This window comes from Puccinia triticina, chromosome 5A, assembly GCF_026914185.1.
Source record: "Puccinia triticina chromosome 5A, complete sequence".
Lineage (NCBI taxonomy): Eukaryota > Fungi > Basidiomycota > Pucciniomycetes > Pucciniales > Pucciniaceae > Puccinia > Puccinia triticina.
In genome coordinates this window covers 4,268,962-4,340,044 of record NC_070562.1, presented here as the reverse complement: position 1 = coordinate 4,340,044, position 71,083 = coordinate 4,268,962, and the positions used below count along the sequence as shown (strand labels likewise).

General features: G+C 46.6%; 7 protein-coding genes across 7 annotated transcripts in view; 2 read left to right on the top strand and 5 right to left on the bottom strand.

Moving 5' to 3' along the window:
• PtA15_5A537 (uncharacterized protein) overlaps window positions 1-772 on the top strand; it is a gene marked incomplete at both ends in the record, with an annotated part of 1,949 nt that extends 1,177 nt beyond the window's left edge. Inside the window, one exon of the mRNA XM_053169309.1 lies at window positions 746-772. Within this exon, the coding sequence (XP_053020519.1) occupies window positions 746-772 (27 nt within the window). The remainder of the gene's footprint in view (window positions 1-745) is intronic.
• Window positions 773-2,146: 1,374 nt separating this feature from the next.
• On the top strand, window positions 2,147-3,268 carry PtA15_5A536 (uncharacterized protein; the record flags this gene model as incomplete). Its single annotated transcript, XM_053169308.1, has 4 exons — window positions 2,147-2,272; window positions 2,347-2,715; window positions 2,957-3,103; window positions 3,164-3,268. 4 exons carry the CDS (start codon window positions 2,147-2,149, stop codon window positions 3,266-3,268), a joined length of 747 nt encoding a protein of 248 aa, XP_053020518.1.
• Window positions 3,269-23,540: 20,272 nt separating this feature from the next.
• On the bottom strand, window positions 23,541-53,238 carry PtA15_5A535 (uncharacterized protein; the record flags this gene model as incomplete). The annotated part of the gene is made up of 3 exons (XM_053169307.1): window positions 23,541-23,638; window positions 23,728-23,916; window positions 53,208-53,238. The coding sequence occupies 3 exons, from the start codon at window positions 53,236-53,238 to the stop codon at window positions 23,541-23,543; spliced, it is 318 nt and encodes a 105-aa protein (XP_053020517.1).
• A 2,158-nt stretch (window positions 53,239-55,396) lies between these two features.
• PtA15_5A534 (uncharacterized protein) lies at window positions 55,397-57,282 on the bottom strand (the record flags this gene model as incomplete). Its single annotated transcript, XM_053169306.1, has 13 exons — window positions 55,397-55,452; window positions 55,541-55,653; window positions 55,735-55,763; window positions 55,906-56,094; window positions 56,164-56,231; window positions 56,299-56,322; window positions 56,402-56,503; window positions 56,574-56,633; window positions 56,698-56,737; window positions 56,808-56,882; window positions 56,955-57,047; window positions 57,128-57,184; window positions 57,274-57,282. The coding sequence occupies 13 exons, from the start codon at window positions 57,280-57,282 to the stop codon at window positions 55,397-55,399; spliced, it is 915 nt and encodes a 304-aa protein (XP_053020516.1).
• Window positions 57,283-58,616: 1,334 nt separating this feature from the next.
• On the bottom strand, window positions 58,617-60,740 carry PtA15_5A533 (uncharacterized protein; the record flags this gene model as incomplete). Its single annotated transcript, XM_053169305.1, has 12 exons — window positions 58,617-58,628; window positions 58,703-58,745; window positions 58,808-58,837; window positions 58,930-59,016; window positions 59,092-59,115; window positions 59,188-59,201; window positions 59,282-59,391; window positions 59,463-59,671; window positions 59,743-60,083; window positions 60,151-60,344; window positions 60,406-60,553; window positions 60,693-60,740. 12 exons carry the CDS (start codon window positions 60,738-60,740, stop codon window positions 58,617-58,619), a joined length of 1,260 nt encoding a protein of 419 aa, XP_053020515.1.
• Window positions 60,741-62,202: 1,462 nt separating this feature from the next.
• Window positions 62,203-64,607, bottom strand: PtA15_5A532 (uncharacterized protein; the record flags this gene model as incomplete). Its single annotated transcript, XM_053169304.1, has 11 exons — window positions 62,203-62,271; window positions 62,347-62,458; window positions 62,538-62,692; window positions 62,773-63,114; window positions 63,189-63,253; window positions 63,350-63,381; window positions 63,468-63,745; window positions 63,824-63,838; window positions 63,939-64,166; window positions 64,253-64,369; window positions 64,437-64,607. The coding sequence occupies 11 exons, from the start codon at window positions 64,605-64,607 to the stop codon at window positions 62,203-62,205; spliced, it is 1,584 nt and encodes a 527-aa protein (XP_053020514.1).
• Window positions 64,608-65,490: 883 nt separating this feature from the next.
• Window positions 65,491-68,871, bottom strand: PtA15_5A531 (uncharacterized protein; the record flags this gene model as incomplete). The annotated part of the gene is made up of 11 exons (XM_053169303.1): window positions 65,491-66,089; window positions 66,181-66,486; window positions 66,571-66,705; window positions 66,808-66,993; window positions 67,065-67,601; window positions 67,695-67,764; window positions 67,891-67,952; window positions 68,020-68,175; window positions 68,285-68,455; window positions 68,546-68,704; window positions 68,781-68,871. 11 exons carry the CDS (start codon window positions 68,869-68,871, stop codon window positions 65,491-65,493), a joined length of 2,472 nt encoding a protein of 823 aa, XP_053020513.1.
• Window positions 68,872-71,083: the final 2,212 nt, after the last annotated feature.

Sequence of the window (71,083 nt, the reverse complement as noted above, 5' to 3'; positions counted from 1 at the left end):
ACCTAGAAAAGTAGGCTGCCAACTGTGCTAGAGATGCAACAGTCTCCACTCACACCAAGGAAACGGTGGTGGGATTCAGAAGTAGGATGACTACTCTGCTCTGGTTTTAAAGGTCTTAACAAGAGATAACCTATAGATCTTTTGAAGCAGAAGAGAGAAACAGAAGCAGGGAGAGAGCAGTCAAGAGCAACAGAGTTTCCTCTGAGATAAACAAGGTCAGTAGAAGAGGGTACTTACTGTCAATATCCTGTGGTGATACTGGGAGTGAAGTGGCCTCTGGTTAGTGATCCTGGGTGTCTCTGGGGTATGGTTCTGGTGTGCTGAAGTCTGTGGATCCTCCAGCTGCATGGGGGATCCTGACTTCGAAAATTTTCAAAGTTGGATGACATAATCACACATGTACATGTGGTTGAAAGCGCTCAGGCGCGACTACATGGCGCTGCTGCGCATGTGTGTCACAAACCACAAACTCTATGAAGGAGTAGAGATATTGTAAAGTGATCAGTGAACACTAGGGTCAAAATTGCATGAGAAATCAGAATCTGAAGTGAAAACAACCTTATGTCTCAAGGTTAAAAAGATATGAGCACATTTAGGTATAAAATGGAGATAAAAGGCAGTTTTAGGTCAACTGTGTTGACTCTAAGGCTGACAAGATGTCACAAGTTTCCAGATTATATCGCGCAATTATATCGGCGCCAAACGGGGCCTTAGTGTAGTTGGGAATGGTTGTGTATGGTTGTAGTCCGCGGCAGAGCCGCGAGTTCCCTAGTGTGATTTTGGAACGCACAGCGACCTTCCGTTGTTTGGCTTTTTTGGCTGGCTTCTGCATCAAGATCTCCAAAGCTGCGGAGGTGTGGTCCATGCCAAGGTCCACAACGTACCTCATCCATCTATCAAACTTTTTGTTGTTGTTGAGAGTTTGCTTTGCAGATTTTTTATATTCTGGCGTAGTCTTCAGACCCATTGAGATTTTCCAGTCGATGTCTGATTCAGCAAATCCCGCGGTGGCAGGGTTAAGGATGGGGGCAGGCTAAATCCACACCAAAAAATTACTTCATCCACTCCAAAAATGGAGTGAACAGTAGTCCACTCCAACTTTCATTGGAGTGAACCATAGTCTACTCCAAATTTTGTTGGAGTGAACAAAATTACACTCCAAAAAAGCCTGTTTTTTGGAGTGTACCCATGATGCACTCCAAAAATTTTGGAGTGAACCCAATTCCACTCCAAAAATATTTTTTCAAGGGAGATTTTTTTTTTTTTTTTTTTTTTTTGGAGTGCACAGATGTTTACTCCAAATTTATTGGAGTGGATTAAGGCTTCTCACATTTAAAAAAAAAATGCAATTTTGAATCTGTATAATCAAAACTTGTAACTTTGAAAAATGTATATTCCAAGTTCTTGGGATGGAGTACCAGGAAAAATTTATAGCAGTAGTATGCAGGTTACATGAATCAACCTAATTGAATCCCCACAAATTTATTTCTGGTGAAGGTTTTATATAGTCATTGTAGAAACTGAAAGAATCGTACATACATCATTTTTGATTTATTTTAAATCCAAGTATATTAAAGTCTCAGGTTTGTAGAAAAAAAATTCAAGGGTTTCCCCTACAATTTGCCAAAATACAAAAAAAAGGTCAAAGGTTTTCCCTTTTACAAAACAGGGAGCCAAAAGACCGCATACACCCACAAACAGACTAATTACAAGAGAAAGCGGCACATGCTGCTCAAATACAAAAAAAATACGCACAACATGTGGCAAAAAAACCCGCACCCAGCCACCTAGCGCAGCAAGCTGACGCACCAACACCCATCCCTGTCTAGCAGGGTTAAAAAGTGTTGGGAGGGAGGCCCCCAGCCCTAAAGCACAAGGGGGGCCCACGAATATCCCCCGCCAAACTGCGCAAATGCAACAGCGGACGGGGGTGAGACGACTCTCCAGCTGGAATTACAGCCTTCAAGTCGCCTGAGGAAATAACACCTCCAATCCGACCCGACTTTATAGTCAATCTAATCTGCTGTGATACTCCCAGCGGTACCACCCAACAACCACCTCCCCTCCAGCCACAACCAGCCACAACCATACACTACCCGCCACCACCGTTCCCACCGAGACGACCGCAGCCTCACCAACGGACACAATGCCCCAACCATCAACCCTTGCCCCCTACTATGTCAACTCTCCCCTGTCGCCGTCAAACTGGCCATGCCCTGCGCCTGAACCACCATGGCTTGCATCCCTGCGCCCCAACCGGACACCAACTACTGTTAGGTAAGGCCAGCCACATACAACCTGCCCATAGGCTCGCCAACCCACCCGTCGTGGCGCCGGTTTGACTAGGTCACCGCCCATCCCTACGTCTCCCTCATCCACTGTGCCAAATCCATTCACAAGTCCCATGCGCGTGCCCGGACACCGACACCCTCGCTTGCAGTCGAAATGGCCGATCAGGCAAAGGCCAAGTCAATCACTCAGGCCGCCTGGGGTTTCGTCAATGACTCCTTGATGTCCCCCTTGTGTCTCGTTGCCAGACCCAAGCTCATCGCTGCCGCCGCCTTCCTCCTCGCCGTCTCCCATCGTCTCTCCGAATCTCCTGCCTCAGATTGGGAGCAACAGGCGGATCCGAAGCTTGAGCATGTCATTCGCGAGTACCTGTCCGTCGACGAGGACGGTAACGAACGGGCTGGGCCGATCAGTGATTCTTCAAACGTAACGTCAAACATATCCAGCATACATATACCCCATCCCTTGCTCTCCCCCTCCAAGACGAATTGTCGTGAGCCTGTCTAACAGAGTCGCCTTCCGACGCTGACATGAGCTCGCCGACGACTATCCAACCCCGCAGGAGTTTCAAGCGCTCAAGCAGGAAATACTCTACTACGAAGACATTGCACCTCGATCCCCCCCCCCCCCCCCCCCCCGCCTCAAGCTCCCCCTCGGCCTCAGACAGACCCGCGCCATCGTCGGATCCGCCGTCCTGAAGGCCCTCTTCGACTCCTGGATCTATTGTGAGGAAGGGATAGAGGTGCTCCAGCTGCTCAAGCCCTATCTGGATCGGCTCCAGGACGCGGTCGAATGGAGCGAACGCGGCTACAGCGTACGTCCTCTCCTCATCTCGCCCTGCCCGACGCTCAGCCTGGGGTCCTGTGTTGTTTAGCCGGGCTTCCCCTTTGCAAGCGAGTCAAGCCCGGGCGACTGGCACATCTGTGGCAACGTCCTGCGCCTCGCCGTCCCGCTTGGCCTCTGCACCGTTGACCAATAAACATGACAGGATGTATCTGATTATTATTGAGTTCAGACTCTACCACCCTCCCACCCTCCCACAATCATTAACCCTCAATGGTTCCATCTCAATTTTTTGTTGACCATTATCTGCCCTACTTCCTTTTTACTTTTCCTCTGACTGTGTTTTGAAGTTTTTGAATGACACACAGAAAACTAACCCAAAGCAAGGAAATATGATTCCCTCAAGTAATATATACATATGGTTTGGTAGAAGAAAACATAACCTGTTGAGCTCTCACCATATTGAAGTGGACATTTTCTGAAATGGATAGAGCCCCTGGATGTGAGATTTGTGTTCACTGGAATTCAAACCATGAGGACTGGATGACAAGAAGGTGCATGTCAATCTGAGTGCAACAAAATTGGGCTGCAAGCTTGGTTGCTGGCTGTGACCTGTCCAACCATGGCAGCACTCAACAATTTGAGTTGGCTTGTTGGAAGATTATTGGCCAGCATTTGCACCTGAAAATTTCAATTTATCTTGATTTGGTCATAAAGAAAAATCAACTTGGTTGGAAAAGTGGGGTAAGTAAGACTTTGAAGTATGCAAATACTGTGAGCAATGGTTTGTGGATTTTGGTATCCAAAATTTCTACATGGAATGACTACACATTTGATGTAGAATATAAAATTATTGCGTGTAATACTGGAACACTGAATGGCATTAACTTATTGCATGAGGGGGGAAGACTTTGATCCCCGCAGCGGCGGAGCCGCCTTGGCCTCTAGTACACATATGATGCTGACATAAAGTTTTGTTCCTCTTTGAGAACCCTGAATTCTTTCACTAGAATATTGTGTGAAACCACTCCAATAAACTTGGAGTGAACGTCTGTGCACTCCAAAAAAATGAATCATTTTACTTTGGAAAAAATATTTTTGGAGTGGAATTGGGTTCACTCCAAAATTTTTGGAGTGCATCATGGGTACACTCCAAAAAACAGGCTTTTTTGGAGTGTAATTTTGTTCACTCCAACAAAATTTGGAGTAGACTATGGTTCACTCCAATGAAAGTTGGAGTGGACTACTGTTCACTCCATTTTTGGAGTGGATGAAGTAATTTTTTGGTGTGGATTTAGCCTGCCCCTAAGGATGAGCTCTCCGGCGCCGTCATAGATCTTGTTGCATTCCGCAGCAACGATGGTCTGGAACTCCTGACGGTTCATCGATCCAGCTGAGACCGAGACCTTGAACGACTTATTGCGGGGCTCAATCATGTTGTAGGCCTCCTTATTTCCCGGCTTCCAAAAGAACAGCTTAAAGGTGGTTGTGCAGTGGATGAATTGCGGCTACATGCAGAAAAATAAAATAAAAAATTAGCATCCATCAGAAAGGATAGAAATCTCAACTCACGTTGAGTTGAACTGGTTCTGGGCCAATTTGGCGAATGCGCCAGAGCTCGGTATCCAAGAGATATCCTGGCGGTGGGTTTTCCCTACAAAAAAGGTTGATCCCGAAACGCGACATTTGATGGTGGTTGGTGGGGGGATAGACGCTGGTATGCTGTGGCCCGGGTGCACTGGAATCATTGCTGCTGTGGCCGAGATGATCATTGATGACACCATCATGGCCTTTAAGGGGTAAAAATATGAATGAAAGAGACCTGAACAGCCTCAAACCTTGGGGGAAAATACAGGAAAATCCTGCAAATCCGTCCAAGGATTATTCAAAACACAATACATGCTGCAGAAAACTTGACTACGATGGACCTAGTCTCATTGCAGGGTGTGGGATACGCTGGAATATCAAGTTCCAAAGCCGTGATTGTGGATACCAAGCTCGTAATATTATTTGTAAACTCCTCAATAACAAACGGGACCAACAAGAGAGTGAGGGTGGAAAAAATTACTACAACAAGATTGAGATATGTCAAGAGGAGTGGGACATTGTTAAGAAGCTAAATGATATGCTTGATGTAAGTCTACGTCTTTCCATCCTTCTGATTATTTCTAAAATCTTATCAAATAATTCTGTGCTTCATCAGGAATTTTATTTCCTGACCAAGAAGCTCAAAGGGGACCACTCATCTGCCTGCTTAATGATTTTGGAATACCGGTACATCAAGGCCTTCATCAAAGAGAAGATAAAATCAATCACCCCCACTGAAATTGAGTTCCAAAAAATGCTTCAAGCAATGGCGGCCAAAACGGAAACGTATCTTAACAAGGCACTGGCATGTGATGCAATACTTTTAGCAACTGCTCTGAATCCTAGCTTTTGCCTTTCGATGTTCAAGATGTCATTTCTGACCCATTACAAATATGCTCTAGAATTATTGAACCAACTCTTTCAAGATCGGAAAGTGCAATTTGGTGCCGCAACAGGTACAAAGGAACCAGCCCTGCCTTCTCAAAATGTACACAGAGGAAACAACCAAGCTGTAGCTGAAGTCGAATACTTCCCTGATGGGTTCGACATCTCCCCTTTGGATGACGAGCTTACTATTTACTTGGATGGTAAGTTCAAGTTACCCACTTCTGAAGCGGGCGAGTGCTTGAAATGGTGGAAGGCAAGTACAATTTCAATCTTGACTTCAAATCCCAATTATGAACCATTGCTAATATTCAACTACATATAGGACCATGGCCACAAGTTCCCAATATAGGCTCTCTTGGCCAGGGACTACCTATCTTACTGTGCAACGTCAGCAAGTGTTGAGAGGTGTTTCTTGGCTGCCACCGATACATGTGGTGGCGATCAAGGTAGTCTAGCAGCTAACACGATTGAGCGATGCATAAGCTCCCACCAATGGTTGGTCCAGGGTGTCGAGCCGGATGGTCCATTTGAATCGGCTCAAAATGTCATCACCCAGGCCACAAAAGAGAAAGCTGACAAGGGAAAAAAGTCGGTGCACTAATTCAAATGTTTTTCTGGCACTTTCGCGATTCTATCTTCATAGTAGCTTGTGCCTTAAAATACGCTTGTCAAACAGTTAGATCTCTGCAGATCACAATAGCACACCGGAATATATTATGAAAATTAGTAGCCAAGGGTGGCTAGGGATAAGATGAGTACCCAAGAGTGGTTAAAAGTGCAATGATAGGCTTCATAACATCTTTTAAAAAAAATCCCACTGATACAGTATCAATACTGTATCAGTATCGTACCCAATCCGCAAAAGATCGATACAAAACATTAGATCTTCGATACGATACGTTTTTATCGTATCGAATGAGTCAATACAATATAGCTTTTGAGTAATGCTGTATCAAATCTTCAAATACAATACACTGTATCGACCGATACATGTATTGTATCGGATTTTTTCACCGTTGAGCTGATGCCCAGCTGTACAGCTATCACCACAACAGGCCACCTTTTCCAGCTGAAAACAATGATTATCAGCTCAGAGCTGGCAAGGGGTCATTGTGGTGCCTTGCCAAGTTTTGCTAGATTGTGGTTTTCAGCTGGAGAAGATGGCCTGTTGTGGTGATACTTTCACCACAACCGCTGCGCTTCGCTGACAAAAGCGCCAAAATGGCGAAGCGCAGCGGCCATCCGCTTTCCCTGGCGCCAAAAAGCGATAGCATCAGCGGCCAGGCGCTGTTTTCAGCGTCAGCGCAGCGAAAAAACCGCTGCGCAGATTTTGATCCTCAGGTAGCGAAGTGTTTTTTTCCCGCTTTCGCTGCAAAATAGCGGAGCGAAAGCGACACAGCGGCTGGAGGCGCTTTTCTTCGCTTTGCGCTACAAAAAGCGATTCTAGCGCAAAAAGTGTTCCTATCGCAGCAACGCTTGTCCACTAAGCCTCTTTTTGCTTAGAATAGCGATGGTAGCGCGAGAAACACCGCGGTTTTGTGTGCTGCAGAGTCCAATTTTTAATTTGGAGCAACCACAAGATGCGCAGCAGTAAAAAAATTGACCACTTTCCAGCACTCAGCGCTCTTTTCAGCAAGCTTCACCTCTTTTCAGCGCTCAGCGCTCTTGTCAGCGACGTTGGCCGCTTTTCAGCGCGCAGCGCAGCGGTTTTCCGCTGTTTCAGCGGTCAGCGCAGCGGTTTTCCGCTGCAGGCTGCTGAAAAAAGCGCGCTGAAATCTTGTCTTTTCCCCCCATCAGATAAATCGGCGAAAAGCGCAGCGGCTCACCCGCTGCTAAAAGCTTAGCGAAGCGGGGCAAAAACCGCTGCGCTTCCCGCTGTGCACAGCGCACCTGCTGCGGTGTTGGTGATAGCTGCACAGCTGGGCAACAGCTTTCCCACCTTGAGAGGTGTAATCTAATGGGTGAGGGTGCATGTCTGGTTGATAATTGTCTTGCATTGAGGACCAGGTGTCCCGTCACCTTGAGCAGCCATATGTGTTTTTCTTGTTTAATCCGGCCGGTCAGTGAACACGCAGAAAACAGGTTTATTATCAAGGGAAACAGGAGGTGATCACAAAGGATGAGTAAAAATTGTGGATAATCTCACATTCCCAGTGCCTTCTTGATCCGAGGCTGCTGCTGGCTGCTCAGGCTGCACCAGGCCCTTCGTAGTCCGAATCAAGGGATTTCTGACAAGATTGGATTAGGCAAGCTTCAAAAATGTCTTGCCACACGCCTGTTTTCGGGAGGCGCACAAGTATTCACGACGGAGATCGACAGAAGTGTCTGTCGGTGTTTGTTTTTCACAAGAAAACTGCAAGAACTGGGCGACGAGGGTGCCAAGCAAATTTTATGCAGATTGATGCTGCCACTCTAGAAGTGGGCGCGATGTTGACATTGTGGTACTCTCAATCGTTATATTCCCGCAAAACGCTGGAAGTGATATTGCTAAAGATATAAATTGACATAACTATAAGACAATAATGTGCGCCAGATTCTGTTCTAATAGAAGTAACAAAACTGCTGCCGTGTTCCAAGGTCCATTATTCTTGTCGATAAAAATAAGTGAGAGAGGATTTTCTGTTTCTTTTGGGCAAAATGCAGACCTTGTAGGAATGGGAAAGGTGGAAAAAAGGAGAAGAGGATGATCATCGAACAGAGACCAAAAAAAATAAGGAAAAAAAAAACATCCAAAAACATAATGAGTGGTGATAAATAGTGTAGCATATGGTATCTTTTTCTTCTTCTTTCATGTCGTTCCGTTTTTTGTTGTCGGCGAAGTCGGATTCAAGAGAGTATGTCGAAGTCCGCCAGATCGATTCCAAGCAGCAGGTATATCGGATGAAAAAACTCGGTCCGAATAGATCCTTGGAGACAAGTGAAGATTCAGTTTGGAATCAAAGCAAAATCGCAAAAGCAGCCTTATGCTGAAAGTACCTACCATCCACCTTGCGCCGGTGCAATAGAGCCTTAAAAGCAACTCATTGGGTCGTTACAACCTCCTTGCCAATTGAAGTCTCCAGTGTCGTCTTCGAGTATCTTTGGCGTACCACGATGAGCCGGTTTCATCGGGCCCGGTGCGCTAATGATTCCCTGCAAGAGGAGCAATGCGGATAAGAGCAGGCAGAATTGCATATTGTTGTAAAGGCAAGAACTCTTTTAGATAATAATAATCCAAGGGTCGGTGGGACTAAGTAAAAAGGTTAATAGTTAGGTGGTTGATGTTGATAGATAGATGTCTTGGGTGGATTGGCCTGGACGAAAAGTGGAGAGGTGGATTCAGCTGGGGTTGTTATACCTATCTTCAAATGCTCTGTACTCCGCCAATCGGAGGGTACCAGTCAGAGATCGGAGAATCCAATCAATTGTGAATCACCCTGAAAGCCATCCCCGAAAATGAATTGCACGCCACCTAAAGGAATCAATTGTGACTTGCTAGCATCTGTACACCAATCATATTGCACCACCGGAAGAGGACTTTATATCAAGCTGTACCGAGATCATCAAGGCCTCTCGGCGAAAGCGGCAAAGCCTTGGAGGGACAGACGCGTAATAGTATGTATGTACTAGCCTTAGGAAGGTCTGGGTCTAGATCTCCGCTTTTCCCCCCTGCCTCTCGGCGGGCGATACACATGATGATAGGCCGAATTGTGTTCAAGGACTGGAAATGAATGACCGTCTGAATACCATTCGTGTAAATCATCAAACCTCACCGTAGCACATGCTCGACGGTTCAACTGTATCACTTCAATTCATTTGCATTGTTGTGGTGAGGCCGAATCACCGACTGGTTGAAGCCAAAGTTGAATGTTTTCTCGAGAAACGATCCAAAAGGCTTATGTCTCAAGGTTGGAAAAGACAGTGGAATCACCAAGTATTGATCAACAGAAGTAGGTAGTATGGTTGCGAATGTAAGAAATTGTAAGGTACCGTCCTCGTTTAGTACGTAGTACAGATATGGTTGCGTAAGGTAGACTGTCTTTATGAAGCCTAGTAGTACTAGCGAAAGCGACGATGATATCCATGCAGGGTTACAGTGACGAGGCAGAGCGAGCCGTGTTGTAGGGTTGAGCCAGCTCAAATTCAATCAAACTGGTTGACGAAGGTACCAGCTTTCCAAGTCTCTCGGTCTTTGTCATTATTGAATCCTTGTGTATCAAAAGGCCAACGGGCAACGAGGGTTGTTGATCAGTCCCTCCAGCTCTGGTGAGCGCTGGAGGCAGTATCATCATGGATGGAGAGAGTCTGGATTTGTGGCATATCTTATCTGCACGCAACAACCTGTAGATAGGGAAGAACAAGGACGCACACAACATACGTTGTTTTTTTTTTGCCATTGCGGAGGCTAGATACATATATTTCCCAAAACAAGCCATCCCAACATGAACATCATTCCAAGTTTTTTTTTTGTATTCAAGATTTTTTGTGGATGTCACGACTTTTTGAGCTAGGGTAGTAGGAGAAGAAGTTAGCGAGGCCAATCCGGAATAAAAAGTCATCATTCAATCATGATGTCGATATCAAGGGAATATGCAATAAACCACAACAAACTAAAACAGAATCAAGCAATAATGAGAAACTTGACAAGTAGGTCAATCACCATTCACAACTAGCTTGAAGCGAGGCGGAGGTCTGGTGTGGACAGGGGGAGGTCTTCAAGCTCCGAAGCTGTAGAGGGTACGGCCTTGGTGCTTAAGAGCGTAGACGACATCCAAGGAGGTGACAGTCTTGCGCTTGGCATGCTCGGTGTAGGTGACCAAGTCTCAAATTACGTTCTCAAGGAAGATCTATGGTTGTAGATTTGTGAATGAGGGAAGAAATGATGGATGTCAAGACCGAGGGTACACCACGGGCGAAGCTCAACGAAATGATTTCGATTGCCAGCTGATATCATTTCAGTTGGTCTGCCTGCAAGGGGGGACCGTCGCCAGACGGTCGGCGTTTTCACTGGAAAATTCCAGGAACCCTACTGGAAGGCAATCCAAATTATATTTTGGGTCCCCAACGCACTTCCGAAGTGGTTTCGTGTGCAATTTGGAATGGTTACGGGCCGTCGCAGGTTTTGGAGGGCTCAAAACAAGGTTTGGGCAAGTTGGGTGGACAAAAGGGAGGCTTGAACATGCAACATGCTTCTGATCCACCCCAACCAAGCTCCTTGCCAACTGCCCCAGACACACTGTGGTATTGTCAGCCGGGCTACTATTATAATTTAGAGTTCGGCTAACTATTGTAGTATTACAAAAATTGTATGTAATAATAGCGGCGCAGAGCGCCGCGTACAAAATAGACTTCTTTCTTGTAAAAAGACCTAGCTGCGGCGCGGAGCGCTGCGCACATAATAATAAAGATTCCTTAGACGAGTAAGGAAAATAAAGCTCCGGCCGGAGAATCAGCAGGAGAAAGAATATCAGTTCAAACCCGTTCTCAAGCCAAGAGAACGGGTTGTCAGACACTCTCAAGAGACTACTAAACAGAGAGTAGTCTCTATGAGAAATAGAAGCACTTTGGTTGGGGAGGAGAGAAACAGAATTATACTACTCCTCCTCCCCCGGCCGATGATGGAACACGAACCACGCTATTCCTCAAGCCGAGGAATAGCAAAAGGATCAAATAACAAATAAAGTGAACGGGAGCGAAGGGACTAGTAGAATCCCCCTTCACTCCCGTCACCCTTGAAAGAAACACTACTTCCTCTGGCCAAGAAACCAAGGAAGTATTTGCAATAAGAGCTACAACCCTACCACCAGTTGTAGGGGTTGTAGCTTGAATATATAATCGAGGGCCTTTGGGCGAAGGAAGGCCCCTCAGATACCTTTCATAACCAGCTTGACGCCTAAGCCAGTCTCGCCACTCGTCCTACCAACCAGTACGCCAGCCTGCCTTTGCCTTGACTTTGGTTTTTATCGGATCGCTTGTGTTTTTTTGCTGCGGACTTCCTTTTACAAGTAAGTCTGTGTTTTTTTCCTTTCTACCGGTATTTCCATCCCTTTACATCTCCTGGGAGCTTTTTGACACGCAAATACCCCCTTGTTAAGGGCCCCAGACGTCACAGGCTACAAACACCCCTGCGCATCCAGTGCGTAGGCCCTGTAAGAACTGCGGAGGGCACTAAAAAACCCCAGGCGCCCCTGGCCCCTCCGTTAATCTATTTTTTTGGTTCATTAGAAATAGCTTTTTAAGCTATTTCACACTTTTTACCGCGCTTTTGCTGCGCGCGCTACTGTACCGTGCTCTGTCGCCGGCGTAGCTAGAAGAGCACCCTTGCTCTTGGCATCACTGAGCCTGACAATTGGGGGTCTGGCCGGGAACTTTACCCTTTTTTATTCCATAAACCCATACTTTACTTAGTTTTTTTGTTTACCCAACGAATTAAACCACACCAAACCCACCTTTAAAGCTTAAACTCTTTTGTTAAAAGCTCAAAACCCGCTATCTGAGCGCGGCTACCCCTACCGTACTTTAAACTTAAAAACTCTTAAGTTTAATTACTCTTTGTGCTCCCTCTACATAGCGCACAACCCGCGCCCCTTCGCGCACGAAAAGCCGCTACACTTAGCGCAACCCACCTAGAGCACTCACGCGCTCTCTATGCTCTCTTACGAGCTAACCCCCCAGCGCTATCACGCGCCACTCTACTTAGCTAACTTAAAGCCGCTACTCTTGGAGCAGCTCAACTTGAGCTCCCCTGCGCTCTATACACGCGTTCTCTAACAAGCTACCACCCTTTTTCCTTTTTCGAAGGAATCTTTATAACCCTTAATTTTTGGGTCAGCCTAAATGCACTCCAAACTTTTACTTCATGCACTCCAAATTTTTGGCTTTGGGGGGCCAGCACTCCAAAAAAGTTGGAGTGCCTTGATTTTGTACTCCCAAAACATGGAGTCCCCAGATGGCCACTCCATGTTTATTGGAGTACACAACTGGGTACTCCAAAATTGACCAAAATAGGGGAGTGCAGCTAGATGCACTCCAAAAAAAATGGAGTGCAAGCCCAAGCACTCCACCTTTTCAGTGGAGGATTTTGGCTTTGCACTCCAGCTGGCAAATACCAAATGGAGTGCATTGGGGTGCACTCCCATGTCTCCTTTTTTTTGGAGTGCCCACAATCACACCTCTCGATGACCGGTCTGGACCGGTCATCAAGGGGCACACAACCGGTCATCCAGAGGACTCATACCTCTCGATGACCAGCGCGGACCGGTCATCAGTCACACCTCTCGATGACCGGTGTGTACCGGTCATCAAGGGGAGGTGCTACTCTCAATGACCGGTCTTTACCGGTCATCAAGGGGACTCCCACCTCTCAATGACCGGCGCGGACCGGTCATCAGTCACACCTCCCAATGACCGGCACAGACCAGTCATTGAGAGGACTCACACCTCTCGATGACGGGTCACCACCGGTCATCGAGAGGACTCACACCTCTTGATGACCGGTCACCACCGGTCATCGAGAGGACTCACACCCCTCAATGACCGGTCAGACCGGTCATCGAGGGGAATCACACCTCCCGATGACCGGTCAGACCGGTCATTGAGGGGACTCACACCTCTCGATGACCGGTCAGACCGGTCATTGAGGGGACTCACACCTCTCAATGACCGGTCATCACCGGTCAGAGTCACATTTCTTGATGACCGGTCAGACCGGTCATCAAGGGTAATAACACCTCTTGATGACCGGTGTGTACCAGTCATCAAGGGGAGGTGCTACTCTCAATGACCGGTCGGTCTGACCGGTCATCAAGAGGAGATGTTACTCCTCTTGATGAACGGCACAGACCGGTCATCGAGAGATGTGACTCACCTCGATGACCGGTCATCACCGGTTATCGAGAGGTGTGAGATGGTGTGAGTCCTCTCAATGACCGGTGGTGACTGGTCATTGAGAGGTGTGAGTCCTCTTGATGACCGGTCTGTGCCGGTCATCAAGAGGTGTGAGCCCTCTTCATGACCGGTGATGACCGGTCATCCAGAGGAGGTGCTACTCTTGATGACCGGTCGGTCTGACCGGTCATCGAGAGGTTTGAGTCCCCTCAATGACCGGTCTGACCAGTCATCGAGGAATGTGACTCACCTCGATGACCGGTCATCACCGGTCATCAAGAGGTGTTATTACCCTTGATGACCAGTCTGACCGGTCATCAAGAGATGGGACTCACCTCGATGGCCGGTGATGACTGGTCATCAAGAGGTGTTGTTACCCTCAATGACCGGACTGACCGATCATCGAGAGGTGTGAGCCCTCTCCATGACCGGTGATGACCGGTCATCAAGAGGAGGTGTTATTAGCCTCAATGACCGGTGGTGACCAATCATCTAGGTGTGAGTCCCCTCGATGACCGGTCTGTGCCGTTCATCGGGAGGTGTGACCGGTCCGCGCCGGTCATCGAGAGGTGTGAGTCCCCTTGGTGACCGGCACAGACCGGTCATTGAGAGGAGATGTTACTCCCCTGGATGACCGGCACCAACGATGCATCTATTACGCTAAATGTAATTAGCGTCGCTAAAACTAAATTGTAACGCTTGTCGCTAATAATCTGGGGCTGTAATTTTTAGCGTAATACCAACCCGCTAAAAACCGCTAACACTAAATTACAGCTAAATTACAGCTAATTAGCGGCTTGCTACGCTAAATTAGCTGTACTTCGTAGCTAAAATTGCACTTTTTTGCCCAATCTGAGTTAGCTGTAAATGTAATAGTCCGCCCACTACAATTTAGTTTAGCGTAGCGGCGCTAAAAAACCGCTAAATTAGGGTATTACACGCTAACTGTAGCGTAATAGATGCATCGTTGCCGGCACAGACTGGTCATTGGGAGGAGATGTTACTCCCCTTGATGACCGGCACAGACCGGTCATCAAGAGGTGTGATTTCCCTCAATGACCGGCGGTCCGGTACAGACCGGTCATTGAGAGGAGATGTTAATCCGCTCAATGCCGGTCGGTACCGGTCATGGATATCAGGAGGATCAAGTGGGGTGTGTTTGTACATAGCCCGGTTGAAGTTGTAGGCACTCCAGCTCTGGCTGGAGTGCACAGTACTGCACTCCCCTTTTGAGGAGGAGAAATATCAGGAATGGAGTGCTAGGGGAATGCACTCCAATCTGATGGAGTGAGACTCATGGGCACTCATTACATTTCCTGGCCACTGGAGTTCTTTGTGGTGCACTCCAAAGATTCTTGAGTCCCCGGTTCTGCACTCCAATTGAGTTGGAGTACTCTAGTCTGTACTTTAACAATCATTGGAGTGCACACTCCATACACTCACTTTTGGAGTGCTTTTGGGATTTTTTTGGAGTGCATTTAGGCTGACCCTAATTTTTTTTTCTAACCTCGTCCTTCTGTTTCAGTGGACTTGCAGAAGAACGACGAACTGATTCAGTACTATCTTTGTTACCTTAAAGAACAGAAAGAAGAACGCGACCGGAACTACGTCCCGACCGCGTGGGAAAAACTTTTGTACGCAGAGCAACTCAAAATCGCCACCGATCGCATTGAACGCGAACTGAAAAAGAATATCAAAGCCCAGATTTGATTCCAGCTTTTTTTGCGCGGACACTACGCCCGAAAAGCTAAAGCTCGGGCCGAAAGAGAAAGTCAGTCAAATTCCTCCTTCTTTCTTAAGGCCCATTGACTCACTAAAACCTTGTTTTTTTGTACTTAGAAACCGCGCCAGCGGAGAATCTCGCTGATATAGAGATCAGTGACTCTGAACCTGAAACCGGAGGTTAGTCCAGCCTTTTTCTTTCTTTTCACCCAACCTATAGACTGAAAACTATGTCTACACGTTCTTCCAGACCCAACCTTGAAGGTCCTCTCCCTACTCCGAAACAAGCCAACCGCAAAGGGTCCGCCCTCGGAAGCCCCGTCCTCGGAGGACCAATTGGCGGAGGATCCGACCAAAGCGGAGGTAACCATCCCTCTTTGGTTCAAGAAGAAGACCCCCGCTCCAAGCACTTCAAAAGCCAGAGCTCCGAAAAAGACTCCAGAAGAACTGGAGGAGGAACAGATCCAACTCATCAAGGATCTGGTGTACGCTCACCGGGTGAACTGGAAAAAGTGCGTAGCACTCCGAGCTCGCGGGGTTCCGAAAGAGGAGCTCCTAGCCGCACTGCGCGAAGCGCAAGAGACTCAAAAAGCGGCTCAGAGAAATCTAACTCGACCAGAGCTAGAATCTCTAGTAGACGGGTGGAATCCCTGGACGGTGATGAAGCAAATCCTCCCTCCGGCGAAGAATTCGAAAAAACAAAAGAATCCTCCCACCAATCAATCCAACAATCTCCGCAAAGACCACGGCAGATGGGCTCAAGTCATGAAGGCAGCGAACACCTTGGAACAAGCCTACGATCAGATGTAGATAGAGATTTTATTTTTCACATGTTTGATAATTTGTATGGAAACTTGTCTACTTTACATAGTAACTCTAGTAACCAATATAAATCTACGAACTCTAAAATTGTGGAATGTCATACTTCTATTATTAACACCCTTGAGACTGCTGTTAGCCGTGCAATAAAAATGTCTCAAGAGTACTTTGTTAAAATTCCTGAGTTTTGCCAGGGCATCGGAGAACTTAAGAATAACCTCAGTAAGGTAACAACAAACCTAGAAAATCAGGCTGAGAGTAATCAGAGTCTTCAAGACAAACTTACTGATATTGATATTGGTATGGCGGACTTTAAAAGTCAATTGTTAACCACTTTGAAAACTGAGGTTATCAAAGAAAACAGAGAGCGTGGAGACCACCAATCCGCCCAGTTACAAATCTTGATAGATTTAGTAAGTCATCAAGAGGATAACATGAAAGAGATGATGAATAAAATCAATATCTCTACTGCGGAGCAAATTAGCTCTCTGAAACAAGAGATAAAAACTCTTAGACAAAATGTTGCGGGAATACAAACTCTCCCGCACCTGACTCGTGACCCTAAAAATTCTCAGACGGAGGAAGTCATCTTCAACAATCCTCTATTGAATACCAGAAGTAGAGTGTTCCAACACCAAGAGAGATCTTTACCTCCCAAAGAAGAGGAACCCACTGCTACGCCCAGGCAAAATTCTGCTAGCAATTCCCAACCGTATCAAGAACAACCGAGACAGACCACTTCTTTTCTGAATAGTTTGGATGCAGTAACTAAATGCAAACTAATGCCGCCAATGAAAGAATGGCCTAAGTTTTCCGGAGAAGGGGAATATGATCATATCTACTTCATGGATTATGTAGATCATCTCCTTGAATGTTACGAAGCTACTGATGAAGTAGCAACCTCCAGATTGCCAAGGTTGTTTGAAGGCGTAGCTTTAGACTGGTTTGTCAGAAAAAAGAAATCTGTCGGAAAAGTAAGCTGGGAAGCATGGAAAAAATTGATCCACGAACAGTTTGGTACAGATGTCTGGGAGGATAAAATGCTAGCCGCATATGAGAATGATTTCTTTGACCCTACTAAAGATGATCCATACAAATGGTGTCTGAGTCAGAAGAAAAGGATTGATTGTATCTATAATCAACCAGCTCAGAAATTGTCACTAAGAAAATCTTGAAAAAGTGCCCTAATCACTTAGAACATGATGTAATGTGCAGGTTGAAAGATGCAGACGTTGACTTGTCTGAATTAGTAGCCACAATAGAAATAATTATTGTGGCCAAGAAATTAGACAAGAGACCCAAAACGTACAAAGAAAGGCGTAATCTAGCTCCTAAAGAGAATATGGCCACAGAAAAAAAGAATACAGAAATGCCTCCCAGGAAAACAGCTGGTATTGAGTGCTATAATTGCGGAGAGAAAGGCCATAAGAGACCTGATTGCCCTAAACCCCGTAAACAAATCAACAATATTGAAGTGGAGTCGGAAGAAGATGATTTATCCAATACTGGCTCCCAATTCGACGTTGTCAGTATGGAACCTGAAATCGGAGATTGCTTGGATGAACCTGAAATTAATGCCAAATGCAATGTGATACAAGATGATCTGGGTGATCCCTTGCATATCACTGTAATCCAAGGAGATTCCAATTTGCCACAGAAATGGAACTCCTCGCTAGGAATCGGTCACGTATCGGATGCAAAACTGATGACAAATAAGCCAGAGGAAGGCATGAGTTATACTCTAAGAAAAACTAGCTATACGACAGTTATATTTGATGGGAAAGAAGTTAGAGCTCTTTTAGACATCGGAGCATTTTGTTCTTGTACTACACTGCCAGCATGATTGGCTGGGCTGAGGTTATCCCAGTTAAACTGGGATGCACTCAGCCAATTTAAATTTGGTTTATCTCAACTGATGAAATACAAATCCAAGGGTTCCCCCTTAGTTTTATATTTCATTGGTTGAGATCAACCCATCTAAGATTGGTTGAGTGCATCCCAGTTAAACTGGGATGACTTCATCCTAGCCAAATGTGTTAGCAGTGCTAGTACCAATTTACTAGACTCTTGTTACCCTGACTGGAGGAAGAACCTTCTCCCCACGCCCAAAGCTAAATTTAGCAGTTGTAACTCAGCCCTCAAACCAATAGGGATAGTTAAGTTACCTCTTATTTTCCTGCACACAAAAGGATCTTTGAGACTAAACGTTGAATTTGTAGTTCTAGAAGATGCCGTGTGTGAGTACCTCATCATTCGAAATGATACATTCTGCTTGTACGGAATAGATGTAATCAAAAGTAAAAGCAGTTACTACACAATAGGTGGTGAACGGAAACAAAAGTTTGAGATATGTAACATCAGCTTTCAGAACTCTCCGAGACAAGACCATGGAGACAAAGAATTGAGGAAATTCCGACAAGATTATATGTCTCAAGCTGCCATTAGTAGTAACCGGACCGCGGAGCAACAATCAGCTGTGTTAGAAGTCTGCTTTGAGCATGAAGAAGCTTTCTGTACAAAAGAAGAACCCATAGGGAATATCTCAGGACACAATATTGAAATAGAACTTACGTGTCAACCCCCTTACCCTCCTGCGTTACGGAGAGCAGCTTATCCTTTGAGCCCCAAGTCTTGTGAAGCTTTAGAAATTCACATCAAAGAACTATTAGAGCTTAAAGTCCTGAGAAAAGTAGGCCACAATGAACAAGTGGAAATAACTACGCCAGTGATTATAGCATGGCATAACAAAAAGTCCCGTATGGTAGGAGACTTCCGAGCCCTCAATAATTACACCAAGGCAGATAATTATCCTATACCAAGGATAGATCATTCACTGCATAATCTAGCGAAAGCTAAATACATTACCACAATGGACGTACTTAAAGGATTCCATCAAATACCCATTAAAGAGGAAAGCAGACAATTTATGCGTATAATCTGTCACCTAGGAGTTTATGAATATTTGAGAATGCCATTTGGTATCAAAAATGCTCCTTCGCCCTTCCAGCGTATGATGGACACAATATTTGGATCCTTTATTAGACAAAGTTGGATGATGATATACATAGATGACATTATCATATATTCTACCAACTGGGAGGATCATTTAGAAAAAATAAGTCTGGTCCTCCGTACAGCCATTACAGCAGGCTTGAAAATGTCAATCAAGAAATGAAATTTTGGTTTTCAAGAACTCAAGGCTTTAGGTCATATAGTTTCCGGATTATCTCTAGCCATAGATCAGAACAGAGTAGCCGCAGTTCTGCTTAAACCCATGCCGCAGACAATGACAGAAATGCAGTCATTTCTAGGATTCTGTAGTTATTACAGACAGCATATACCTAAATTTGCAAACATCTCAAAAAGCCTATACGAGTTATGTAGCAAAGACGTCTTCTTTGAGATGACATACGGGAGAGTAGAGCAATATGAACAATTAAAAAGGCTCATTACTACAGCCCCCGTACTAGCGCAACTGGACTACTCTTTGCCATTTATACTGTACATAGATGCTTGCTTTGAAGGCATAGGAGTGGCTTTACATCAGGAATTTGTAATTGATGGAATTCCAGTGGAAAAACCAGTTCTGTTTATTTCTAGACAAGTCCGGAAAACGGAAATGAGATATGGAGCCAGTCAAATGGAATGTTTATGTCTTGTATGGGCCTTGGAGAAACTACATTATTACCTGGAAGGTTGTAAAATCATTTTAGTTAAAGATTGTATAGCAGTACGGACTCTAATGAACATGAAGACACCTAACTGTCACATGCTCAGATGGCAGATTGCAATACAACAGTACAGAGGACATATGACCATTATCCATAGAGCTGGCGCCAAGCATACTAATGCCGATGGATTGAGTAGGTGGGCTTTGCCTAATACACCAGATAATCCTGCCTATGATCCAGAAGATGAGGATGTATTCCCCATTTTAGGCATCCATGTATGTGAAATTGACAATGCATTCTTTGAAGAAGTCAGAATCAGCTACAATGAAGATTTGGAACTTCTCAAGTTGATCAATATTTTGGATAATGAAAACAGTGCTCCAGAATTGATTGCTAGCTTACCAGAATACCTATCAACCCCATACAAGGCAGGACAGTTTACTCTGTTAGATGGCATAATATACTTTAGACATAGACATTCCAGTGTGATAGTCCTGAGTAAACAAAATCACATTAAGAATATGCTGCATGAATGCCATGACAATGCTGGAGGAGGTCACTTCTCCAAGGATAGAACCTTGGAACGGATTAAACAGACAGCCTGGCGGGTTGATTGGAAAAATCAAACTAAAGAATATGTCAAATCCTGTGAAACATGCCAAAAAGCCAATAAGCAGACTGGAAAAAGATTTGGATTATTGCAGACAATAGCAGAACCCAAGACTAGGTGGGAAATCATTAACATGGACTTCGTGACAGGACTACCACCGGGAGGAGCCTTCTCTTATAACTCTGTCCTGGTGGTAGTAGATAGATTTTCTAGGAGAGCTAGGTTTATACCACATCACAAAGATGATACCGATATGGAGGTAGCTATTTTATTCTGGAACAGAATCATGGCTGATGTGGGTATCCCAAAAATTATTATCAGCAACAGAGATCCAAAATTTACGTCAGAATTCTGGAGAAATCTTCATGATATGTTGGGTACCAAATTAGCCTTCTCAACCGCGTATCATCCACAAACGGATGGACTAGCAGAAAGAATGATCCAGACACTAGAAGATCTTCTACAAAGGTTTTGCGCCTTTGGGCTAGAATTTAAAAATAGTGACGGGTATACACATGACTGGGTTAATTTAATCCCCGCCCTAGAAATGGCCTACAATAGTAGTAAACACTCTACTACTAAAGAAGCGCCGTATATCTTAGAAAGTGGTTGGATTCCCAGACTACCTAAAGATACTCTTAATGACAAATTGCCACTAGCACATCCTACAGCTTTAGACTTTAAACAGATGCTGGAAGCTGCAAATAAACATGCTGCTAAATGCGTTCAAAAAGCGGCTGAGTACAGTAAGATGCGGTGGGACAAGAGTCACAAAGAACCAGAATTCCGCATAGGAGATAAAGTACTTCTTTCAACGGTAAATTTTAACAATCTGGGCGGTTGTAGAAAACTCAAACCCGCCTTTGTAGGACCATTTGTAATCAAAAACTTACACGGTAAAAATGCAGTGGAGGTAATCCTTACAGAGGAATTCAGCAGGAAACATCCCGTGTTTCCGGTGAGCCTCATAAAAAGATATGTTCACAGAGAAAATGAACCAGCCCCCAAACCTCTGCCCATACCAATAGAGGAGCCACCTACAAAAGAGCAACTTAAAGTACATAAAATCCTCAAAGATAAAAAAGAGAGAGTTTTAGGTAAAGATACAAGATTATACCTAGGAAGATACAGAAACCAGTCAGCAGATAAAGATGAATGGCTACCTGAGAATAATATTCCGGATGGAGCAATTCACCTGCGTAACTACAGAGTTTCTAAACGTAAATAAGCTCAGCTAAGTTACGAGTAACTTGTCTTGGTGAGAGGGAATGTCAGCCGGGCTACTATAATAAGTTAGAGCCTGGCTAACTATTGTAGTATTACAAAAATTGTATGTAATAATAGCGGCGCAGAGCGCCACGTACAAAATATACTTCTTTCTTGTAAAAAGACCTAGCTGCGGCGCGGAGCGCCGCGCACATAATAATAAAGATTCCTTAGACAAGTAAGGAAAATAAAGCTCCGGCCGAAGAATCGGCAGGAGAAAGAATATTAGTTCAAACCCGTTCTCAAGCCAAGAGAACGGGTCGTCAGACACTCTCAAGAGACTACTAAACAGAGAGTAGTCTCTACAAGAAATAGAAGCACTTTGGTCGGGGAGGAGAGAAACAGAATTATACTACTCCTCCTCCCCCGGCCGATAATGGAACACGAACCACGCTATTCCTCAAGCCGAGGAATAGCAAAAGGATCAAATAACAAATAAAGTGAACGGGAGCGAAGGGACTAGTAGAATCCCCCTTCACTCCTGTCACCCTTGAAAGAAGCACTACTTCCTCCGGCCAAGAAACCGAGGAAGTATTTGCAATAAGAGCTACAACCCTACCGGTTGTAGCTCAAATATATAATTGAGGGCCTTTGGGCGAATCAGATACCTTTCATAACCAGCTCGACGCCTAAGCCAGTCTCGCCACTCGTCCTACCGACCAGTACGCCAGCCTGCCTTCGCCTTGACTTTGGTTTTTATCGGATCGCTTGTGTTTTTTTGCCGCGGACTTCCTTTTACAAGTAAGTCCGTGTTTTTTTCCTTTCTACCGGGATTTCCATCCCTTTATATCTCCTGGGAGCGTTTTGACGCGCAAATACCCCCTTGTTAAGGGCCCCAGACGTCACAGGCTACAAACACCCCTGCGCATCCAGTGCGTAGGCCCTGTAAGAACTGCGGAGGGCACTAAAAAACCCCAGGCGCCCCTGGCCCCTCCGTTAATCTATTTTTTTGGTTCATTAGAAATAGCTTTTTAAGCGATTTCACACTTTTTACCGCGCTTTTGCTGCGCGCGCTACTGTACTGTGCTCTGTCGCCGGCGTAGCTAGAAGAGCACCCTTGCTCTTGGCAGCACCAAGCCTGACAGGTATGGGGGCACTGTTTTATATAGGGGCAGGCTAAATCCACACCAAAAAATTACTTCATCCACTCCAAAAATGGAGTGAACAGTAGTCCACTCCAACTTTCATTGGAGTGAACCATAGCCTACTCCAAATTTTGTTGGAGTGAACAAAATTTCACTCCAAAAAAGCCTGTTTTTTGGAGTGTACCCATGATGCACTCCAAAAATTTTGGAGTGAACCCAATTCCACTCCAAAAATATTTTTTCAAGGGAGATTTTTTCATTTTTTTTTTTTTTGGAGTGCACAGATGTTTACTCCAAATTTATTGGAGTGGATTAAGGCTTCTCAAATTTTAAAAAAATGCAATTTGGAATCTGTATAATTGAAACTTGTAACTTTGAAAAATGTATATTCCAAGTTCTTGGGATGGAGTACCAAGAAAAATTTATAGCAGTAGTATGCAGGTTACATGAATCAACCTAATTGAATCCCTCCTAATTTATTTCTGGTGAAGGTTTTAGTCATTAGCGGGATTCAAAGTAGACCCGCGCATGCCACTTGCAAGGCAAGGCAAGCCGGCATTCAACTCAAATGTTGAACATCAACTTGCAGTCTCCCCGCAAAACTGGGTTATGCAAAGTGACCTGCATGCACGCGCGGGTCTACTTTGAAACCCCCTATTGTAGAAACTGAAAGAATTGTACATACATCATTTTAGATGTATTTTAAATACACACTAGAGTTCAAGGCAGCTACGCCACCACACTTCCAGGGGTTCACAAATTAACATCTCCTCTCCCCTGAAATTTGAGCTTCAATCATCATCAAGATCCTGTGTGGTACATTTTCCTCGATAATAATTCCATTTGTGCAGGGACAACATGGGGAAAACATTAATTTATTAGTGGTGATATTATAAGGTCCGGGTTGTTAAGTTTTTTAACAGCCCTGCGTGCAAGGAATCCGACCAATCACTTTCAGAGCCAGGGGAGGATGAGAAAGTTGTGCATGCTGACCAAGGCTTCACCAGCGGAAGCTGAGGCGCTCCACTGCGTGTCACCGGTGTCAGTGGAAGCTAAAAAAATTTGCACAGATAAGGGTTTGAATTAGTAAGAAATATATTGCCTGCCTGTCAAGAGATACCAAAGTCCTTGCGACACTGACCCCAATCAATTGTGGCTTCAGCGGCAGCGGTCCCTCGGAGATCAAAGAACTCTTGGCATAAGAGCGACCAGTTCAATCCGACCGAGTGCTTTTCCTTGTTTTTGATTGGGATCACAACATTGACAAAGGTCAATGAGACATCAGTGTCAAAAAGCCCGGTCACAGGAATGTTGATGTATGGCGGGGTTCCTTGGAGGATCCGATGATGTAATTGGTGAAGTTACAAGCTGTGATTTACAGAGACATCGTTTCAATCAGCTAGACTTTGAGGGGGAGGAGGAAAGTCAGATGGATACCGACAGGTGAGACAGCCGGCAATAGCCTGGGCTCCGGTGTTGGCAGCGAATTTCAGCACAGCTTGGTGTCCGCAGGGACCGAGAGAGATCACGCAAAAGCTGTACAGCCAAGAGAAGGCTAATGTCCTCCTCAGTGGCAAGGCCGGCGGCAGACGACCCGAGCCCATATTGATGAGTTGGGTTGGTTTTTCGTGGGGATACTAAGCGGGTGGTCGAAGGAGCGCTAGAAATTTGCTTGATACCCGGTGAGATATCTTGATGAGAACGGCGGGAGGGACCGATTTGGAACTGGTGGCAGAGGGAAATGGTCGCGGGCGCCGCTTGCATTGGAGAGGCTGTCTTCGAAGGCGTCCTCAGATTGAAGGCCAAGAAGGCCAGGCGTATTGAGCAAGGAGACAGAGTAGAAATTGACGAAGAGGACGCAGGTAAGACTCCCTGCCGCAAGTCATAGACCACCTGTGCCGGCGATTGCTATTTTCATCACGGGTTGAAATTTGAATTGTTGATCCCAAGCACCTGGTGACTCGTCCGCAATCTCTCCCAGCCCTTGATGCAACGAGTCCATTTTTTCTCTTCTGATGAAGGAGGGAAGAGCACCGAGAACCAAAGACATGATCTCTGAGAGATGCTGCAATGTGGTATAGGTTCAAGCGACCAGATGTTGGAGGGGTCATGGGCCTCGACAGACTCTTGAGGGGCGGATCGAGCAGGACAAGTTTACACCTGGTGAGATGCCTACAAAACAAGTTACAAGGAGTGTTAGGGTGAAGTGTTTCATTTTACTGCAGTAATTCATGCAAAGGTCTTTTGTCAAAGTTCAGACAAATGATACATATTTACACACTGAGGTAGTCAGAGCAGACCCGTCGTGGGACTGGGAGGCAATCAGGTTGTGTTACGGTGAAAACACCACGACCGTGGAGATAGTTGTATGTATCCAACTCAAAGGTGATATTATCAACTGTATGCCAAAGGCAGTCTTGTCGGAGCTTAGTCGGTTGTCAGAGCGATGGTGAAATTGGGTGTTGAATGAGATGGTTGACCGTGGCGGTGGGGGTGATTCATGGTGTACTTGACAACAGTCAGTGGAGTCAAAGCGTTTGGAGGCCGTGGCAAGGATATAAATATCTGTCCCTCAAAGCAATGGTGAAACTTCCTCAGGGCATCCCCCGTTGCACTTGCGCGGGTTGATGTCCTCAGCCCCGACTTTTGCCCCACGCACTTGCGCCAGGCTGAGCGGGTTAACACCGGTCTCTTTTCACCTGTGGCATGTCACAGGCTGGGAGTTCGTTAAATCTGTTGCTTTTCATCATGTACATTAGAAATTTTGAAATTGTTACTTTGTTTTGGCTTTCTCTTTAGCTTGTAGGGAAAACCTCTTTTGTGTTTCTGAAAAAACTCATGTACAGGGGAAACCCTTGACTTTTTTTTTTGTGAATCTGTGGTTTTAATAAACTTAGATATGATGCTGACATAAGGTTTTGTTCCTCTTTGAGAACTCTGAATTCTTTCACTAGAATATTGTGGAAAACCACTCCAATAAATTTGGAGTGAACGTCTGTGCACTCCAAAAAAATGAATCATTTTACTTTGGAAAAAATATTTTTGGAGTGGAATTGGGTTCTCTCCAAAATTTTTGGAGTGCATCATGGGTACACTCCAAAAAACAGGCTTTTTTGGAGTGTAATTTTGTTCACTCCAACAAAATTTGGAGTAGACTATGGTTCACTCCAATGAAAGTTGGAGTGGACTACTGTTCACTCCATTTTTGGAGTGGATGAAGTAATTTTTTGGTGTGGATTTAGCCTGCCCCTTTATATATAGGAGCATGCTTCTGTGAGGTGTGGTCAGCCATATTTGGAAATATTCCGGGGAAAATCCAGGAAAAAAACCGGATTGGTCTGTTTCCCAAGCTTAACAAAGCCTCACTGTGAGAGCCCCGCAGGGTCTCTGTCTCACAGAGAGGCTTACCTGGAAAAACCTGTACCTGGCCTGAGAGCCCCAGGAATATCCGCCTGTATTAGGCTTTTTTTCACATTTTCCTTTTTTAAAAATCAACCGTTCATCTGTTGAAGTCGCCCCTCGGAACTTAAGGAGTGCTCGGTATTGCGCTTCTTTTGATGCAATTTGAGCCTTGTAGCTCCCAATATAAGGCCTGATCCTCCCGGTTGAAATTTCCAATCATGGAGGAAAAGTGGCCGTGTAGGGAGTGAGATTCACTGTACAGAACTGTACAACTCTATTAGTCATCTCAAAGGATTCTCGGAAAGTGAGATCCTTTGAGCCAATCTCCAGCTCATGGGAGGAGGGCAATGGTGGCAGGCCTACCACCAATTTGAAGAGGAGATGCAGGTCTTTCACCGGTTCAAGAGGCGGGCAACATGCCCTCTGGGAAGTGGGGGATTTGGGGGCACAAAGTTGGCCACCTGCAAAAAACACCAACTGCACGCGGGGCTCTCACGCCAGGAATCGTGGATTGCACGCAAGTCCCTCCCTGACGGGAGGTCGCACTTCGTGCAAGGCGCTTCGCGCCCCTGCCCCCCGGCAGGCGAGGGACTTGTGCTAAGTTCGTCTGTTTCCTGGAATGAAGTTGAATCAATTTTGACTTCGTTCCATTTTGGACGCTACCCGAATTGTGATCGGAATGGTTCCGGTCCTTTGACCATACCAGAAGCATTCCGATTGGTTTTCGGTCCTTCAACCATACCGGAACGATTCCAATTGGTTTTTGGTTTTTCCTACCATCCAGTAAATTTTCTGGATGGAAACTTTGAATCTTCACCCGTGGTGTAGGATCCGATGAGGGACCAAACTGAGCCAATCTCTCACCTTGAGAGCTCCACAAGTTTCTTATTCGTAAATCAAGCCAGAGATACGTTCGACGCCTCCTCAACGGGCAAGTTGACAAATGGCGGGTTTTGTGATACAGCACTTTCGGAAAAGGATGTCGGTGGCTCCCAAAAAGCAGAGCCTGCAGGTCGTGCATGTGCCTGCATATGAACTGTGGGGCTGCAGATATCGGACACTATTTGCAATCCTGAAAATCCAGCCCCGGCCGGCTCCCATACGCAAATGAGCCATCAACTACTGGCTTTGCTTTCTGCCAGGTACCCCCCCCTTCCCCCCAACCGCTGCCACCAACCAACCAAATATTCATTCTTGTCCACTTCCGGCCAGCCATTCAAATCCCAATCCATCTCAACCCACCGTCGCCATGGGATTTGTTACGTATGCACCAGAAATCAAGGCCGTTTGCGTACACCTGCTGATGAAAGGATATACCCCCAAGCAAATCAACCTTACAATTGGCTATCAAATATCTACTCAATCATTTGAATGGTGGAAGGCGCTCTTCATCTTGACTCAAGCGGTTGTGCGGGATCCATCTGAATACCTAGCGCGCGGTCGACCTCTCCGGCTCTCTCCCGAGCAAAGCGAGTTTGTATGGGAGATGATACTGGGCGATCCAACTATGTATCTTGATGAAATTCAATCCGGTTTGGCTCAAGAAGGGATTGACGTCTGTATCACTACTATTCACCGGGAGTTAACCACGAGGTTGGGTCTTTCGCGTGTAGTTGCACGCACCGTCAACCCAGCTCAATGTCCGGTCAAGCAAGCTCAGTTTTGCTTGGATTTAGGCAGACTACCCGCCGACTACCTTGTCTTTACTGGTGAGTTGTTTTTTGTTTTTGATGGCCCTCTTTTCCAACACTGATCAATCTGAATTTCATTTCTTCTCTTCTCTCTCCAGATGAAAGTGCGGTCTGCTTGGAGGTACAGCAGCGTCGATTTTGCTGGACAAAAAAGGGATTTTGCTCAAAATGGATTTGCAAGGTCCGCAACTCAACACGATACAGTGTCCTGCCGGCGATATCTCTAGATTTTGGTGTCTTGGGCAGCATCATACAGGAGGGTTCAATCACTCGCCTGGACTTTGAGTTTTTCCTGATTAATATACGGATGTACTTCGCGCACTGCAAAAAACTTGTCGCGCACTGCAGGGGGCGTCCACTTGACGTCCCGGCCACAGTGCGCGGAAGCTCAAAACGCTTCGCGCACTGCAGAAAATAAACCATGAAATTCTCATTTTTTTTTCTGCCAGCCGGCAGAGGGGATCTTTCTTGCCCCTCCTCCATTTTCTTGGGGTATTTGGACCCCCCAGCATGACATAAAAAAAGGATGATAAAAAAATACAAAAAATAAGCGGGGCGCACCCCCCGGGGATTCTTAACCTGCTAAAAAGCCATGGATCGGGTACCCAGCCCCTCGAAAACAGAGTTCAAGGGGCAGAAGTACATACCCCATGACTTCGCCGTGCGGATGGCCGGCACAGGCTGGTCCCGGAGCGGAGTACATGCACACTCCCCCGATGACCGGCCAGCACGCACGTGGAGTGCAAATCACCGGTCATCAAGGGGATTACGCACTCCTCTTGATGACCGGAACGGTCCCGCTTATTGAGAGGAGTAAACACATCTCTTGATGACCGGAACGGTCCCGGTTATCGAGAGGATTAAATACACCACTTGATGACCGGAACAAACCCGGGCATTGAGAAAATAATCATCTTGATGACCGAGTCTGCTGCGGTCACCAAGTAGAGAAACACTCCCTCAATGACCGGAGCAAACTGTTCAAGGAGAGGATTGATGAACGGTTTGCTCCGGTCATTGAGAGGAGCACTTAATCCCCTCAATGAATGAAACGGACCCGGCCATCAAGAGGAGGAACACTCTCAATGACCGGGTCTGTTTCAGTCGTTGAGAGGAGCAGTGTTTACTCCTCTCGATGACCGTGACCGGGTCTGTTCCAGTCGTCGAGAGGAGCAGTGTTTACTCCTCTCGATGACCGTGACCGGGTCTGTTCCAGTCGTCGAGAGGAGTAAACACTCCCCTTGACGGCTGGAACAGACCCGGTCATCAAGAGTGTTCCTCCTCTTGATGTCCGGGTCCGTTCCGTTCATCGAGGGGATCAATTGCTCTCGATGACCGGGACTGTTCCGGTCATCAAGCGGAATGCTTAGTCTCTCGATGACCGGGACTGTTCTGGTCATCAAGAGGTGTGTTTACTCCTCTCGATAAGCGGGACCGTTCCGGTCATCAAGAGGAGTGCGTAATCCCCTTGATGACCGGTGATTTGCACTCCACGTGCGTGCTGGCCGGTCATCGGGGGAGTGTGCATGTACTCCGCTCCGGGACCAGCCTGTGCCGGCCATCCGCACGGCGAAGTCATGGGGTATGTACTTCTGCCCCTTGAACTCTGTTTTCGAGGGGCTGGGTACCCGATCCATGGCTTTTTAGCAGGTTAAGAATCCCCGGGGGGTGCGCCCCGGGGAGGCGCTCCGCTTATTTTTTGTATTTTTTTATCATCCTTTTTTTATGTCATGCTGGGGGGTCCAAATACCCCAAGAAAATGGAGGAGGGGAAAGAAAAATCCCCTCTGTCGGCTGGCAGAAAAAAAAACGAGAATTTCAAGCTTTTCATTTGCAGTGCGCGAAGCATTTTGAGCTTCCGCGCACTGTGGCCGGGACGTCGAGTGGACGCCCCCTGCAGTGCGCGACGAGTTTTTCGCAGTGCGCGAAGTACATCCGTTAATATATTGGTATGTTTGTATTTTGTTTATCTACTTGACATATGTATTGATACTCATGTGGCTTTGATTACAACTAATAAAATGATCAGATACCGACGATGTCTCCGTTTCCTGCGAAAAATAGCGTCCTCATCCTCGATAACGCAAAAATACACCATAGGACAATTCAGAAGATATGCAACAATTTACGAGTGGTAGTAATTTACCTCCCACCTTACTCACCAGACTTTAATCCAATTGAGAAGCTGTTTGCGGTCCTCAAGATGCATCTCAAACGGGATCTGGTTTTAACTGGAAAGGCATGCAATGCCGACATCATCAGCAATTACCTGCGCACGTTGGCGACCCCCAACTTAATGTGATCTCTGTACCTCGATTGCGGGCACTTGTCTTTTTAGATGGTATTTCATTATTCAAATTTACTGTTACTCCTTGTATATATTATGTTATTTTTACTTTACCTGGTCCTTTCTTGTATATTATTTTGTTTCAATTTACTTTGCCTTTATTTGTGTGATTTTTTGTGGGTTAAGTGAGTGAACTGATCAAGGCAATAGATCTGTTAATCAATCAGCTGTTGGATCTGAGGATCTCCTGCTTGGTAGCCTCGGGACGAGAGCAGCTGCTGATCAGTCATAACATGAAATATATAGGGCCATTGCTTGTAGGATGTTGCCGCCAAACTCCCAACCGCTCAATAGCAATGCCGCCTCAGTTCCGCACCCGTTCTCCAATTCTGGAAAATGAGGATGGTATGACCATCATAGCGGCATGTTAATGATTAACAGGGCGTTTGATTGCGCAGATCATTCAGCCATATTGATTAATTCTTAATGTAGGGACACCAATGCACAATCAACACATCATTAGATATTTACATCCCTAATTCAACTGGACAAGGGCCATGGTGGACCCGAGTATTTTTGCCACATGCAGTGACGCTAGATGTAGTAGCGAAAGAGACACAGTTTGAGGACTTTGTTGTGGACGTGGCGGCCACATGCGACGAAATCTCACCTGGGGCTGGGTTGGTTCTCATGGACTCCTTCAACTCGATGGGCCGGGTAGGACAGCTGGTCTTCTGGAATGCCATCATCCCTGGCTGCGAGGATATGGACTTTGATGATGACTTCCAATTGTCCTACTGCGACAATTTCAACGACTGGTCAAAGGGGTATGTAAACCTGAATGATGAAAGGGGTATTGAAAGGGATGTAAAAAACTCAAAGGGGACATGTAAACATGAAAGCTTCATGAACGCATGATGAAAGGGGTATGTACACATTGTGAAAGTGATACATGCATATGAAAGGGATATACGCTCATGAAAGGGGTATGTGCACATAAAGGGGTATGGACACATTATGAAAGGGGTGAATGCATAAAAAGGGATATGTGCACATGAAAGGGGTATGTGCACATGAGAGGGGTATGTGCACATGAAAGGGGAATTTGCACAGGTATAAACTCAGTATTTTGGAGCCTGTACTCAGTTTTTGGAGATTAGACTAACTCTTGCATAAATTATGCAATTTGCATGTAATCAACCAGTGCTTGACTCTTGCATGAGGCATAGCTTGCCTTGAGCTCTTGCATCTCAACTGCAAGCAGTTTCTAGAGTTTTTCTTGCAGTGGTTGAGGCCCAAGAACGTCGGAAGAACCTCACTTGAACTCATTATTCAGGCATCACATTTACTTTTGATTGCTTGTTTGTTTCTATCAAAGACTGGCTAGACTATGTAATTAACTCCATCTCACAGCGACAACAATAAATAACAACAAACTATGTATAGGATACCAATAAAAATAGGAGTTTGGAGGGTAAAATAATAAAGAAGAAAACAACAAGAGATTGGAGGGTAAAATAATAAAGAAGAAAACAACAAGAGATTGGAGGGTAAAATAATAAAGAAGAAAACAACGGCAGACAATATGGTGTGACTATCTATTGGAGGCATATTTGACTTCGTTTTCGATTTCTCGCCTGTTCTTCTGGAGGGTGGCAACCCATAGGGCCATGCCATCACACAACTGTTGAGCAGGCCCTTCGGAAAACTTCAACATGAGTAGTGTATCCGGATGGACGCGGCGAAAATACGTCCAGTGCGTTATCTTGTAGTGCTCGATGAGGATCCGGGTATGATGGTCATGTATGCCGATTTGGCAGATGCCAAGGTACTGGTCTAAAGTGCCCAAATGTTCGACACCAAGGACTGGGAGGAGGGGGAGGGGCTCTTGACACCACTCGCAAGCGGTGCTACATTGGGAGGGGGATACCAATTCCAATCGCGGGTTTTTGTGACAACCGGGACCGGGACTAGTATTAGAAACCCATCCTCCCATTGAGGAGGATGGAGGAACCGAAGACACCCACGAAAGTGGGGATGACGTTGGAGGGACAGATGACAATGACGAAGATACGGAAAGGGGTGATTGGCGGGACGCCGGTGGAGTTCGGAAGGAGCTGGACGCCGGTGGAGGAGTTTGGAAGGAGCTGTGAGATTGACCTGATGGGGTCGGGGCAATCCTGCCACCACCTCGGCCACCACGTTGACCGGTTTGTGTGGCAGCATTCCGCAGAGCTCATCTCAGGGGTCGAGGCTGGTTGGTTTTCTTATCCAGCCAGATAAATATTGGGTCGTCCTCCTCCTCCGGCGGATGGGTCAGGTCGACTCCTGCATCCCCTTGCTCCAGCGCGTTGGTCCAGTTCCAAATGTGATCGTTGCCAATAACCATGTACAACATTGGATTATCTTGGCAGGTAAAAGTGAGGCCCTCCGCGGCCAAATTCGGATGCTGCAGGCACAATTCCCGGATCTGCATGCAGATTTTCTGCCTGTTGGACACCGAGACCGCCTTGGGCTGCAGGTCAAACCATATCAGAAATGGCCCCCAAAGCAATGATCAAATAAGACTTACATTGACTTCTTTGAGCCGCATTAAATGCTCCGCTTCTTTCCGCTCTTCAGCAGTCCCATACTGCATTCGTAGAATATTGTTGCACTCGGTATTCTAAGTGCAAGCAACCCAATCAGCAACTGTTTGCCAGAGTTATCCAAATATAAATCAATCAAGCAGCTTACAGTGGCCTCGTCCTTCTTGCCCTTCTCTGGATTGGCCATGGAGACCGAGACATGACAGGGTGACTTGTGAACCTTTTCGGCCCGCGCGGCAAATAAGGTGAAGGCGTCCTCGGTATCAAGGGTGATTGGGCAAGACTTCGGATATACATTGTTGTTCATGATATAACCAACCCATTTTAGCAAACCGCCCGCCTCCGCCTCAATCATGAACTCGAGCATGTTGTTTCGGGAGTTCAGGTAGGCCGAAAGGCCCCGTTTGAAGTTGTACAAGTCCCATCCGGTGATGTCAGTTTTCCAGGGAGTCAGGGTGGCGTGAGTGGTCGTCCTGATGAATTTCAAGGGCACCTGCGGGTCGGAAAACTTCTTCTCCATATAGACTAAGTAAGCTATGTGAATGGGAGTGATCACCCATTTTTCTTCTTCATCGGCTGGATCATAGAATGCATCCTTGGGTTCGTAATGGGACTCCGATCCCAATTGCGCCGGGGTGCCAACACCAAAACCAGGGACGGGGTAGCTCGGGGTGGCGGGTGCAATGGCAAGGTGGCCTCCGGGGCCAGTGGGCAAAGCACCCAAAGCAACGAGTGCCCGTTCGGCGCCAGGGGTGGTGGCGGCGAAATCAGCATGGCCGGCTGGGTAGCTGCAAAGTCCGTCTGGGTAGCCGGTCGGGTGACCACCGGCATAGCCAAAATCTATGTGGCCAGTGTTGGTGGGCAGCTGACCGGATGGTCTGGCGGTACCATAATCAACGTAGGCTGGGTCGTTTGAGACATGGCGCGGGGCGCCATGAGCAGTTGCACTGGCGGTGTGATAATCATGGTGGCGGGCGACTAACGGAGCGCCCCTGGTAGCAGCACCAGCAGGGCCCGAAATACGGTGGCCGGCGTCCAAGTTGTGGTGGCCGGCAAAGCTTGAATGATGGCCGCGGTCGGCTGGGTTAGGTAAACCTGAAATACCTTTGGCTTCAGATGGGGGAGGGTACCAATGGGGCATGGTGATCGGCGCGGGCGCATCGAAGTACTGGGCAAAATTGTTTGAGCTAGACATGTTGAGGTTTTGGTGAATTGGGATTTGAGTTTTTGGATTCGAATGGCTGGCAGGAAGTGGACAAGAATGAATATTCGGTCAGTTGGGGGGAAGGGGGGGGGGGGGGTACCTGGCAGGAAGCAAAGCCAGTAGTTGCCCCACAGTTTATATGCAGGCGCATGCACGACCTGCAGGCTCTGCTTTTTGGTTTTTGGGAGCCACCGACATCCTTTTCTGAAAGTGCTGTACCTTGGATGTTGTCTCGCAAGATCTTGCAATGACCTGGAGGAGGTGATGTGTCAATGTCGCGCAGGAAAGAGATATTTATAGGGTCAGCCTAAATGCACTCCAAAAAAATCCCAAAAGCACTCCAAAAGTGAGTGTATGGAGTGTGCACTCCAATGATTGTTGGAGTACAGACTAGAGTACTCCAAGTCAATTGGAGTGCAGAACCGGGGACTCAAGACTCTTTGGAGTGCACCACAAAGAACTTCAGTGGCCAGGAAATGTAATGAGTGCCCATGAGTCTCACTCCATCGGATTGGAGTGCATTCCCCCAGCACTCCATTCCTGATGTTTCTCCTCCTCAAAAGGGGAGTGCAGTACTGTGCACTCCAGCCACTCCAGCCAGAGCTGGAGTGCCTACAACTTCAACTGGGCTATGTACAAACAAACCCCACTTGATCCTCCTGATATCCATGACCCGTACAGACCGGCATTGAGCGGATTAACATCTCCTCTCAATGACCAGTCTGTACCGGACCGCCGGTCATTGAGGGAAATCACAGAAATCACACCTCTTGATGACCGGTCTGTGCCAGTCATCAAGGGGAGTAACATCTCCTCTCGATGACCGGTCTGTGCCGGTCACCGAGGGGACTCACACCTCTCGATGACCGGCGCGGACCAGTCACACCTCCCGATGACCGGCACAGACCGGTCATCGAGGGGACTCACACCTTGATAATCGGTCACACCGGTCATTGAGGCTAATAACACCTCCTCTCAATGACCGGTCATCACCGGTCATCGAGGTGAGTCACATCTCTCGATGACCGGTCAGACCGGTCATCAAGGGTAATAACACCTCTCGATGACCGGTGATGACCGGTCATCGAGGTGAGTCACATCCCTTGATGACCGGTCAGACCGGTCATCGAGGTGAGTCACATCCCTCGATGACCGGTCAGACCGGTCATCAAGGTGAGTCACATCCCTCGATGACCGGTCAGACCGGTCATCGAGGGGAATAACACCTCCTCTGGATGACCGGTGTGTACCAGTCATCGAGGGGAGGCGCTACTCTCAATGACCGGTCGGTCTGACCGGTCATCGAGAGGAGGTGCTGCTCCCCTCGGTGACCGGCACAGACCGGTCATCGAAGGGACTCACACCTCTTGATGCTCCCGATGACCGGTCGGTCATCGAGAGGGCTCACACCGCTCACGCCACTCGATGACCGGTCAGGCCGGTCATCGAGGGTAATAACACTTGATGACCGGTGATGACCGGTCATCGAGGTGAGTCACATCTCTCGATGACCGGTCTGTGCCGGTCATCGAGGGGAGTAACATCTCCTCTCGATGACCGGTCAGACCGACCGGTCATTGAGAGTAGCGCCTCCCCTCGATGACTGGTACACACCGGTCATCCAGAGGAGGTGTTATTCCCCTCAATGACCGGTCTGACCGGTCATCGAGGGATGTGACTCACCTCGATGACCGGAGATGACCGGTCATCGAGAGGTGTGAGTCCCCTCGATGACCGGTCTGACCAATTATCGAGAGGTGTGAGTCCTCTCGATGACCGGTGGTGACCGGTCATCGAGAGGTGTGAGTCCTCTCGATGACCGGACTGTGCCCGTCATTGGGAGGTGTGACTGATGACCGGTCCGCGCCGGTCATCGAGAGGTGGGAGTCCCTTCGATGACCGGTAAAGACCGGTCATCGAGAGTAGCACCTCCCCTCGTTGACCGGTACACACCGGTCATCAAGAGGTGTGACTGATGACCGGTCCGAGCCGGTCATTGAGAGGTATGAGTCCTCTGGATGACCGGTTGTGTGAGTCCCCTCATCGAGAGGTGTGATTGCTGTGGGCACTCCAAAGAAAAGGAGACTTGGAGTGCACCCCAATGCACTCCATTTGGTATTTGCTAGCTGGAGTGCAAAGCCAAAATCCTTCACTGAAAAGGTGGAGTGCTTGGGCTTGCACTCCATTTTTTTTGGAGTGCATCTAGCTGCACTCCCCTATTTTGGTCAATTTTGGATTACCCAGTTGTGTACTCCAAGAAACATGGAGTGCCCATCTGGGGACTCCATGTTTTGGGAGTACAAAATCAAGGCACTCCAACTTTTTTGGAGTGCTGGCCCCCTAAAGCCAAAAATGTGGAGTGCATGAAGTAAAAGTTTGGAGTGCATTTAGGCTGACCCTATTTATATATCAGAAGCTGGATAGTGAGGACTTCCCGCCAATCTGGAAACCCAGATTTTCCCAGATTTTGCAGGGAAATCTAGGCAGATCTAGGATTTGGGAAGATCGAGCCCAGATTTCCCTGCAAAATCTGGAAAAATCTGGGTTCCCAGATTGACAGGAAGTCCTCCAGTCATGAATGCAAGGAAGGGATACTGACATTTGACACCTCCTTTGCCAAGACCCTTCCCTCCGCTTTTACCTCTTCCGGTGTGGTGGTCATGCCGGGCCGTTCCGGGCTGTGATTGGCTCAAAATGAGGACTGAGTACATAAATCTGAGCTTAAGGCCCCAAGTATAAACGATATTTGAAACTTTATTCAAAAATATATTTACGGTTGTTTTGAAGCCCAGTCCAATCTGCCGTAGGGATTCACGGTCTTTGGAGACCTAAACAATAATATTTGCTCTGGTTTAGGCCTATCATGTGCCAGGTATTTCAAGGCTCCTAATTCTTTATCTAGGCCAACCCAGGAGCCCTGCTCCTCAAGTTGGCCGGCCATGGGATGGAGAGGTGCATCCCCTCCCCCTTTTTTATTGGCGTTGTGTGCGCTGTCCTTAGGACATCCCGCACTTTGCCCGTGGAAGGCCTCCTAAAGAGGGCGCCACGTTCAGGGGAAGGCATTGCAGCCCCAGGCTTCTTGCCTCACTAACACTAAGGTCTGAGCCCGCCGGGCGGGTGGGACCCCTAACTGGGTGGGTGGGTGGGGGCAAATTTTCTCCGGTTTTGCTATTGCTTGGTGTGAGTGTTAGCTGGGCTTCCGGCGTATTGGTTTGGGTAGGGCAATTGTTAGAATAAGCTTCTCCCACCCTCCGGCCGCCGAGCCGTACCGGTACTCCGCAGCTCCGCCCTGCGCGCCTAAACCTAATTCATCATGGGTTTTGCCCGGGCAGCGCGGGCCGTTCTTCAGGCCTGGCTCCTTGGACATCACCCCACTCCATTGCATTTTGTTAAGTAACAATTATTTATAACTGGCTTCTGGTTAAATACAGATTTAAAAAAAGTGGTTCCAAAAGTGGCTGAAACCAGTGCCAATCATACATCAACCAGCTGCACACACAGGCCTCAAGTATCCCCTGCTAGAGGACCACCAGCTATCAGGCCAGCTGCAATCATCAAGAAAGACATCTGGGTGGGTCGCTAACTTAACTATGTCCCTCTATTGGAGGGGGACACTGTCCTACAGGGACCCTCTGAAGGAGAGACTTACACCCTATGTTCAATGCTGACAGAATCAGAACTATGCAATTTTTCATACCTTTCTGGCTTCACCCTTTCCCATGGGGCAGCAAAATTTTGGGGGAACAAAAGATTCCCAAGATCATGAAGAATCTCTCCAATTTTTTTTAAATTTTTGAGGGCCTTCAAGCCCCTCAGATCTGTTTTTTGTGACTGTCTGTGGTCCACTTCATCCTACATTACACAGTTCACACTGTACAGAATCCAAGACTAATGATGTTATAAGGGACATTGCACATCAAGAAGACGGGTTGGGGACCGGATATCTGCTACCTTTTGCTGTGGCTATGCAAACCTGTTTGGTTTTAGTGAAATATGACAATGAGTTGAGAATATGATTGCTTGCTCCAGAATGCAGTATTGTGGTTTGGGGTTGATGTCCATTCCCATTTTTGTGGTAGCTGAATGATGGACATATGTTGTCTTTTGGAGGGTCTTGTGAGGCAGTTGTGTGTAGCAAAGTTGCTGCTTCCGCGCTGCTGGCTTTCTTAGCAACTTCATTTTTCTTGTAAAGGATGCCCGGGAGTAACATCCAGCATTCTTCTGGTGTGGAACTCTTACACAAGCATAAGCAGAGCTTGGAGGGGAAATGTAAAGGAAAATAACAGATTACAAGGGTGCTTGAAGGGATGCCCTCCTGTAAATAAAGGGTCTGGCTTTTTTCTCACCAAAAAAAACCACCGCGTACACCAAAAAGGCAGGAAAGTCTGTGCACACCGCATTTCTTGGGGTGCATGTCTGTGCACTCTGAGTTCCATGGAGTGCAGGTCAGGTACTTCGTTGACCATGCTCTCTTGGAGTTCTCAATGACTGTTCTATACCGGTGTAGGACTCCAGGGATGGATGGGTAATCGAAGTTCCTTTGAGGGGGAAATAAATTGTATGATAGGTTGAAAGGCTATTACAATCTACGGGTGGTTTGAAAGACCTGCCCCTCTAATAGTACTATGCAAATAACCAAGAGTCTTGTAATCAATATTTAAGAAAGTGTGGCAGATTCCAAGATTGCTCTTACTTTTATATAGTAATCTCTATCAGACCTAAATATCTAATTCAATGTGTTTTTAGACCGGTTATAACTAAGGATAACGTGGTTTGTTATGGTGAAGTTCCTCTACTGTTGTTGATGTTATAATTTGTACTACTACTTCTACTACTACTACTACTACTAGTATGCTAATAAGGAGAATGGGTTGTTGGTTGGTTGGTTGGTTGGTTGTTGGTTGGTTGGTTGGTTGGTTGTTGGTTGGTTGGTTGGTTGGTTGGTTGGTTGGTTGGTTGTTGATTGTTGGTTCTACTACTGCACTAACACTCTACTGACTGACTGACTCTACGCTACTCAATACTACTACTGCCAAACTACTACTACTAAACTACTACTGTGACCAAACCTCTGTAGGCTGATGGTGAAAAGAGAAATTATGGGGGGGAGAAGAGCTTCTTTTATATTGAAGAGTGAGGGATTTTAGCTCCAGGGGAATGTGTTTGAGGGAATTTAGCTGCAGGGAATCTCAGTTGCACAGCATATGTACACCTGTACTGCACAGCCACACAAACAATGAGGGAATTATGCTGCAGTGACACTATTTGTACACCTTATCTGCCTGCATATATTGCACTGCCTGATTTCATGCGTTGCTATGTACCCAAGCCACCTTCCATATCCTTCAGAATGTGTTGCTATGTAACCAAGCCACCTTCCATGCACTCTGCACCCAACTAGAATACTCCTCCTTTCCAGGATTTGGGGGTCAAAGCCTCTTTCTGTTCCTCCTTCCTTCCTCCTCCCTCGTCCTTGTATCCATGTTGTGTATTCTTCCGTCCAATCCGCTGTGGCTACCAAAGAGTGTATGTATGTAAATTTTGTAACTGTTGTGTAAGATTATCTCCTCCTCTTGTAATGGGTTTCACATATATGTAACTGTACTGTTACAATACCTCTGTATACATGCTCTTGGCATTGCAACAGGCACAGAACACCACACCGGTCATCAGGAGGACTCATCCTGATGACCCGTATAGGCTGGTCATTAGGAAGACTCATCTCTCTCAATGACCGGTGCTGGTCATCTGGAGGACTCATCTCTCTTGATGACCGGCGCTGGTCATTGGTAGGACTCATACCTCTCAATGACCAGTATAGACCAGTCATTGGGAGGAAACAACCTTGGTCTATACCAGTCATTGAGAGGGATGAGTCCTCCCAATGATCAGGACCGGTCATCAAGAGAGGTGAGTCCTCCCAATGACCAGCACCGGTCATCAAGTGGGTTTTTTCCTCCCAATGACCAGCACCTGTCATTGAGTGAGTTGTTTTTCTCCCAATGACCAGTCTACCCTTGATGGCTGGTCTGTGGTGGCCATCAAGGGGGGAGTGTGACAGGGTGCACTCCAAGGTTTTCTGCAGTGTGCTTCTGCACACCCCACCACTTCCTGGAGTGAAAATTGTTCACTCCAAGAAGCGCTGGAGTGCACACCTGCGCACTCCAAGAAAAGCTGGAGTGCAAACCTGTGCACTCCAAGGTTTTGTGGAGTGCAAACCTGTGTACTCCAAGGTTTTTTGGAGTGCACACCTTTTTTGGTGTGCGGAGGGGAATTTTTTTGGTGTGAAAAAAGGCAGACCCTAAATAAACTCTAGGAGATTGACTATGTATTATTTATTGTAGTTCAATCTTTCTAAAATAAGCTTTAAAGGTTTCAGCAATGAAATTTATGGGATTTTAATGCATGCAATATTTGATTAGTTGAATTAATTTAGAAATGTGAGGTGTGCTCTGTACTTCTGGGAGATTTCCTGTACTTGATTTAATAAGACAGATTTTTGAGTATCAAATTCAGATTTGATGAGGCAGAACTCTGGGGGTTGTCCTGATCTTAATTTAATAAGACAGATTTTTAGGGTATCCATTTTTAGAAATGATACAATATTTGTCAGCCACCTGCTAGTCAAGACAGCGTAGACGGCAACAAGCCACGGGCCACCACAAGTCTGGGCAGCCCGCAAACCAAGCAGATTATTGGACTAGAGGGCGTACAACGCCCTTGAGTGAACACCATGTTGCTAGACTTGGGTACCAACCCCAAGGGAGTATGCACTGCCAGCATAATTGGCTGGGTTGAGGTTATCCCAGTTAAACTGGGATGAACTCAACTAATTCAAACTTGGTTGATCTCAACTGATGAAATATAAATCCAAGGTACCCCCCTTGGGTTTATATTTCATTGGATGAGATCAACCCATTTTAAATTGGTTGAGTGCATCCCAGTTAAACTGGGATGACTTAATCCCAGCCAAATATGCTGGCAGTGATGAGAGTTACACCTGGGAGCCTTCCAGGCAAGCAGAGTATAGACGGACCAATGAGCATTGGCCCACCAGTCAGCCCAGCCTTGCTGGGTTATAGGTACTGGGGACTTTTCCTACCAGGAATATCCCCAGATCAGTTACCACGCCCACATACATTGTTGCATTCAACCAATTACGCAAAACACAACGATTGGGGCTTTTATTGATCCTTTTCTTATTTCTGTTGTAGCCCAAGGGGCTACGCATGCTCAACCTCGCCGCAGTAGCGGGATATTCAGCATCCAGGATCAGATCCTGGATGCCAAGGGGGTAATCAATTACCTTTCAGAGTCACTCTAGCCTGCTGTGTCACAACAGGTTATGAGCCCTTGACACTCCATTCTTTCTGACATACTCCCAATTTTCGACCGTCAAGCTTCACTCGCTTGCTTATCCAACTGACTAATCATCAGGACAAAGGTTGATTACTCATCAAACCACTGAGCCAAATCTGAACCTAATCAGTTTGGTTAATCCGGGCTTTCAGCAATCTCCCGGAATTGACTCCGACGGTGTTATAAGAGTAAGAATTTGTCTTTGAAAATTTTCATAGGCTAGGAGGACTAGCCATCCTACCGAATACAAGACTGTGGCCCAGTCTTGAATGCTGGTGATTTTTGGAGGAGACAAGTTTGATCTTTTATCTCATCTCCGACACGTGGACCAACCCTCTCACTTCTGCGTTTTTTTTTTCTTTTCTTTTTTTACTCCTCTTATCTCCCCGAATATCCCCTCTGAACCCAAAATAACAAATATCAATAACTCTATATTTCATTGACATATTTTATTCTGTTTTTAACTTCTCTTTACTCGCCAATCCTGAATATTCATCTCTACACCCTCCATAACTTCATCAATCCTCTCCCATTCCCATCTTTCTGTTTTTTCTCCTATCTCCCATCATCAATCCCCATTTCACATTTCCCCTTTATCAGCTCTCCGACCAATCTTTCCCATACATCTTTTTCTTCACCAATCCCAAATGGATCCCACCAAAGACCGCCAATCAACATTGAAATCGGCCGCCACATCAAACTGGCATATTGATGAGTGTCTCACAGGGACAGGATGGAGGAGGATATCACACTCCTTCAATCCAATCTAGATCAAGTGCCACCGAGTCCCGAGACGACGGTAGGACAGGGTCTTCAAAAAGGCAAGGCGCCGCAGAACATGCCAAGGTACCCAGACCAAGTGGATGATTGACCGCATATGGATCCAAGACTACCAAGCAGCCCGCAGATACAACCCCCACGTGTAACTAACACTGCTCCTCCTGCACATCATAGGCCAACCTGCTACAACAAAAGGGTGCAAGAATTCAAGTGACTAAGAGATTTATTTCATTAGATCTTATGTACAAAGTGTATGATAGCTCAAAAGATGAAGAGAAAAAGAACATGGACTCTGGTCCGTACCTAAGAGCAGGATCGCACTTCTGACAGGCAGCTGATAGAAGAAATAGAGTTTTGATGTGAATAGAGAGATAGGGATATGACACGAAGAGGGTCTTGAGAAGGAGATAACAAAATAGAAGAAGACGGTCGAGAATAATCAGGATACCGGGACGAGGGCGTCAATATACTGAATTGAGTCTGAGAAGGTGGTAGAAGCGCTAGAGGGTATTTCAATGTTTGTTGGATGAGCGCAGCGGTCGCGGTTGTTTAAGGGATCTTTCAGATGGAAGAGATGAGCAGTGCTGGATAGGAGCTGATGGAGGAGAAAGAAAATGCGACGACAAAAGAGCAGAGGATCAGAACCACTGGTCCTTTTATAGCAATGTGAATAAGTCAGCTTACTCTGATAGAACGCCGATTGTCTTTGCTCTGCACTGGCCCACTAGGGGTCCAGGTTGGTTGCGGTATCTAGGCCCTGACTGGTTTGGTCGTATTCCTCCTGCATGTGGGCTTCGCCTAGGCGGTAAATGAGGGTACAGTGGATGGATTGGTTAGCATACAACTCCTGTATCATCAGTCGAGACTGGTATAGGAGTCGGGCTTACCTGTGCTGTGAGGGTTGGTTTGGACTGGAGCTCGAGCTTGATGACTGTGAGGCTGAACCGGTTGAGACGGAGGAGGCGCGTTGCCTGAGGTGTCAGGAAAAGTTTCACAAAGGGATGAACAGCTGGCCAAAGAAATCCGAGACTTTGAAGAGGCTGAATTTCATCTCCGGCAAAGCAAGCTTGTTGGTCACGCCATTCAGACGGCCAAGTCCCAGTTTCGTTCAGTCAACACCCTTAAGGCGTATGGATCGAACTTCGGCGACTGGTATCGCAACATGGCGGAGGTAGCTCGCTTGAACCTCAAGGACGCGCGTTTTTTCTTCAAAGTGTGCACCAAATTGACATACACCACGGGCGCACCAGAACGTCATCTGGAGGTATGCGCTGCCGTTGTTCTGACGGTTCGTCTGCCCGCGGCGGCAACCGTTGGAGATTGGTACACATGTATGTTTGGGTAAACGTTGGGCCATCCAAGCCGTTGGCTGGGCGTTGGAGGTAATCCTCGGAGCGGGTGCAAAATGTACCCGGGTCACCCCGTCACCGCCGGAGGCCTGGTGGCCCGGGCCGCCACAGTCACCTGGTGGGGACCCGATTGGAAGGCACCGGTACGCATGTTGCCGCCAGTGGCTCGGCTGCAAGCACTGCCGATGCGACTGGACGAGTGTAGTGAGCTTGGAAAGCTGCCTAGCTCGAGGGCTACATGTACTGGGGGCAGCCGACCCCAGTTCAAGCCTTGGTGCTGGCAAAAGCAAATTTGCCACCAGCCGTTGGCAATTCATGGCTCAATCCGTTTGGTCTTTGGTTTCAAAGCAACCGGTTGACCAACGGTCTGACCACCGTGGAGCCACCGACCGGGGTTTCTCACCAGTTTGCCAACGCCTGAGGGGTTGGCGAGACGGTCGAAGAGCTCGGCCGCGGGACCAACGGTCCCAATTCGAGAAAGTGCGCCCGTGGTGTATGAGAAGATCGGCCGAGCTATTCTCATTGCAAGCATCGACCAGTCTTTGGTGGCGGAAATGCAAGCTCTTCCAACCTGTTTTGTGATGTACACCAACCTCGTGGCCAATTTCAAGACTTCTTCAAGGGCGGCGCAGATGAACATCTACAAAAAATTCAGAAGATTCAAGATGGATCCCGACGGACATAATGCCGGTATAGCATCCGACCTGAAGGCCTTGTACGCCGAGTGGACCTCCATCAATGTAGCCGTTGGTGTCAATTTGTTCCTAGGCTTTGTCCTACAGGCGGCGGTAATGGACTCAAACGCCAATTACAAAAAGGCGTTTGAGTTGCGAGTCAAACAACTGGTACAAGATGACAAGAGAGGCCAATGCCCATCTTTTGAGTCAATAATGCTGGCCCTTGACATCTGCAAGGACCAACACAAACACGCCACCAAACTAGAAGCAGATCCCAGCCCATCATTTACCTCACCCAGTCCTCCAACAGCTCTGGCAACTTTGACCAGCAACACAACCGACTTTGATGTCTCTGCTTTCTTGGCAGAAGTAGCTGAAGATGAGTGGGTTGATGCTCTTGAATTCTATGTGGTGACAGCGCACAAGTGTTGGCAGTGCGGGGGCGAGAATCACTATGTGAAGAATTGTCCGGACAGGCCAGCAACAGGCCAAGCTGGTTGAGGCAATGGAAGAGCGATCGGCACCATTGTAGGGACGATCTACGGACATCTCCCAAGCAGCACAGCAATGGCTTCCAGCCGTTTCCCACGGACCAATTTTCGACGGCCCTTCCACCCCCCCACCAAGAATCAAGAACACGCGCGCAATCTGGCCAACTACTATCGCCCGCGGTATCAACCAAATCATTGGGCAGCCGGTCATCACAACTCCAATCAAGGAGCAGCTGTTTCAACTCCGGCAAAAGCGGGGGGTGACCGCCCACATGGTGGAGGTCAATGTTCTTCCTGACAACCTGGATACTCTCAGCTTCCATTTGATGGCGCTTGGAGAGGATTTGGTGAGTGAGACTGCTATTTTTGATACTGGGGCATCCCATGGTTTTACAGGTTCTAAATCATTATTGCATGATTTTTGGCTTCTCCCAAAACCTATCGCGTTTTCTGTAGCTACCAGTGGGCTAGGATCAGCGATCACGGGTGTGGGAGCCCTGAAGTTCCTGACGCCTGATGGCTCAGTTATTGTCATTCAACAAGTCCTGTATTGTGAGCAGGCTAAAACCACATTGATATCAATGGCAGCTCTGCAAAAAGCTAACGCGCTTGTTGCTTATGACAACGCCACAGATACGTTCCATATCTCCCGCTTCACAGGGGAACATCTCTTTGATTGTGTTTTTGAGTCCGCAAAAAACAGGTGTTGTATGCCCTACCCGCTGATAAGAGCAGATAGCTCAAGAACTACTCAACCCCACAACTGCCATATGCTGCTTTCTGTTTCCACACCGGCAAAGGAACCGATCTCCCATCCTTGTCTTCTTTCTTCTTCTCCATCTCAGTCTCTATTCCCCAATACTCCAACTCACGCTTCTCCACCTCAGTCTCTTCCTTCCGTCCAACTCTCTGTGTCTAATCCTATTTCTGCTACCGATGACAATGAAATTTCTGTTCTTGCTTCTAAAGCTAAGGTGCCCCCCTCAGATGAGGTGTTCAAAGAACCGCTGGCAAAGGCAACTAACTTTTCTTGGAAGCCAGACAATCTGACCAAAGATGAAAAGAAACTTCTGTACTATCACAGAGTTTTTGGGCACGCCAGTCTCTGACACATAAGGAGAGTTGTTAAGCTAAAATTGGGGAATGGCCTACCTGATGAGATTCCAAGCGGAAAAATTCACTGCCCTGTTTGTGCAATCAGCAAAAGCACACAAATTAACCCTTTAGCTTCTACCCTTAGGACAGTCGAGCGTTTGGATGTTCTGGTTGCGGATTTGATGGGCCCTTTTCAGGTAGATTCAATCGATGGCGGCAGATACCTGCTCACGATGCGGGACATGGCATTGGGCTATGCTTTTGTGAAGGTTCTCAAACAGAAATTGGAGGCCAATCAGCACATCATTGACACGATCAATCATCTAGAACAGGCAATTGGGAAACGGGTCCAAACACTCCGGAGCAATAACGGCGGAGATTTTGCCAACAAGAAACTATCTGATTTTCTGGCGGAGAAGGCGCTCCCGTACCATCACTACCAAAACGGAGTGATTGAGAGGTTCAACCGGACCGTCGCGGATACTGGAAGGACGGTCCTCATTGACAGTCCCCTGCCCAAGGAGTTTTGGAGTTATGCCTTCCTCTGGGCAACTTACGTTCTCAATTGCCTGCCCAACAAAGCTAGTAAGGATCTGACACCATACGAATGCCTATTTGGACGGAAACCTCAATATGACGGCTTCTGGGTATTTGGAATTGTGGGATACATTCATATACCTCAAGAAAAACAAAAAAAGCTGGATGAACGGGCAGTCAAAGGTCTTGTTATAGCGCATTTAGAGCAGAGCAAAGGATGGTTGTTCTGGATACCCGATCAAAAGCGTTTCGTGTTGTCGGCAATGGTCCGGTTCCTGGATGAAGACCTACCACGGGAAGTAGTTGCCAACGCCATCTCAGAGTCAGACAATCCACAATTATCACTAGCGGGGCCATCTGAGAAACTTTTGGTTGTTTACATTATGAATCTGTTACAACTTGGCAATTTTTCTCAAGAAATTGAATTCACCAATCAGGAGTTAATTGTAGATAAGATCCTGAGTCTGTGTCATTTCTACGCTATCTCAGTCCCGAAGACCTTCCGTCAAGCAATGAACTCTCCGGAGAAGGAGTCCTGGTCAAAAGCAATTGCCACCGAACTGTTGAACCTCGAGGAGATGAGGGTGTGGGTTCTGAAACTGAAGCCTGAGGACAAGAAGGCTCTAGGAGGGAGATGGGTATTTGCCACGAAACCGGCTGCAGACGTTGATGGGATATGCTTCCAGGCGCAATATGTTGCAAAGGGTTTCAAACAAGTCAAAGGAGAAGATTTCAACGCAACATTTGCGCCAACAGCGACATTTGTTTCACTGCGTCTTTTAATGGTGGTCGCTGCGGCTTACGGATGGCCTGTTCAAAGCTTTGACTTTGTGGCGGCGTACCTGAACTCACCTATTGACGAGAAAGTTTGAGTAAAATTGCCGGAGGGAATGAAGACGCCGCCGGGTCATGTGCTACTACTCAAGAAGGCCCTCTATGGCACTCGCCAGGCGGCCAGATGCTGGTGGCTGCACTTGAAGGCTGTTCTCAACAAGTTTGGGTATTCTCCATCCCAGTATGACAACAGTCTGTACATTCTCAGACATCCGGATGAGGCCGGCGTAGTGTGGTTACATGTAGACAATGGTGTCGTCACGGCATCAAGTCCCGCGCTCCTGAAACGCCTGGAACACGACCTGAAGGAAATTCTCAAGATAAAGTGGTCGGGAGGCTTAGATTCAATTGTCGGGCTCAATGTGAAGAGGTCCAATAAATGTTTTGAACTCTTTCAGCGGGAGCACGTGAATGGAATCCTGGACAAACACTGGGATGGGACAACAACGGTCACGACGCCACTGCCGACAGGTTTCAATGTGACAACGGATGAAGAGGGGGTTGAAGCGGATTCTGGTCGCTACCTGTCTGTGATTGGTGTGGTGATTTATATAGGCGAGCGCGGTAGAATGTCCACGCGGGGATAGCGCGGGCGGGGAATGCACAAAGCCGCTCAGGCATGGTGCATTCCGGTGACATAAGCACTGAGGATGAGGTCAGGAAGGCACGCTAGGAAAGCTTACGGAAAGTCACGCGCAGATTGGAATGCACGGATTGCGGATTGCGGATTGCGGATTGCGGATTTCGGATTGGTTATTCGGATTGGAGCGGAAAAAGACAGGGCTGGACTGCGGCGGGACTACACACGTGGACTGGTAGCAGCGGCGCGTCAGCGGGTGAGCCATGACAGCTCAAGCGGGTTCCATCAGCGGGTGGAACCAGGGTGAAGGCGGTGGCGAGAGAACGACTGACGGGGGCTAGACAGAGGACGGTGGGAGGGCAAGCGTCGGAGAGGAGCAGAGTCTGGGAAAGTGACAAGCGGGATAGCGGGCGGAGTAGGCGGACTAGTGCGGGAAAGTGTCAGACGTGCGGGATCGGGTGGGAACGGCGATGTGTGTGGAGGGGAGGACGGAAAGGGTTTTTCGGCTCTCTTTTTCAGAATCCTACTATTATTATCTTTATCCTATTGTATTACGGATTACACTCATCATCATTGTACTTACAATTACGGACGTACAAGAGTTATTGAGAGATTATCTGTGTTCTTATCCTTATTTGAGAGTTACTTGCGGATTATTGTGCTTGCGACGTGCGGAGCTTTATTCACTTGCGGATTATTACGCTATAGATCAGGCTCAGTAGAGGAGCGCTGAAGGCTAGCGGAAAGTAGCAGTGCGGAGCCAAGTTACCGACAATCACACAGCCCGGACATCAATATTCTTGAAGGAGGCGGTTAGCGGACATTCTTCACCAGCCAACCAGCTTTCATTCTCACATCGGCTCTTTTAGCTACCTGGAAGTAGGTACGCGGCCGGACATTTGCTTTGCGGTTAATTACCTAGCTCGTTTTGCGGCAAAACCGGGGGTTACCCACTGGAAAGGTATTAAGCGCCTGGAAAACTATCTCGCTGGCAGTAAAGATTTAAGGCTATGTCTCTTCCCTTGTACTGACAGTAAGCCTCTTAAGACTTTTGCAGACGTGTCGTGGGGAGGAGAGTTTTCACATTCCTCCTATGGCGTCTTGATCACCTTTCTGAACTGCCCCGTTCTCTGGGTGTCGCGACGCCAGCAATTGGTGGCGTCTTTGACCTGTCACGCAGAGTACATGGCTCTGGGTGTGGCAACTAGGCAAACTTTATGGGTCAGACACCTGCTCTGAGATGTCCTAAAGAAGGATTTTGTAGGTTTCTTATTTTGTGATAACCAATCCGCAATAAAGGTGTCTACTGATGATGCATCCAACAAGAGGACAAGGCGCACTGACCGAGATTTTTATATCACTAATGAGTCTTTATTCCAGAAAAAGACAGCGCTAGAGTGGGTCAGTACAAAAGAACAGCTTGCAGACATCTTCACAAAGTGCATGCCGCCGGAAAGTTTTGCCACGCTGAGGGAGAAAATAATGGCTGGGTGATTGGGGTATATATTTTTTTCTTCTTTCCTTGCCTGCTCCCTTCATCTTATATCCATTGTTCTGCCGTTCTTTCAAAATTGTTTTCTCTACTTCCATGTTCTAGTTGTATGTAGTACGGCTACTACGGCAAGAGGGGGGGTGTTGTAGCCCAAGGGGCTACGCATGCTCAACCTCGCCGCAGTAGCGGCAACACTGGGTCGCTACGCTAACCATAGCGGTTAGCGTAGCGTAGCGCAGCGCAAATGCGCTATTTTTTAGCGTAGCGTTAGCGCAATTGCACGCATATGCGCTAACGCTACGCGCACGCGGTGCGCAGCTATTTTAGCTGATAGCGTAGCGTTAGCGCAGATGCGCGCAATTGCGCGAACGCTACACATGCAGGGCGCAAAAGAGCGCGCGCTACGCTGCGCTACAGCGCCTTTAGCGGGAAAAAAGGGCTTTTTTCCGCTAAAAGCGCTGTAGCGCAGCGCAGCGTAGCGTAGCGACTGTAGCGGCGCGCTAACGCTAACAAAGAATTGGCGCGCTGTTAGCGCCGCTGAAAATTAGCGCAGCGTAGCGGCGCTAACAGCGCGCTAACGCTATGCAAAATAGATGGGCGCTTTTTGCCGCTACGCTAACGTGTAGCGCTGAAATAGCGTAGCGTAGCGTAGCATAGCGTAGCGTAGCATAGCGTAGCATAGCGTAGCATAGCGTAGCATAGCGTAGCATAGCGTAGCATAGCGTAGCATAGCGTAGCATAGCGTAGCATAGCGTAGCATAGCGTAGCATAGCGTAGCATAGCGTAGCATAGCGTAGCATAGCGTAGCATAGCGTAGCATAGCGTAGCATAGCGTAGCATAGCGTAGCATAGCGTAGCATAGCGTAGCATAGCGTAGCATAGCGTAGCATAGCGTAGCATAGCGTAGCATAGCGTAGCGTAGCATAGCGTAGCATAGCGTAGCATAGCGTAGCATAGCGTAGCATAGCGTAGCATAGCGTAGCATAGCGTAGCATAGCGTAGCATAGCGTAGCATAGCGTAGCATAGCGTAGCATAGCGTAGCATAGCGTAGCATAGCGTAGCATAGCGTAGCATAGCGTAGCATAGCGTAGCATAGCGTAGCATAGCGTAGCATAGCGTAGCATAGCGTAGCATAGCGTAGCATAGCGTAGCATAGCGTAGCATAGCGTAGCGTAGCGTAGCGACCCAGTGTTGGTAGCGGGATATTCAGCATCCAGGATCAGATCCTGGATGCCAAGGGGGTAATCAATTACCTTTCAGAGTCACTCTAGCCTGCTGTGTCACAACAATTTCCTCCTTTCCACTCTTAACTCCGACTAGTTAAGTCGGGCCTCTTCCTTTTCCTCCTCCGTCCTAGAATGGACTACTCTTCTCGCGAGCCTTCCATAAAGGCTCCAGGTTGTATTCGCTCAACCAGCCCCTTCCAAAGAAGGCGCGGCTTTCTCCTTGCGCCGGCGCGGCCAAGTCAAGCTGCAGCTCTTAGCTGTGACAGCTGAGAACAGCTCAAACCTTAGATATAAATAAGGTTTCTATTCACGGCGGCGTCACTATTGAGACCCGCCCTGACAATATTTCATGGGGGGCAATGTTTGATGCTATGTCTTCTGAATAGTATCAATCATTATTCACTAGTGCAAGCATGAGGGAAAAAGAATACATAAAGGGGCAAGAGAGGACACCTTTTATAGGAAAAATAATGTCTGAGAGTGGTTTAAAACTTTGTGAAATAAATTTAATAATTGGGAAAGCTGTACAGTTGTGATTTGAAATAAATTTACCATTTAGGAAAGCTGTAGTGTAATGAAACACATTATCCCTTTGTGCTAAGATCACTTGGCTTCTAATTTGTGAAAGAAAATTATGTCTAGCAATTCACCCTTGCCTTGATGTAAGAATCTCATTGAAGAGGTTGGTGTGCATGAGCATACGTACTATTGGGCAAAGACATACTTTTAGAGGCTTGGAAAAAATACTCCCAAAAATTGGGAAAATTAATCTCAAAAGCTGTTTACATTGCCAGGATAACCCTAACCACTACCAACAGTTATTGGGGCACTAATAACAGTTGCAGAGGCACTATTAACAGCTGTGGAGGTAAACAGTTGCAGAGTCACTATCAAAAATTGTGGAGGCACTATGAATAGTTGTGGAGGCAATACCTAACTTAACTTATCAAGAGGGACTTATGCCTTATTGGTGAAATTTGCCTGAAAGAAATGCCAATAATTATTCATTTTCTATTCTAAGGCCCCCACACAGTGCTGTCTTTGTGTAATCACCCTTTACATTTGTACCTAAAACCATCAGAAGCCTGGCTATCTCCTGCCACCTTCATGTGCATTTTTCTCTCTCCCAAACTCAAGATACTAGTAAAACAAACCTCATGCTGGCTAAGACAGTCAAGGCATTATTTTTTTGAATTGGCACCCTCAGGATTTGGATTGAACTGGGGCAAATTCATTTTCCCACAAGAATCCTGCACATTTTCTGTTGTTTTTTTTGTTCTCAAGGAAAGGTATGGATTTTCACTAGAGATGCTGTTTTAAGGAGCTTAGGGTTGGCTTTTGCAGTCCATCATCTTCAAGATGGTATTATGAGCAAAGCTGGAGGAAATCTGTTGATTTTAGTGCATCAAAAATTAGAAAAGATGCACAGCTTTCAAATTATCAAGAAATAAAGATGGATTCTGTCAGGGGTGGTCTCTAACATGACACACCACTGAATACTAAACAGCTGTATCTAATACTAAGACTGAGTAATTCACCAACAAAGTTAGGTGGAAGAGGGAAGGGATAGGAGAGAACAGAACACAGGAAGATAGAAAGATAGGACTGAGGAAAGAAAGAGGAGGAAGGAGATGCAAAAAGAAGAGAATATAACTGGAAAATCCACAATCCCAAGGTGAGTCGTAATAGCTTGGGCTTGGTAGGGTTTGGTTTCCGTGGAATTGGGGGAAATGAACTGGGGACTCCTCCATCCAAGGAGGTTCCCTAAAGTGATATCTAACCAATGTGCTTTGAGAATACTTGCTTGGCTATATATCTCAAAAGAGAGCTTTATGTCTCTAAAGGGAATAGGCACTTCCCTTGAGAGGTCTAGCTCTTGCTGCTGTCTCTTTGTGGCCTTCTGGCGTATTGAGGTACCACCTCAATACGCTCGAGGCTGACAGATTTGTGGGAGGCTGTGGAGCTATAGCAATATTTTTGGGGCATGGTGGTTTTGGGCATTTCTCTCAGTCCTAAATCACCAATACCGCATAAGTACATCTGGTGCGCCTCTGCCAGAGGGACTTAGTTAAGCTTGATACTAGCAAGAGGGCCAGAGTCACTATGTACTAGCGTTGCTGACCCATCATTGTTAGTAATAGTAAATACAGCCAAAAGCCCAAACCACCTCATAAATGTTTTGTATTGGTGGGTTACTGCCTATCAGCTAACCATTTGGGGACAAATTAGTTTACTCAACACTGGAGTAATTCCAGTTGGCTAAAAGGGACATGCTAAATGCACCGCAAGCTTTGAATTCATGTACACCAAAAAGGGGTACAGCTGCTATGTACCCCAATTAACTTGGGGTGTACATTTACACACCACCCCATGGAGTTTGGTGTAAGCCACAAGTTACTCCAAAGCCAGTGAAATTTATGGGGCTCACAGCCCTGGCACCCCATTGTAGCTGGGGTGAATGTGCCCCGCACCCAAATATTGATAAAGTGAAAGGGGTGAGCTGCTTGACACCCCAGATATATCTGGGGTGTTGCACCCAAGAAAATTCTATTGTGGCAGCTGCCCAGTGCCAAGGATCTCCACAGGACCCCAGAGAGCCCCTACCAAGCTGCCTCATGTAACACGTATCCGGGGGACATTTTTTTGCAAAATGCTCCTCATGTAAATCACTGGATATGTATCTAAATTGGTTTATGTTTCCAAGATGTTCCTAATGTAACTGGTATATTTGGGGCTTGCCTGGAAAGAAAAACCAATTATGTAGGTCTTGGGTTTGATTCCCAGCCAAAAAAAGGGTTTGTTTTTTCTAATTTTGCCCCGGTAGGCCTTTCTCCCAAAAACTCCTCCTCATGTACTACGTATCCAAACCGGGTCCAAGTGGGAAAAACCCAATTTTCCCACGTATCCAAACCCCAGAATTAGCAAAATTTAGATGAGGCGGCTTGGTTGGGGCTTTCCGGGGTCCTATCTCCACCACCTTCAAACGCACATCCATTGGTTCTGCTCCCGTTGGGGGACTCTACACTAACCAGCAGCAATGCTAGCATCTGGATCATCCATTGGCGGTACAGCAAATTTGACACCCTCAACCAGGCCCTCAAGGCACTCTACACAACTCAACTTCCCCACTACGCTCTTTGGATTGGGGCTCCCTGCTACTGCTGGCCTTGGATTTAATGTGCTCACCTCCACTGTTGCCAACTTCAGCAAATTTTTGCTCCATCCTGCTAAGTCTAACTGGAACCAAATCTTGATCAAAAAGAGACACTTGGGCCTCAAGTGGTAATTAAAAGTTTTTTTTTCTCTCCTCTCTGCTCATCTTCCATCTTTTCAGATCTGAAATCTCTTTCTTCTGTTGGTTGTCTAGGCTTTGGTCCAGATTTCTGTGCTCTGGAAAGCCCCGGACTGGCCAAATTCCTGTCCTGATTGTTGTTGTTGTCAAAGACCGTGGGTGGTGAGGGAGGGTTCAAGTAGTGCAGGGGGCGGGATGGATTTGATGACCCAGATGATGAGGCAGGTCAATTTTTTCTCTGAAACCACCAGTTTTGTCCGCTTGATCTGCAAGGCAATAGTAAGTGGAAGCTGCATGTCACCAAATGCAATGGTCAATGACCCCCACTTCTTCTTGCCCTCCTCCGCACAGACCTTGGGCTAGCCAACATTGCCCTCCCTGTCATTCTCCTTCTCCTTCTCCTTCCAGTTGCTGCTCAAATGCTTCCTCCTAAAAGCTCCCTTGCAATTGGTCAATGCCCTTGCCCCTTCTGCCCCACTTTTTTCTTGATTTTTTTTTCTTTTCTAACTGAATACACATGCTTAATATACATATACAAAGCACTTAAGTACATAGAAATAAAGGCTGAGCATTTCTGTACACAAAAAAAACTGATTTGATGTTGGCTCTCAAATCCACCCCAAGTTCTTGGTGATGCACCCAAAAGATTATCAATTGGGGTCTAAGTCTGCTGACCTGCAGTAGCTTTTGGGGTACCCCCACTGTGCACACCAATCTTCTTGGGGTACAGGAGATTGTACCCCAACTTTCAGGCTCCACATGAGATTCTATCCCAGTACACCAACTATTTTGGGGTGGCAAGGTGGATACCCCTTAAAGAATGGGGTGTAAATAGGGATACCCCAGCTTTGTTGGTGTACCCATTTGTTATTGGAATGCAGACTTAGAGAATGTTATACTTTACTCCACTTGTGAGGAAAGAGAACTATCTGGTCTATGTAAAAATCCTGTGACAGGTGTTGCACTCAAGATCTAAGACGGTGTTGCAACAGTTGTGTGCCCCTTTTCATTGATGTACACAAAGAAGCTTGGGGTGCACTTAGTATTCCCCAGCTAAAATGCTTGATCTGGGGGGAAAGGCTAAACCTTACTGGCTGGTGAAAAGTGATTGAGATTGAGTTTTCACCAGCAACCAAAGTTTAGTGCCTCCCGCTAAATCAAGCCTCTCAGACAGCCAGAAGTCCTCCACTGTGAAATTTTGGTGCCCTTTGGGGCACCCTTGCCACAGTTTTGGTACAGTTGTGCGGATTATATTCCAGTACCAAGCTCCCCACAAGAATTATTTGGACACAGGTGGGTGTTTCCCTATCAGGGACTTATGGCATATACTACACAGTTATGAGCTATTTGGAGAATGTAGATCCCAAATCTATGAGGGCAAAGTTTTCTGACCATACAAACTACTCCCCTATATATATGTGATATATATGCCATACATACATCATAACATAAACCTATGTTCATGTACTTATATCACTTAAATCTATATAAATATGGTTTTGTAAGCCTTCTGAAAACTGATCCTGGACAGAAACACCCAAAAAAACAGGGATTGGCTGAAATTTCTGAGCAAAAAAAATCTCAACTCCCAAAATTACAGACTTGGTGGATTTTTGGCTGCCAGATTAGACTGGTGCTTTGGGCTCCCCAGGGGCAGTGAGAAGTTATAACATTTTTTGGGAAATTTGTATTCCTACTCCCAGACAAGGCAAATGAATTAATATTCCGACTCCTTAAATTGCCCCAGATCAATGTTAGGCCCTGGCGACCCGGACCGGACGTCAAAAACTGGTCTTTTTGACATCCACTACTTTTGGGATTTACTTCCTGGGAGTTGATTTTTTAAGCCCCATCAAGTATTATCACTCAAACGCTGTTCCAGAAGTATATACATAATCGGTGATCCTACAATATGCGCCCATGTCTTTACATCATTCCTGCGCGCTTTTTTCCCAAGTGATCCAATCGTTTTGGTTTTCTGGCTGCAAACAAGATAAAGATTAAGAAGCACTCAGTAACCAAGTCAATGTAGATTTTCAGGGGAATATTTGGTTGTATTGTGATGCGTACCCTTTGAAGACTTTGAGGATCGATGGCTGAGTAATTTGTAAGCGTCCTCAACCAAGGGTTTTATCTGGCCAGTTACTATTCGAAAGTCTTCCGATTTGACAGGCGTGTTTCCACTACAATCGGTGAAATGGATCAGCTTCTAACCTTGACGAGGTAGGCAGCCTTCAAAAATACTTTCAAGAGCGGAGACTTACGCTGCGTTTTCATTTTTCATCACTTCAAACTTTTAATCAACATTCAATCAAATCTTCAGTTAGCCTAATGCCAACTCGAAAATGGTTGTGGCCGTGGGAGGGCAGAGTGGCCTACTTCCAACCCCAAGCAACAGAACCTTAGAAATGATAGATGGTGAGTAATTTTCTTACCCAAACTATGGCCTTCAGCTCGGGCACTGCCTCCGCCATTGAACGTGACAACAACTGATTCATCCAAGATAGTTTGATATCACGTTCATTAGCTGCACCAGGGGCAGGTCTACCGTCGAGCGAGCGAGTATAAGATGCTGCAGTCTCGGCCAGAACCACCGGTAGGTCATGGGTCTTGGAACCGAATAACTACATTGCAGCCTTGAATTAGTTCCGAAAAGCAGGATCGAAAACACAACCGCTTTTTCAATAATTCACCTTGACAAAGTCTTTGATTGTATCCTGAGCTTCTGTCGGATAGGGGAGAACATTGGCACGCTCATGTCCTGATAGGTCATAGTTAGAAAGTGTCAGGAATGTTTACCGATTAGACTTCAAAACGACATAACCTACCACCATAATGATAAAATGATAAGCCTGTATTTTACAAATTCAGACAGAAAAAACCGTTCAATCCTCGTAGGGCAAATTAAATGAAGAGGCTCAGACGACTCACCAATCATGTCGACCCATTCCCCTCCAGGCCAGTACTTTGTGTAACCGCCTAGGAGGGCGTCTTGATCTTTACCGAAGCCCGAGTTCGGAGCCCATAGCATAACTGGATACAAAGGAGTTCAAGTCAATAGTATCTTTTCCAGGATTTGAGCGATGGGCTGCTCACCACTCACGTGTCTTTGGCGCAACGCGTCTGACGGCACTTGTCACGAGCTTCCATTTCTCAAGGAAAACTAAATATTACACTATCAGTTTATCCACCCTATTATTTATTCGAAAAATGGAGGAAAATCTTACGCGCCGGTTTCAGTCCCCAGACATACCAGTCTCCGTTCATCTGAGAAGATGGAACTCCAGGTCAGATGATTCTATAGCGAAAACCGAATTGAAATTGAAATTTCACTTACTTCATGGGCAAAGCGAAGCCACACCGTGATACCCTGAGCATTCAACATTTGCATCTTCCTGGCGATGTTTGCGGCCTGGGGAAATGACAACTCATTAGATTGGTTCTTTCCAGGAGAAACGGTAGACTTGCACTACTTGGTACTTACGACCTCAGGCGTAACTTTTTCTAACCCTTCAACCGGCATTATTGCTATTTCCCATACAGGCCAACCTATCAGTTGGCGGTATTGCGGTAATTGCTATTGGGAATTGAATAGTATTTGATTTTTGTTCATTTCATCTTTGAGCAGGCCTTATGTTTAAGTTAAATTCAACGAACCCAGTCAATTTCCGCAAGATTACTGTCCTTCGCATACAGTTGAATATAGCTGCCCATCTTATTGTTTTTGTTTTTGGGTTCGAGGGTGAGCGAAGAAAAAATGTTCCCAGGACGGTAGAAATATGGCTTATGTTGGAGGAACTTACTACCGACATGGGGGCACCAATTCGTCTATTGATGTCCAATGGGGTGTTGGGCTGTATTGGCTCACTTAGAGCAGGCAAGAAGCCCACCGCAATACCGTTGACATTCAAGTTGGTTGATGATAAACCAGTGTTGACAGATCTTCTGTTGTGTTTTGGTGCCTTAGGAACTCGACGGATTTGCTTGTTTGATTGATGATATTTTGGGCCTGAGCGGGAAGATGAAATTGACACTGCCAGCGAAAAAAGGAAAGTAGCAGCAATTAATCTGAGAAAAAAATCCTTCATTTCGAATAGCTGGATTTTGCTCCAATAAGGTAAAAAAAAGGAATGAAGTGGTTCAGCTTTTTGTGGCGGAACAAATGATGATGGCAGGCAATGTAACAATCCAGGATCATTCAAGGTCATGAAGTGATGGCACAGGTTCCGCCTGCCAGGCACAGCGAAGGTGCACGTCGTGATCTTGTGGTTTTCCTGGCAATAATAAAAGTGGTAGAGTATCAAGTAAGAAACTCCACCTAACGGGCCAAAACACACCCCCTCTGACCCTTCCTTCATACTCTTGCCCTTATATGGGAAGGGACTATATAAGGGAGGAAAAAAGTGATCCATCAAATTCCCCCCTGCCGACCTATGTGACCTCTAATCTATTCTCCCAGCGTAAGAGCATCTCCAACGCAGCGGAGCCACCAGAGCGAACTTAATCTGCCCCTTCCGTCTGAGGGGCGGGCTGCCCCCGCAAGACCCCGCGGGGTCCTCGTCCAGAGAGGCTTGTTTGAGCTCACAACCAGAGCTGCCATAGATCCTGGGTGTGGCCTCGGTTGATACGTACTTTTGGTAGGTTTGGCTGCGTGTGACCCACCCCCGCTGAGGCAGAACTACCGTGACAATCGGCCACAGCTTGGGAGATCTGCTTGCAGGCCACTAGTAGTGTACTACATAGAGGTTGATCGGCCCCGGACTGCTTCTGAGACTGGGACCGATGCACGAGGGTGACCCCAGGACGCTTTCTTTGAGAAAGGATCGGTCGGTGGGCATTTAGCCATACAGGTAGGACATGTGTTCAAAATAGCATTCCTTTCAAAAATGCAATCCAAAACACCTAGAGGAGCTTTCAAATTTGTTGGAATCGGTTTTGAAAGGAAAGAGAAAACAAAAACAACTTGCAGTACTTGTGAAAAATGTTTCGAAACTTCTCGAGAAGCTGTTTGAAATGGGTGGCTTAATATACAATCTCCACTTCTTCAAAATGAAGGATTTGATTAGAACACGTCGTTGACAAAAGGCTTGAAAAAGCCCTTTGGCTCATTTCCGGTTTATGTTTCCCATGGGGTTGGCCCGGAAAATCAAGCGGCCGCCTAAAAAAGACCATTGATTGGTGATCAGCAAAAAAGACAGGCCATGACCGAGAGAGTTGGCCGTTGTGACTTACTTCGACAGCTTTGCAAGCCGCCTCGTCAAGTCCGTCAAAAGCACTTGAAAGAAGAAGGAATTAGTAAGAAGATCTAGCCGGCAAGCAATTGTAATTGCAACTTACAAGATTTTCATCTTGGATTCCTTGATCAACCTGGGAAACACAGCCACAGCAGGAGTCAGATAGTGAACGCTAGCCGTCTTGTACGGGGATAGACAAAAGATAGTCAACAACTGAAGGCCAACTTCTTAGCTTCTTTCTCCTTTGTACCCTGCAAACGGACGATCAATGGAATATCGAGTGATAGTTCATTGGTCGCTTTGATGATGCCCCTAAATATAACAGCGATGTTCATATAAGTTTCGAGGTTTGCTTGGTATTATCATAGGGAAGTTTGGAAAACTTACTCTGCAATGACATCACACCTCATGCTAGGAGAATCACACATTCATCATCATGTCAGCGTTCTTCTTATTCATTCACAGCCGGGTCATGAAACTTACATTCCTCCAAAAATCTATCAAAGAGATATCAGAACCGACGAATATTCAGATAAAATTCTTTGACGAGAATGCTAATTTTGCAATAAACACCCACGTTCACAAAGATTGATTTTACACCCTTGTCGCTGGTGATAAGCTCGAATGCTTTTTTGACTGCTTCAGCGGTAGCTCCTCCTCCAACGTCAAGGAAGTTAGCGGGGTTGCCTGTTAAAAACGAGCTTAGCAACGCCAGGGGTAGTAATATTCCCGATCATGAAAATATGACCGAAGCGTACCGCCGTTCAACTTCAGCACATCCATAGTCGCCATAGCCAGGCCAGCTCCATTGACAAGACATCCGATGTTACCATCCAGTTTGATCAAATTCAACCCATACTCCGCTGCTTCGACCTCGGTTGGATCTTCTTGACTTCGATCTCTTAGTTGAAACACCTTTTCTTGTCTGAATTCGGCATTCTCGTCGAAGCCCAACTTCGCGTCCATGCTAACACCGTAAGACTGGTTAACAAACGGGTGATTGCCAGTACACAGTAATCAATCCAGAGAGTCACGCACCATAAAATAGCTCCATCTTTGGTTTCGGCTAAGGGGTTGATTTCGATCTGGGTTGCATCCTTGTCCTTGAATAGTCGATAAAGGTTGATGAAAATATCCGCAGCGGCTTCGCGATTTTTGATTCCTAGCTTCGTGGCAATTTCGACACCTTGTTGCTTAGAAAGGCCTTTCTGGAAGTCGATGGGGAAGGTGTGAATCGCAGCGGGGTCTTTGGCAGCCACTTCTTCGATGTTCATTCCTCCCTGAGCAGAAGCCACAAGTGCCGGTCCATTGAGAGATCGATCGTTAAGAATGGCAACGTAGTATTCGTGCGATGGTTCGCGTTTCTCGGCAAGCATGACCTGATAGACAAGCACATGCAAGTTCAACCTCAAATTCGTCCAGGTTTGAACAATTTAGAAGACTAACGGCATTACAGATTCGGCCAGCGGCACCGGTTTGCTTGGTGATGAGCTTGTGTCCGATCATTTGTTTGGCATACTGCAACGCCTGTTCCGGGGTGTCGACCATCTGCACCCCTCCTTTGAGGCCATCTTTCCCTTCAAAGTGACCTTTTCCTCGACCACCCGCTAAGACTTGAGCCTTAATTACCATCGGCTTGCCTATCAATTCACAAAACGTCAACTTTCCCTGATTATTCAGTTTTGGCTTCGCCCCACTAACCAAAACTTTCGGCAATTTTGTGCGCCTCTTGTGGAGTTTTTGCAGCTTTGCTAATCGGCGTGGGTATTCCATATTCGTTCAACAAGCCCATCGACATGTATTCATGAATAGATAGCTGCCTTGTTTGAATTTTAGATCCGAGAATTGCCTGTTGTCGCGAAACGGTAAACAGCAAAGTGGTCAGATCTCACCCTTGGATATCTTGATATATGGCATATTGAGACTTTTGCTGAAAGGAAGAATACGTTCGAGAGAGAACAGCCAGTTCACTGATCACACTCACTAACCCGGTTGAGAGATTTGGCCAAAGCAGGCCTGGCTGGAAACCGATACATGTTCGTTGTTCGTTTGTCTTTGGTCTGGGGTTCGGGGTGTATTTTAAAGAGGGCCGAGTGATCCTTCGGAGTTTATATTTACCGGGCCGTTTACTTTAGTTGATTGCGGTAGTTGGTGCTGGGACTTCGGTTATAAATACAGAATATGTGCATCAGTTCCTGAGATCGTCCGGAGCTGTGATTACGTAAAATCGATCCGTTCATCCACATCCCGGCTTCCTCTCGACGGATACCCGGCCTTACCCGATTCAATATACCGCAACCCGATCATTTTGCATATGCAACCCTAAGTCAAAATTCAACATCTATAAAACGCTGCCATTCTCGCCGGGGGCCGTCTGCCGCCACAAGCGATTTGGATGACGCCAGGAGAGAAAACTCGCCACCTCTCCCGATAGCTGTCTCCTCACTTTCTAGTGTTCGCTTGCAGAACAATTCGTCGACCCTGTTGAGTGTGGCCCGGAAATGTTCAGGAAGGCGTTGCAATTACAGAGGTACACATCTATACCCACATACTTGTAGCTACATATCATGAAGTTTCTATACCGATACTCTACTTGGAATTCCACTTACATATGTACCTCAGCTACGGCGCCTGAGGCTCCTCCAGTCAACACTGCCTCCGACCTGTCTCCGGAGGACGGAACAACCAAGAGAGTAGAGACTGATGCCCTCGATGGCGGCCATGAATCCTCGCTGCAGCATCAAGTTTCTTGCTCGTTTCGTCCTCCGCAGGCAGGAGGAGCCAAGCACGCTCCAGCACGTGTAATTGGGGGCTGCTGCACCGATTCTGCAATTCTGGGATGTTGCAGCCCCGTCCCCAGGGCAAGCGGAATGTTTGGTTTAAAAATCTGCTGCATGATGGATCATGGAAGGAATCCTTCAGTCATGTCCAGTCTCTCGCTAACATGAAAGGATCGTTATTGACAAAGGTTGGAGGGCCGCAGGCTCTCACTGGGCTCTATCCGCTGGCTTGACGAGGGGCGCCAGCCCCACCAGCTCTCCGAAAAAGGAGTAGCTGCTAGCTAGCCTGTCTTGAGCTGACAAATGCCAGGAGGGCGACTAGAAAGTACGTTCTATCAAGTGGTACGAATTTCTTGACAAGCAGGTGAGGAGTAGGATGATAAAGGGTTAGGATAGGGGGACAATATTAGAATTGGGTACATGTATCTTTCAATAATTCATTTTTTATTTTCTCGTTTCGTGTGCCAAAAAGTATTTATATATAGTTAGTTTCGGAGCAAAATTTCAAGATTATAACAAGAAGATAAGAACAGGCTGGCGGACAAGCCGGCAAGAAGACAGAAAACCCCATAACTTTTGTTTTTTTTCAATCTCGAGTCTGTCAACTTTGGCCACCCAACTTGGTTCGTGTTTTAATTTCTGGGATTCGAATCGAAATGTAGTGTGCAAGAATATCTCGAGGAATGGATCCATAATTGGATGAAGCTGGAATGATTTCCTATAGCTTGGAAATCCCATCGAGATCGAATGGCCAGCTGAGCTTTTGAGCATAATTCCATTGATAACTCTGAGAAGAGACAATTGATAGGGGATTGTCAGCTCAAATAGGCAGTCTCAATGAGAATTCATCATTGGAATCTACCTTGGTGATGGTGTATTCTTCGAGTCCCTTTTTGCCCAATTCACGCCCCCAGCCGCTAGATTTGTATCCACCAAAAGGTACATTTACTGGACAAAATGCGTACGAGTTGATCCTGTCGGAACGAGCAGTGCGATCATTCAGTTCATCCTTCTTTAGAGAAGAATGTGTCTATTTCTCGTCCGTAGACTTACCAGACTGTCCCCGCCTTTAATTTAGCTCCAACTCTGACTACTTCATCCTGCTTCTCAGTGTGAACACCAGCTGCCAGGCCATATTCCGTATCGTTGGCCATATTGATCGCCTCTTCAACTGTCTCAAATTTCATCACGATAGCAACGGGACCAAACTGTGGACAAAGTGTTGGGGATAACAGAAGATCAGAAGATGAGTCGACTGGCAATGACTTGAGTGGGGATGGATCCTCACGATTTCTTCTTTAACGATTTTCATCCATGGTTTAGCGTCAACGAAAATGGTTGGCTCAAAGAAGTTTCCGCCCTCCAACCACTGGCCTTCGGCGTTAAACATTTTGACTTTTTCTACCTTGTTTCCTCCTAATACAATCTTAGCGCCTTCAGAGACTCCGCTCTTGACATAACCATCGATTCGTTCTAGATGGGCTTTTGAGATTTGAGGTCCGGAGTAGGTTTCTGGATCAAATGGATCTCCGACTTTGTGACTAGAGGCTTTCTTGACAAATGATGACAAGAACTGGTCGTAGATTGAAGAGTGTACAAGAATTCTTGAAGCGGCTGTGCAAGATTGGCCCTGAGTGCGATCTCAAAGACATTAGTTTGAAAACGGGATGTTCGGAGAAAGGTGACCAAGTCGCAAAGACATACCATATTTTCAAAGATACCTAAACAACACCAGGCTGCAGTTTGCTCGATGTTGGCAGATGGAAGGACTGATGCACAGAGTTTTCTTATCTCAGTTTCACAAGTATACCTCGGATTGGAGGTGTGATACTGTGGCGCTACGATTTGCTAATATAGAGACTTACCAATATTCGGACTTTTCCCGCCTAGCTCTAGTCTTTGTGCATGAGTTTTGAATGCCGAGAAAACATCAGCAAAGGTTTAAAATCAGTAAAACAGAACTTGCGAAACTACTTAACTTACCCAACTTTTTTCAAGTTACTGCTGGCCGCCTGGACAGCGATTTGTTTTCCAACATTTGTGCTCCCGGTAAAAGCGATCTTATCGATATCCATGTGGCAAGCGAGAGCATGGCCACCTACGGGTCCGTACGAGTTGACGCAATTGAAAGCCCCGGCAGGATAGCCTGCATCACGGACCATTTCACAAAACAAGAGCGTCGCGAGGGGGGTAAGTTCGGCCGGCTTAAATACGATTGCGCAACCTGCTGCCATTGCCGGGGCAACTTTCCACGCCATCATCTTAAATCATGAAGGTTAACAAGACACTGTGTTAGTGTCCAGATCGGCTGGATACGCTTTCTTTCCTCTTCAACTGACCATGATTGGATAATTCTGCGGAGTCAATCGCGCCAGAAGTGAGCGATATGTACATACATACATATATCGTCAGCGTCAGACTGTTATAAATGTAAGAGAGAGTTATTTAACTGACCCATGGAACAATTTGTGCAACCACTCCTAAGGGCTCTTGACGAGTAAATGCAATCCCCGTGGCATCACAGCCCTCCAAGACCTGTCCGTCAGTTCCTGAAAATGCCAAACCAGCATAATACCTAAATGCACTAATGCTCTCGGTTATGTCACCACGGGCCCAGGTAATGCCTTTCCCAGAATCCAAGGTTTCTAAAACTGCGAGATCTTCTAGCCGAGCTTCCATGATCTGAACAATTAAGAAGACGAAGTTCAAGTTAGGCCTACGTCAGCCACATTAGAAAGCGGACATTGCTTTGAATAAAATTGGCAGACGTCTGCTAATTTATTCATCAGAGCGGCACGCTCGGGAGCTGGTGTATTTGTTCCCCATGTTGTATTTGCCGCGTGTCTGGCAGCCTTGACAGCTTGATCTATATCTTCCACCGAGGCCTGAGTTCTCCGTCAGCTTTAACCATTGATTTAAGGACAGTGGAAGTAAAGCAAATAGTGAACGGACCGAGTGTACAACCGCGAGGGTGGATTGATCAGCTGGGTTGATAGAAACGATAGTCTCGCCATGTCCTTCGACGAACTCGTTGTTGATGAATAGTCCAGTGCAGAGCTGGACTGAACGATCCCTGCTGGTAATAGCTACCTTTGCGTTGCCGGCAGCCTTTTGTGAAGCCATGTTATGGATGGTGTTGCTTTCAGCCGTCGGTTCAGATTAACCTTTCTGAACCAAATGAAGATACAAACAAACATGCTGCATATGCAATTCTGCAGAACCCCGAAAGCGCCATGGTGGATATGTACATATCCACATTCGTCTTCAGACAAGTTTCAAGAAATTTGTACTCACATCAACGTTTCAGATTCGTTAGTTTGATGCCCTGATTCGGGGTATACCAGCTGCAGTTCGTACGGGCAAGATCTTGTGCTCTGGGAGCCCTGGCCCGTGGTTGAATTCTTCGGAATACTGCATGTTTCTATCGAAGTACTATCAATCCATGTTCGGCTGGAGCCAAACTTTTCAATTGAGTCCAACAACAACCCTAGTACCTGATCGAAGAACGAATTAACTTGGGCCATCGCGAGAAGGACGAGCAAGAACCCGTTTCTTGAGTGTACATGACGGCGCCAATTGAGGCTCCTGCATGGGGAGGCTCTGAGAGCATGGCACCAACCTCGACCCAAATTTCCATCATCATAGCAAGTTCCTTGGGCAGGCTATCCCGCCACCCACATGAAGAATCACAGGGGTGAACCAAGCCCTAATAGGTACCACTTTCCAACGTCACTTTGCCATCTACATTGGTCAATTACTGGAATATCTTCATAATCAACCCTCATGGTATGCCTCTTGATATACAAGTTCATATAAACATACACATCAGATTATGACTACACTCATTCACCTTTTCCGAATGCCGTGGCTGTATCTCTCAGCCCGAGTGTTTTCGTTTTGCAAGAGGACTCCTGTATGTTTCTTCTGGTATGTACAAAACAAGTTTCTTGCTTGCGGCTAGTTAGACGGAAAATTTGGTGACAAAAAAGGGAAGGAGGTAAGTTATTTAAGTGACTGTGACGCCCCAAACTCCTAATAACTCGAGAAAAGAAGTGGGGATATGGAGATCATCGGTGTTTTGATGGACAACGAGAGAGTTTTCTGTAGTCTGTGGGGTTGAATCGGACGCGGGAGGTTCTTTTGGAAGATACGTTTTGTAATGGTTTAGCAAGATATCTTGGATTCGTTTGACATCCGATTCGCCTTTATCTTTGTCTTCGGTTTGAGGAGGGATTTTCATCGCTTGCTGTCCAAGTGAAGTCAAAGCAACAAACAAGTTGTGTTTCATTTGGATAGGGAGCTCTTTGATTAACTTTTTAGCTTCCTCTGGTAGCTCCTCTTCGTCTTCGTCTTCTTTTTCTGACCCGCTTGTTTTTTCGCCTCCCCCCGCTTGACCATCCGTTTCGTCTTGACCTTTCTTGGTACCTTCTTTACTACCCTCGATTGCGTTGGTATCAACTGGGATCGCAAGGCATAATAAAGCGGCTAAAGCCGTGCGAAATTTATCGTCGGGGTCAACTGGTTCACTATCACCGGAATTAACTACCGATGCTGACGATGGTCCTTCACCTTGAACTTTGAGGAGGCTGCTGCATAGGCAATGCACTGTTTTGGTAGGATATTACACACATAATTAGTCAGTAGCAGTCGAGCATGGAGAGCGGCAGTCGTTACGTTTTTTCTGCTGCACACTTACCCAGACTAGGATTCACGGCCAGAAGGGTGAGTGATATGAGGGCTTCGTTAATCAGAACGAAATGCTGAGAAATTATAGCAAAGTAGGCAAAGCGAGCTATTGCATCGACTGTTGTTTCTGAGTAAAGGACCATCCAACCTGAAGCAAACTTTTCCGATTTTGAGGTTTCGCCTTGAGCTGCGGTGTTGATTAATGCAGACAATAGCCGTGAGGTTTCGAGAATTAAAAATGGTTGCTCCATGCGTTTAGCTAAGTTAACTATGCAATCAACACGATTCGATTCAAGTACTCGCACCACGTTCCCAGCTACAGCACACAATAGATAATCATCAGCTGATTACAGAAGATAATTACAGAGGAGTGAGCAGACTGATTCAAAGCGTGACTTGCAGTTATTTTTACACAAATGCCGGAGCAAGGCTGCTGCTGTGCCACTCAACGGCTCGACAATATCAAACTCGGGCCTCAAGCACTCCAAAGCATATTCTACCATTCCGAGTTCACCGAGCTTGTCCTTGTAAATACCTTTTGTCAGAAAAAAAAATCCGGAGGCAAAAACAGTGGGAGTAAGTTTTATGGTACCCTCTTCACTTGCATCGCAATGCAAACAAGATCGAGATAACCTACCTGGCACTGCAAGGTTCCTAGCTAGACCACACCACCCATGTAAAACTTGGGCTTGCTGTCCCGGTTTAGCCTTGCATACTGCGGCGTCTTCCGGTAGTCCCAACCTAGACGGCGACCAAACTTCAAAAATCTTCACCAGGGTTTCCAAAATCTGATACTCCTCCACAAGAACCCGGCAAGCCTCCTCTGTGATCGATGTATTAGTTGATCTTGAATGTCAATAGTAGATGCCAAGTTTATGGAGATCTTCGACTCACCATCACAAGCTAGATTGCTGAGCCAAAGACCGCACATGATGACCAAATCAACTCGATTCCTTAGGATGGTATCCTCCTTTACCCACTCAGCTAAGATGTCATACATCATTAGTCTAGCCTCAGGCGTGACCTGAACATGTGCCATCGCTAAGACTAAAGCTTGGATAATCTGTATCTTGATGATACTGTAGAGATTGTATTTGATCTCTCCATGATAAGTACCTGGAGCAGCTTCGATTCCACGGTATGCCGAGCGCAAGAACATCACCAGTCTGAGCCACATCGGTGTTACTGGGTCATCTGAAAACGAGTATGATACCGGATCGGCGGTGACAAAGAGCCATGAGGTGTAACGTCCTGAAGTCGCATGTTCTACCAGCGTCTGTAAAATCTGAGAGGCCAGCACGACTATTTGAACGTTGAGATTTTCTTCCTTCGGTGGGTCTGAGTCATCTGGTTCGGCCTGGGCGGCATAATAAACGATCATTTGAGCTAATGTACAGAGCAAGGTGTCTGGAACACGACTCCATCCTGCCTCTGTAAACCCGAAGGTTCAATATGTGCGGCAGTGGAAATCAGCATACGGTTAGCAGTAAGCTGCATACGATATTTTCGAAGATGAACTCTTACCCATTCCAATCATTTCATCGAGTAGGATTAGAGGAAACGACATCCAGACCAACCGCTTAGAATAAGCATACTTGTTTCAGTCGGCAAAGGATCGTCATTTTTTTTAAAAAAAAAAAAAAAAAAAAAAGAAACATGAGCGTTGAAGTACGAGGGGAATGAACTGATGTGACAAGAATCCTGTCCCATGAAGACGAACCTCGATCAGTCGCGATAAAGATGCTGTCAGCCCAAGTTCGGCTAGAAGATCTTGAGCAGGCTCTACGCAATCAAATCAAGTGAGTTAAGAAAACAGTTGGTTCGAGAGAGATTGGGGAATTGAACCTACGGAACTCAACACTGAAATTGGTGGCTACAATCAGAGCAATTCTAATTTCTTCCTCGTAGCATACGTCATCAACCAGGGACATATCCACGAACATGTCGATCATAGATTTTATGGCAGGTGCCCCACCAGCATCGAGACATTTGTGACGGTTGTCGTCTATTCAAGCCAAAAAAATGGCATCAAAGATGAGAACCAAAACGTTAGGATGATTGTCTTTTCCCATGATTTGTGGCTTGATGGAGCGGTACTGGTCAAAAGTAATCACCGGATGTATGGACCAGATTCCCGACTATTCTGAGCAACTGCGTGACTGAGATGACAGGTGAATGCATCTCGTTTACTTTGACCGCCGGCCTTTTTGCAATGACCTTATTGATCGTTTTGATTATGTAGGGAAATATTTTGGTTTTTGACCCGACAGACTGTCTAAATCTCACTACGCGTTCCAGACATGGTGTGTTAATGGTGAGTTTGTGATCCTGAAAAGGATGGACGAAGATAAGGAAGCAAGAATGAAATTACCCACGGTCCCTCAGTTGATTAGCTACCTCTCTGGCCAGATCCCTAATTTTCGTCCAATGGTCGAAATCATCCAGGTCATCATCGACGTATCGCGACAGATGTGTCTCGAGTTCTTGGATGTCATTTTCGATTTTGGGAGGAAGTGGAAGGTCTGCGGCGAGTTCTGAGTGAGAGAGAGGGAGCCAAACGACCAGTCAGGCTGAGCTTCAAAACCAACACAGGATAGCTGGCTAGCTCACCTTTGAGGTCTGGTAGTGAGTCTGCCATCGATTCAACAATTTCAAGATGAGGGTTGTTACACACGGTTCTCGCTGGCTGTGCTGGGCCCATCCATTCCGGAGACCCACGCGATGTACAATCTGCCCAAATTGCATTCCCAGTGGATTTTGAATACTGCTCATGGCATCGCCGACTCCATCTTGGGGCGCCGGAGGGCGCCGGGCTCACTGACCTTTTTTTTCAAGTGCAGGTTGATTTGGCATTGCGCTCTATAAACTTAAAGTACCGACAAAGGCGGCAAGCCTAGCGCTAAGCACAAGAGGTGCCCCAAGGGACTACACAATCATTTCCAACATGAACTGCCACTGACCATTGGCACACATACATTGGATGACTCCCCATTGGAGGTTAGAGAGCTCTAGATGCCCTCAAGGGCCTGTACCGTTACCAGAATTCCTAACTTTCAATTTTGAGCCCAATTTCATTTCCATCCAAACTTGAAATTCACGCACTTGAAATCCATCACCCAAAATGATTGTTGAGGCATAGGCCAGGCTCTCATGTACCTTGCTGTGGACTTGGACCAACTGGGCTTGAACCTAGATGATGAGACTGTGCAAACCCTATTTGTAGATTTAGTATTTCAACCATCCACATTCCCTGTTGTTTTCCTTCATCTCTATTATTTTCCAATCATCATCAACTCACTCAAACTCCATTCACTTGGTCTTAGGTGTGCCTCCACCATCTCTGAGCTTCATCAGTGTGTTTGTGTCAACTCACAGCTATTCCGCTGCATTAGACTCCCCTTTGTTATCCATTAATGATGCACCATGGCACCAACTCAGCCTTGGCTTTCCAGAAAAGAATTTCACTCACCTCTTGTCCATCCAGCACAGACAAACACTCCACAGCATGTCCAATCTACCCCTTAACACCATCACCAGGAAAAAAAAGTAGTCACTTGATGGCAAGTGACATGACACAGCTTTGTTTTCAGCTCCAACACTGCTCCAATGCTGCTCCTCTCCACCAGCACATCTGGGGCTCACATGATAGGTGTCAGGATCAAAGCACTCAATGTGAAAAAACCAGATGATGCTCAGCTTTGGCCCTGGCCCAGCTGATACTCAGCTTTTACCCTGGCTCAGCTGATGCTCAGTTTTTCCCCTGGCCCAGCTGATGCTCAGCTTTGGAACTGGCCACCTGATGATCATCTTTGGCCCTGGCACAGCTGATGCTCAGCCTTGTCCATGGCTCAGCTGATGCTCAGCTTTGGCCCTAGCCTAGCTGATTTTCAGCTCTGGTCCTGTCCAAGCTGATTTCCATCTTTTTCCCTGGCCTGGCTCAGCTGATACTCAGCAAGCTGAGCATCAGCTGGCCAGCTAGCCCAGGACTGGGCCAAAGCTGAGCATCAGCTGGGACAGGAGTAGGAGAAGGCTGAGCAAGGACTGGTACAAAGCTGAGCATCAGCTGCGCCAGGACTAGTACAAAGCTGAGCATCACCTGGGCAAGGAATGGTCAAACGGCTTTATTCCAATTCTGAGAGTGAGCTGCGTGAAAAGGCTGAGTATGAGCTGGGCAGAAAAGCTGAGTATGAGCTGGGTGCCAAAGCTGAGTATCAGCTGGACAGAACTGAGGATCAGTTGGGCTCATCAAAAACTGAACAGAACCTCCTTGGTAAATTTTGGAAGTTGAGGAGATGGTTGGGAGATTGGGGTAGATAGTGAATAGATATTGGATAGAGGCTGGAGCTGGTGTAATGTCACTTGTCATCAGCTGACTATTTTATTTTCCTGGTGCATCAGCTTTCACAGGCCTTGTTCAAGTTAGCTGCAACCAGAGGCCAGGTCTCCTTCTTTAATCCAGTGTTTTTGGTGCTATGTCCAGGACCACAACAAGAGTAGTCCAGGAAAAATTTGAGCATCTTTGTGATTTTGGACAAGGATCCAGGCATGAGGTCTTATCCGCTATTTGCTGGCTTTAAGTGGGATTTTAACCACTTCTGGTTGGTTTTCAGTGATGCAGTTGGTTGTTTTTGGATTGCAGATGGATACAGAGGTGATTGCAAAGGATTCAGGAAAACAGAGGACTCAGGAGGAAGTGTGTGGTTTTGGTGATTTTGTTGATGAAGCAAGTGGGTTTGGAAATGTGTAAATTCAAGGGGTTGACCTTTCTTGGAGGGTGTAGTGGGGGCTTGTTTTTATTTAGAGATGTGGTGAACATGTCTGTGACATGTTCACTTCCTGGAGTCTGAGTTCCAACTTTAAGGCTGTTACCTGGATGTTGGTCCGGGGGTTGAGAGCAACTCTACCTTGGGTGC